This window comes from Pungitius pungitius, chromosome 19, assembly GCF_949316345.1.
Source record: "Pungitius pungitius chromosome 19, fPunPun2.1, whole genome shotgun sequence".
NCBI classification, from domain to species: domain Eukaryota; kingdom Metazoa; phylum Chordata; class Actinopteri; order Perciformes; family Gasterosteidae; genus Pungitius; species Pungitius pungitius.
In genome coordinates this window covers 16,615,450-16,673,976 of record NC_084918.1, presented here as the reverse complement: position 1 = coordinate 16,673,976, position 58,527 = coordinate 16,615,450, and the positions used below count along the sequence as shown (strand labels likewise).

At 41.9% G+C, this 58,527-nt stretch overlaps 1 protein-coding gene across 3 annotated transcripts; it reads left to right on the top strand.

Moving 5' to 3' along the window:
• Positions 1-14,627: 14,627 nt before the first annotated feature.
• Positions 14,628-54,190, top strand: arhgef4 (Rho guanine nucleotide exchange factor (GEF) 4). Of its 3 annotated transcripts, none has more exons than XM_037455758.2 (11): positions 14,628-15,112; positions 34,223-34,374; positions 40,833-41,012; positions 41,290-41,490; positions 43,766-43,945; positions 44,610-44,842; positions 45,798-45,927; positions 46,039-46,170; positions 47,065-47,308; positions 48,348-48,425; positions 51,357-54,190. In XM_037455758.2, exons 1-11 carry the CDS (start codon positions 14,869-14,871, stop codon positions 51,512-51,514), a joined length of 1,932 nt encoding a protein of 643 aa, XP_037311655.2. In that variant the 5' UTR covers positions 14,628-14,868; the 3' UTR covers positions 51,515-54,190. The 3 variants fall into 3 exon arrangements, with proteins under 3 accessions (XP_037311655.2, XP_037311656.2, XP_037311657.1); XM_037455759.2 differs by having other exon boundaries at positions 14,630-15,112; positions 51,360-54,190; XM_037455760.2 differs by lacking the exons at positions 14,628-15,112; positions 34,223-34,374 and adding an exon at positions 35,357-36,509.
• The last annotated feature ends 4,337 nt before the right edge of the window (positions 54,191-58,527 follow it).

Sequence of the window (58,527 nt, the reverse complement as noted above, 5' to 3'; positions counted from 1 at the left end):
CTCCACACACACCAATATTCCCCAAATGTTCCACTCTTGTTTCATCGCTCCACAGAACAGAATTCCTAAACTTTGGTGGCTTATTTATTTGGTTTTCAGCGTAGTGGAGGCAACTCTTCCTATGGTTTGGGGTTTGTAGTGTTGTGCGTCCTAGTGCCGGCTGTCACCAAGTCCTGCTGCAGGTGTTTTCAGTCACTCGAGGGTTTTTGACCACTCGCCTCCTTAGCAGCTGATAGCGTCCTCTTTCTGCCACGTCCCCCTAGTGTAGCCACTGCTCCTTCAACTTCTTTTGACATATTTCTAACATACAATTAAACTCACTCTCAACAAACCCCTGCCAAGGTATTTATGTTCCATCTCAAACACACCTGAACTACACAAGGTGTACTTAAGACAGGGGGAGGAATCATTTCAAAGGGTGCTCTGAAAGTGCCTGTTTTATTGTTCTGATCATTTAAAATAAAAGCGTGCAATACACTAGTTACACTAGTATGTATTATTTAATTACGCAATTAATTCCTGTTAATTAATCTGGTTTAATTTTTTCATTTTTAGCCCAGCACTTCATATATATATTTATATATATATCACATATTATAATTTTTACCACTAGACATGCTTTTAATACTGCAATTCCTACAATGCCATTTTTTATCAGGGTGTGTCATTCAAAAAGCAAACTTCAAGGACTGCCTATTTTCCCCTATTGAGTTTTTACTAATTATATTTAATATGAACTATTACTCCATTAGTCCACAATCACATGTTTCCTCTCTCACACTCCACTTTGGGAATCCCTGCCCTAAATAATATATATAGTAATATATCAGAAATCTGGAACTGCAGCCACGTACTAACAAAAAGAAAAGACACACTGGGTTTCTTCTTTTAATATCGGACTTGGGAACAAGTCTGGACTGTACTTTTTTAGGATCGAGAAACCTTTCCTGTTTTTGTTCGAATTTTGACTTTTACCTTTATACCTTTAAACTGCTATACAACTTTGATTTGAAGTAAATAAAACCTAGTTCTCTTTGAGCCTTTGAAGATTTAAAAAACGTTTCTTCATACAGACCCTAAACAGTTCGGAGAGGGGGACGAGCGGCGGATCCAGGAGCCCAGGGGCTCACCGGAGGACACTTGCACCCACTCACTCAATACATTACATGTCATTTAGCTGACGCTTTTATCCAAACCGTCTTACAATAGGTGCATTTCAACCATAAGGATACAAACCCAGAAGAGCAAGAAACAACAAAGTAATATTTCATCTCAGGATCAGGAATCAGGAAATGCTTATTGCCATAATATGTTAGACATACATGGAGTTTGACTTGGCGGTTGGTGCATGACGGAAGACAGTACAATAATGACAACATAGTGCAGCAAAAAGATAAAAATAAAATAAAAGTATAATAAAATATATGCTATGGGTTAGTACGCTAACCCATAGCATATATTGGCATATATACCATGTACATCTCCACACCTCATAGCACACTGGGAGGAAGAGGAACGTCTTCAGGACTTCAGAAAATGTTGAAACCCCCCTCCTAATTAGCACTTGTCCCTCTCGACATATTTCCAAAGCGTCACCAAGCGTTTTTTTTTTTCCACATTAACCATTGACCAGTCCTCGCTGGTCACGACCGTTCAGTCCACCAGCGGACGGAGAGCTACCCCCCCCCTCCCCCCGCAGGTCGAACCGCAACAACTCCTACCCCCCTATCGGCTGGTTATACCCTCAAGACCGGTCCACGAAAGACTGTCTAACATGAGAGTGGTCAGTGAGGCAGCCTTGCACTAGAACACACTACGAGAAATTAAGGGGAAAATAAGGAATAATAATAACGGCTAGCATGTGATTATAAACTATAGACTAAGATACATTACATTCAAACATGATTACTTTCAAAGAGGCACAGTGAACACGGTAACATTTGAAATATGTCAATAACATTAACAGTCTATTTTAAGGAGGGAGAAAGGAACATTTACAATCACAACAAGGGTTAAAGATTATCATGACATACAGCATGGAAACGCAACCTTAGTAGTACACCAAGTTACAACCTTTGTAAATACTTGATAGTCAAAAAACACATGTTGCTGATTCATTTGTTGAGATGAGATTGAGCACAGCTAATGTAAGTTTAAGAAGGCTCACTTAGCTGCTAACTATTCAATTTATTTAGCTAACGGCACATTAGTGAGATTAATACACAGAGCTTTGTCATTCAGATTTCATGTACATTCACATCCACTTCATTCTTTCTCTCAGTGGAAGTGTGTTGCCAAGGGGTTAGCTGTGAAGGTGGTACACTATTGTTATTGCTTTATAAAGAATAAACGTGTTAAAGTTATTGGGTTTCCGTAAGCTAACGTCACTTCATCAAGAGCTAAACACAAATAGACTGTATATTAGGTCGCAAGTCTTTAGTCCCAAAATTCACTAACCTGCTATCTTATTTATATGTGAATATATACAACAGAAAGAAAAAAAAATTGCTGAGACAGAAAGCTCTGGAGCCCATTCTCCCCCCTTGATAAAAACGTTCACAGTAATTCATGTCAGTCACTTACAATTGCACAATGCATTTTATCAAACTTAAAGCAAGTTTGGATTCAGTTTTTCAGATACCTGTTACCAGATTCACATACAATTCTACATATACTACACATACATTCTGGTAGTGTTGTATAGCTACACAACCTGTAGACAGAGAAAGCGCAAGAAACAACTTTTTAAGGGTAAAATCAAGTGTTCTTTTCTGTTTGGTTCAAGCTACTTTTCTTTTGCCTTTATCTATGTACATTACCTAAACACTTAAATAGCATTCAACCAAAGTCTTACTGAATTCTTCGAATTACTATATCCGTAGAATATTAAATGGAAACTTCATTCAAGTGAATATCTTTTGCATAGTAGGTAACATTATAGAAAATATATATAGTCTATCTGAGCACGCTTACCAAGCACACTGAAAAAAAACTTGTATTTGTTGGGCTAAAACAGTAATTTATGTTGGTAAAACTTGAAAATATAAATTAAATAAACCTCGTTTACAGATGTATTAGATTTATAGCTGTGTGGCCCTGTTCAAAGGGATTTGATGCTACAGTGTAAATAAAACAAAAGTTTTGAATGTATAGCTTGCATCTGTAATTATTTGTTTGATTAGAAGTTCCTATTTCTAATTTATAAAGTTGAGTTACATCATAATCAAATGTGCAATTTTGCTATACTAAACCACATTAAAGTGGATTCTGTGTAAGAATTCAGGGTAATTACAATGTAAAATTATAAATTAGTACAAATTACAGGACAGTTAGCAGAAATGAGGATTAAAAGTTACTATAATGTAAAATAAGAGTTAGTAGAACTTAGTGTTGAGTTGAAAAAAAGTTGAGCAAACTCAAAAGCAAAACTTAAAATATTTAGTTAAATTTCCCAACTTAAAAAGTTTGTTGCCTTGAAATTTTGAGTTCACCCAACCCCCTTTTTTTTTACAGTGCAGGTATGTTATTCGCACAGTGCATCTGGTTGGGTGGTGCTTGAATGTGGACCCCCCCCCCTTCCCCCCACCAATCATAACGCTGGGAGACTTGGACTGAGTTATTTGTTAATGACCTGTTGTGTAGAGTATTCCTTTCAGAACGTTATTCCTTCTGCGCTCGCTCACACAGCAAAGGTAAGACATTATTTATGGTTATGGCTCTATGAACGTTTTCTTCTTCAGCTGCCGTTTGCTCACTTTTAATCATGATGTATCACTTGTGCAGATAGATCAGGGGTGTCAAACTAATTTCCGGTTCGGGCCAGATTCTGCCCAGCTACTGGGAGGGATTGCGCGCGCTGACGGTCCTACGGGGCGCGCTGACGGCGCAGCGGGGGGCTGGATTTGGCCACATATGTGAAATAAGCACTCGCTTATTGGTGGGGTTGTGAGATGAATATGTTGCAATATGTTGATAAGGAATTAGGAGTCGTTTATTGCCATAATATGTCAGACATACATGGAATTTGACTTGGCGTTTGGTGCATGACAGTGAAATATAGTGCAATATATGCTATGGGTTTGTATGTTAAAGCTTTGGGGTTAGTTAAGTTAAGAAGTAAAGATAAAAATTATAAATAAAAATCAAGATAAAGTGCACCAGCCAACAGAAAGTGACAAGTGAATATACATGGGAGTGAGAGTCAGTCAGGGGGGCCCGGCTCTGTTGATGGAGAAACTGTTCATGTGGCGGGGGGTCTTAGTCCTGATGGACCTCAGCCTCCTGCCGGATGGAAGGGGCACAAACAGTTCATGTCCAGGGTGAGAGGGGTCAGCTACAATCTTACTAGCTCACTTAAACATGTAACGTAACTGTGAGGCAACAGGTCGAAAAATTAGAATATCGTGCAAAAGTTCATTTATTTCAGTAATTCAACTTAACCGTCTACCAGGACATTTTAGAGCACTTCATGCTTCCTTCAGCAGACAAGATTTATGGAGATGCTGACTTCATTTTCCAGCCGGACTTGGCACCTGCCCAGACTGCCATAAAACTTTGAGATTTTCAATTTGGGGTTTTCATAAGCTGTATGCCATAATCATCAAAATTATATCAAATCAAGGCTTGAAATAGCTTACTTTGCTTGTAATGAGTCTATATAAAAAAATCAATGTTTACAATGACGATGGACTCTCATGGCTGTATCACAGCACAGCTAATTCACTGGTGTTAGGGTGCTCTTACAGACTCTGGGTAAGGAACATTTTAACTTTCATAATTAAAACAGCATTTGGCTAACGCTTACATAACCACCATTTAATCACCTGGACATTACTGACAATTATTATCAATAGTTTTACCAGATAGTAAAGACCGGCTGGGTCAGGAAACCGTTACGTTACTTATCCAGTGTTTGCTGTGATGTGCTGTGCTCAGTGCAAAGCTGTTTTTAAACTTACCCCAAATACAGTTAGTCAAGATAAAAAAGATTACATGAACATGTTATTATTATCCATTAACTACATATTTCTACAACATAGCAACATATTAAAGTTGCTGCTAGGGCTGTGCGATATAGCCAAAAATTCCTATCACGGTATTTATAAAGATTCTCACGGTATCCCGGTAAATGACAGTATTTTTTTTCAAATAAATACCCAGAAAAGGGCCGGCGGCCACCAGAACAGCTTATCACCGGCCAACTCGCTCACAAGTGGCCAGCGGGTTAGCCTGTTAGCGCGTTAGCATGTTAGCTGTTGATAAGCAATACCAGCGGCTCGACAGACTTAACAATAAATCGTTTCCTGATCTAGCGTGACTTACGGGCAGATTTTTCAAAACTAAAAACCCTCCAAAAGCCGGTCGCTCTTTTCCGTGTTTCCACGTAGCAACAGAGTTTCTTCTTGTTGTGAGCTGTACCCAGCATGCAGTTTGATGGGGTCATTTTATAACTGTACAATTATTAGTGTTACAAATTGTTTATGTGTCACAAGTGTTTGTTGTGGTCATATAATTATAATAATCAATCTCAACACACGTAAAACGAGCAGCATCCGTGCGTCGCGATGAGGTGTAAAAATAAATTCTGCCGCCCGCCAAAGAGCAACGGCATTTGTTACTGTTGTGTTGTGGGGTGAATAAATAAACCTCGTTGCTGCTTCAGTTGTCCAAGTGGTTATTTCAGTTTTTTAATTAAATAAACATTCTATTATTATATCAAATGTTAATAAGTATTATATTATATGGCCAAAGTGCACACATTGTTACTCGAGTGGATACATTTACCATTAACACAGTTTGAACAGGCCCATGAATGTAGCAGATTTTCTCATTTCTCCCGTCTTGAAGTGTTCGATATCAACGGTGCTGGTCTGTACTGTCTTTAAGATTTTATAGTTGATTTATTGAAAGAAAGAAAGAAAATCATTGATTATCCTTTTCCAATAAATGTTTTGAAAGCCACTATGGACAGTGTGGAAAGTCTCACTGACAGAAAACCTCAAACATGACCTCTGCTCATATTGTAGCGGCCCAAGTGCATTAACAAAGGGATAACTAAATTTTAAATGACATAATTGAGTATTTTATTACAATAAGTTAAAATGTTACACCTGGTCAATAGGACCCTAGTCCTGGCCTTTAAAATAAGATATCGCGCTTAAAAGCTCCTTCTAAGCATAGCTTGTCGTCTGAGTGTTCATCAAAGTCACTTGCGTCTGTGCATTGACTTTGCATGGAATCTACTCGCGCAAATAATTCGCTTCACTTTTGGCGTGAACGCAGCGTAAGACAAAACCATCACGGTAGGTCAGTATTGTTTACAAAGAAAGCCATAGGAAGACAACACTACATCGAGCATGTCCACATATGTAGAGCAGCCCCGTCCTGGTCTATCAGTGACGGGACACAGGAGGCAGGGAACTACAAAATAAAAGAGGAAACAAACCCATGAAAAAAAGAGTAGAGTTGGCCGACTTGACACATAAATAACTTTAAATGATGTTGTTTTGGTTGACAGGACTGGTCATGGATGTGTATGCTAATCTCTGCTGTTCATTTGGGTAAGCTACCGGCCTCCTGCAACTTTTTCTGAACTTCAGCCAATAAAACCTTTCGCAACTTTGCTGTTTTGAAATCAAAATAGGTTGTCGACGTGAATTGTGTAGACCAGAAGAGTTTTTATTTTTTGCGGGGGGGTCAACTGGCTGGGGAGTCTGCAGGTATGATGATGTAATGGTTGATTTAGTAAACACAGGTTGAGCATTAAGGTGAAGCTAAAAACACTGAACTCAGAAGTGTTTCACAGCTGATGACTTTGTTACCAACTACGCGCTCTCTTTTGAAGACAAATAGTTATGTGCCTTAATCATGTGTTCAAAAGACCTAAAATAATGTAAATTGAGTGTTCAAACTATGAGATGTATGTGTAGGGCAAATCTATGATCTGTTTTTAAGTTTAATCAAATATTAGATTCAAATTTGAATGGTTTGAGGGGGGGTGTAACAACTCCAAAAAATATAACAAACACAAGCACAACTTGTGAATCAATCACAGGGTTTCCTCTAGAAGTTAGGAGATGGGACATTCTTTAAGATCGCAGTGCTGACATCAATTCATGGGCCAGTGAATTGAGAAGAGGAAACATGCAGGCAGAAAATCAAGAAAATAAGAAAAGCCTACAAATTAAGTTATTGGGTTATCCTGCCAGCTGCACTTTCCCATCAACACATCAGTTTTAATTCAATTCAATTCATTTTATTTTGTATAGCCCAAAATCGCAAATTACAAATTAGCCTCAGAGGGCTTTACAGTCTGTACACATGCAACATCCTCTGTCCCCAAACCCTCACATCGGCACAGGAAAAACTCCCCAAAATATGAAAAAACCCTTCAATGGGGAAAAAAGGGAAGAAACCTTAGTGAGAACGTTAGAGGAGGATCCCTCTCCCGGGATGGACAGACTGCAATGGATGTCATGTGTACAGAATAAACAATGTAAAAGATGTACAATACATTCAACTCCTCTAACAGAGATGATACAAGTAATTGCAAGTAGCAGAACAAGTGTACGGCAGGACCACTGCAAGGACAACCACCCTCAGATCGAACCACCATCCACAGAGGCTTCTGAAAATGAAATGTTTGTAATGAAATTACGATCAGCAGGCATTTTGTGTCATGTCTCTCATGTTTATACAGCTTCCTGCTAACATAGGTGAAAATTGAGGTGCAACATCAGCCCACACCTAAATCTGATATTTTGTTACCTCAAATCCTCACCCAGAAAGAGATCAGATATAATTGTTTAATGCAGAGATACATGCAGAATATTTGAGCCCATACTGGGTTATTTAATTCAATTAATTTGATTCTGTATTGCTCAAAATCCCCAATTAGCCTTAGGGGGATGGTCACGCATGGAGTAGAGAGGGTTTGCTGGGAATCGCACGGTCAGTGGCTCAAATCCTGGTTGCCCCATGTGCCATGTTGAAGTGTCCCTGAGCAAGATACCTGACTCCTAATTGCGCCCTGGGTAAAATGTAAAAACCATGGGTTCAAAATGCAATGTAAGTTGCTTTTGGGGATAAAAGCTAAATGACATGTAATGTAGCCTCCGAGGGCTTTACCGTTCCCCCCCCCCCCCCCCCCCCAAGACCCCCACAAAAGAGTCCCTTGTCTGCTAGAGTCGGATGATCTTAACTTATACTAACACACGGAAGTGCCAGCCATTCACTGATAAGTGACGAGATGTGGCATCATCAAGCGCTCAGAAAAGTACCATCTATATACTCATCAAATTTCTAAATCCTTACCTCCTTTCCTCAGACTTCCTGTTTGGATAGCTTCCTTGCTTCACGCTGCCAAACACCTGAAGAGTAGCCGCGCCCGTCGCAAGAAGGTCTACAGGCTCCTGCAAAGGAAAATGGTCAGTGCCCATGTGATAAAATGCAAATGTCTTCCAGCCTATTTCATATGTGTTTACCATAGTTTTGCACAGTGATTAACAAAATCATGTAAATTGAAAATGACTTAATTTTGTTATTATTCATTTAACAGTAGTGAGGACCATTTGATATTTTGTGGTCGCTGTTCTTTCTAAAATGAAAATCCTGCTTGATTTGAAAATCTGTGTGTTGCAATGAGTGACTTGCTCCTGGAAAGGATACCCATTGGGGTCTGTGTTTCCAGAACCACCTCCAGCTATCTGTTCATCCCTCACAGTCCACCATTGTGATTTTATGCGATGTTGGCTGCAAGACGTAACATAAATCAGAGAATGTGAAAACCCAGTGGATTGCATTTATTCTAAACCAAAATGTCCCCAAAAGATCTGAAAAATTACTTGTTATTACAACAACTGGTACATAGCAGGATTCAATGCAAAACTGATGCTAAGATTTGATTAATGCCAACTTTTTGTGAGCCATCTTCAACCATTGAAGCTGTCAATATTACTTTTATTTTGCTGTTTGAATGTTTTACTGGTTTGCCTTTTTTTAGCTTCATGTCCAGCTGCCAAATTTGGCTTGTATGCTTCTTCATGCATACGCTGAGATTTCAAAAAATTTGGTCATGGAAATTCATCATGGGTCATGGGTATCCATTGGTCTGGTGTATAGGTTTACTAGCTACTTGCACCCACATGGTGTTGTCACAGGAGTGTGGAATTGGTGGGATAGGTAAGAGAGGAGAGGTTACAACACCAAATCTAGCCCGAGGGCTGTAGTATCTGCGGGAAGAGATTTGAACAGGCATAATTACAGGGAGCAATCACATTATTCATAATTAGCAGTCAAAGGCGCCACACTCCGCCCCCCCCCAAGACCCCCACGAAAGAGTCCCTTGTTTGCTAGAGCCGGCTCTCTCCTCCGTCCTCATCCTTCTAGACTTTTCTGCTGCATCTGACACAGTAAACCACCAGATCCTTATTTCCTCCCTTCAGGAACTTGGTGTTTGAGGCTCTGCTCTCTCTCTCTTCTCTCGTCCTGCCTTGACGGTCGCACCTATCGGGTAACCTGGAGAGGATCTGTGTCAGAACCATGTTCTCCTACTACTGGAGTTCCTCAGAGCTCCGTCCTGGATCCCCTCCTCTTCTCTCTCTACACCAACTCTCTTGGCCTTTTGCGTGGCTTCTCCTACCACAGCTATGCCAATGACACCCAACTAATTTTCTCAGGTGGAGGCACGGATCTCTGCCTGTCTGACTGACATCTCTCAGTGGATGTCCACTCACCAGCTTAAAATCAACCCAGAGAAGACTGAACTACTTCTCTTTTCCCAGGACCTGTTTTTGCAACTTCATGTTAACGCCCACTTTGACTGCCAGGAACCTCGGCGTGACGCTTGACAGCCAACTCTCCCTGACTCCCAACATTACAGCGACAACACAATCATGTAGATACATCTATACATCATCAGGAAAATACGAATCTTTCTCACTCAGAAGGTGGCGCAGGTACTGATTCAGGCTCTTGTCATCTCCTTGACAATTGTAACTCTCTCCTGGCAGGTCTCCCTGCTCCATTCCACCTCTGCAGCTCATCCAGAATGCCGCAGCTCGACTGGTCCTTAACCTTCCTAAATTCCCCCACACCACACCACTTTTCCGTTCTCTTCACTGGTTACCAGTGGCTGCCTCATCCAGTTCAAAGCACCGGTGCTCACATATAGGGCTGCAACAACGAATCGATGAAATCGATTATTAAAAGCGTTGGCAACGAATTTCATTATCGATTCGTTGTGTCGCGCGACTATTATCTTTGAGTTTTAAAAGAAAGTTGCGCGCGCCGCGCAGAGCTGAGAAAAAAAAAGTTGAGCGCTCGCGCAGCAGAACATCGGAGAGACCCGTACTACTGTTCTGAAACATGCGGAGGAAGAGAAGCCAATGCGATCTAAATATTTCACACTGAAATGGGGGGTGCGGGTCCTAGCGGGCAACGGGGGGGGGGGTGCTGCGGTTTTCTTTGCAGCGCCAGTAGTTTTACGTTCTAATCGCCGCGCTCGACTTCAAGGTGTAACCCTTATTATTGTTCGGTCTGAAACAGCGCGCCCAGTGACGGGTGGTGCAGCAATATTGATGTCCGGGTGGAAATCAGGAGAAAGGTCGGTCCGGGATATTTTCGGGAGGGGCTTTGAAATTCGGGAGGGTTGACATGTCTGATTGTAAGATATGCAAAAGCGACATGGCCTGGCACGGGAGCACCACGGCAATGATTCATGATTTTGTGCCTAATATATTTAATTTGGCGGCTGTGAAGTATACATCATGCGATGTGTGTATGTTTTTTGTGTTAGTCCATTTTATTTGCTTACTTAGGGATGTTCAAGGAGCAATCTGTTAGTGCAAAAGATATTTAGAAAGTGCACAGTCAGTTCTATTTTTCAATAAAGGGTTGGAAATTAATGTCTTTACATTTTTTATTTTTTTATCCGATTCATCGATTAATCGAACAAATAATCGACAGATGAATCGATTATTAAAATAATCGTTAGTTGCAGCTCTACTCACATAGCATGCTGTGAATGGATGGGGTCCAGTCTCCATCCAGGACATGGTAAAACCCTCCATCCCAACATCAAGCTGCTTGTTCCTCCCTCACTGAGAGCAAAACACTCAACTAGATCACGACTCTTTGCTGTCCTGCTCCTAAAAGGTGGAAGGAGCTCTCTGATGACATCAGGACCACAGAGAGCCTTCACATCTTCACATCACAGACTAAATCACAGACTAAAGACACACCTCTTCAGACTAAACCTCCACTAAAACACTAACACACTGTAGACCTCAAACTGGACTTATAATGGCTCTTATCTATAACAAGTTGTAAATTGACTTATTTGAAAATGCACTTTCTTCGTCTGAGTTTGTTTCCTTATGGTTGAAATGCACTTATTGAAAGTCGCTTTGGATAAAAGCATCAGCTAAATGACATGTAATGTAAAAGTCTGCTTTGCTTCAGAAGAGAAAGCAAAACAGAGATAGATAATGTCTAACCTGGCAAGAGATAGGAGGGCACGATAGTAGTCAATTTAATCTAATATAGCAGAATCTACAGCGAGAACTGGTAGTTTTTGCAGACTAGCTTGGTTTAAAGAAAAGATATTAAGTCTGGTTTCCCGTGTCCCGTGGGCCAAATCCAGTGACAGGCGTGCCCTCAGCGCTCCTCCCCATCAGCGCGCAGCGAGTGAGTTTGACACCCCTGGTTTAGACGGTTGAGCAACAAATCAAGTGTTCTGGTAAGGGCACAACCCAAAACCCCTGGACGGATTATATATCCCACTTATTGGACGTCCCATTGGATAAAAGCGTCAGCTAAATGACATGTAATGTAATGTTATTTAAATGTCTGGGAAAGTCTGGACAAACTCTTCACATTGACCTGGATAAGAGAAAAGAAAAAGTTCCTGGTGAAACCATTTTTTTAGCATTGACTAGTAGATATGAAATAGTATTTTCAGGTTCATATTTCTTTTCTTTATTCTCGTCTCACTTTTATTCCAGATGTATCACAGTGTCGGTGTTAAGGAGGGGGATCAGTTTACCCCCACATATGTTTACCCTGAGGAGGTGAAACAGTTGATACGTTCTGTGTTCTCACAGGACATCTGTGACTACCCCGACCCCTGCCATGACCAGGTGAGCATGACCACTTGTAGTCTCTTGAAAATGAGCTCTGCAAAAAACGGTGACATTCAGCCTGCGAACCAAGTGCTTATCGTGTCCATGTTTCAGGTGGTGTATCTCACTCTGGAGGATTTGCACAAAGTTGACATCAACTGAAGTGTATGTCCAGTCCAGTCCAGTCATGAAAACGCAACAGTTTTGTAATGTGGGAAGATGATTCTTGACTGTGTTGTTTTGATTGAAAGCTTATTTCAAGATGTTTTACTGAGTGGTTGCAGTGTCCCGCAAAATAAATATTAAGGTTTATATAGATCGTTTATTCATATTGAGTCATTCTAACTGGACCTCCACCCTTGAAGAATTAGTTAAGTAGAATTCACAATTCTTTGATAACGATCCATTCATTGTAATAAAGGGACATTTTTTCCGTACTCAGTAATATGAACAATAAAACAGTGTTCTGACTCACAAAAAGAAAAATTTATTGATAATTTTTTCACTAAAAGAATGTTCTACGTGGTCTCTGTTCCTCCACTACCAATAGGGTCGTAATTAATTAACATCTATATGTCGAGAAGAAAACAACCGCTAAAAGAAACCTTAAGGCAGTGGAGTCTGAGCTTTTTTCAGAAGGGCCAGATTTGATAATGTAAAGCTGCGTGGGGGCAAATAGTCCCCATTTTTTAACCATAAAAGTTACATGCAAATGATTAAAGTTCTTTATTATCACAATTACCTTGGTTTTTCCAATGGCAATGTAGCCAGGATATAATCCACTCAGGCAGGTGTGAACAACTCTAAAAACACAGTTTTACTTAATTATATAAATAAAACCATCTCAGCCTCAGATAGATATGAGTCAGCCTCTAAAGTGTGAAAGTGAGGTCATTGAAGTGACTTTTCACCAATAACTTTGGGCGGATGCAGGCAGACAAGCTAACAGCTGCTCCTTGTGTATTTGTTATAAATGTGGGTACATTGATGTTTATATGAACAGTACGTGTACTCCGTTGAGAGCCTTGGTCAGGGGTTGTATGGTGGAGGGCGGGGGAAACAGGACGAAATTAAGATTATCACTAAGAGCAGTTTATTCAAGCATGTTCATGTTTATTTAAAAGCACAACATTGATTACCAGCGTCACGTAACTTAAGCGATTTCATAAACTAAGATGTGATGTTATGTGATGCTCCTGGGGGGCTGCGTCCCTCGAAGAGACGACGAAATGAGACAGGCAAGTCGCAGCGAAAGTGACGTATGCGGTCAACAAATGCGTCCATAAGGATGCAGCCTAGCGTCCTTATAAATAGCGTCCTTATCGAACATTATATCTGATGTCTTTATAGATGTCACAGTGGACCTGATGATTGGCCAGGCGCGCTCAGCCTTCCGACACTCTTTTCTCTGTTCTGGCCAGCGGGGCATTTCCCCAAGGAGATCTCTGCCTACCTGAGACAACTTTTACTTTAGTGGGTGAAATCAGTAATATTCTACTATAGAATTGAAGATGTGTACAAGCTCATTGACAGAAATGCAGGAGAGAGCTGGTGTGGAGGAAAACCTCTGTACGACTATTTCACTGGTGCTTTCAGTGATGTAACCCTTTTTCACAACCTTGGTCTGAACATTAGCGTGTAAGGAGATTTCGCTCTTAAAGAAAACAACCGTTTGTGACTAGACCTCGATGAGGTCAAAAGTACCACCTGCTATGGGTAGATCCTGTCACATGCTGTCAGGTTATACACAACAGTTCACTAAACTCGTCATAGAAGGTTGCACAGTATTTTGGTGGTCTGTAAATGTTCAGTTTGTGTGGATGTGAGAGCCACATATTCAAATGAAGTGAAATGACCAAAGGCCCTCTGCTTGCATTTGGGAGAATAATTTCAATCAAATTGTTAGTCACAGCTCCAGCCTTTCCACAATCTATGATTCTGACCCCTCTTCAATTAAGTAACTTGTAACTTGACCTGTCTTTCAGTGCATGATGAAATCTCTCTTCCCTGTGGTCAGAAGTGCAACAATCACTCAACCATAGAGGGCAGTAAACGGCCTACTAACATCTCAACCAGTTCCACTAGTATCATCCCCCCTCCACTATGTCAATAGAAGCGTTCTTTTATGTTCGGTCTGGTAATAGACAAATTTGGATTGTATTCCCCTGGCTTTGTTGGTTACAAATCTCTGATTATGTGAATAAAAACATTGATTATTCTCAGGTATCTGTTTAACCAAATATAGCTGTCAATGATGCATTACATTATCAACACAGCCTATATTGCAGAAAATTCGGAAGCCCAATCTATACATATCTCTGTATATCTATATTTGCTCTGTAACATGCTGTGGATTTGACAACCAAAGTGTGTGTGTCTTGTGTTTGGGAGATGAAGGCATTTTTCATCTCCTCTGGATAGATAAGCTACTGCACCGTTAGTGAGCCGTCCATGCTGCAGAACCCCCCTGCAGGACCCCCACTGATGTCAGCGAGGAGAGAGAGAGGGAGAGGCTGAGAGAGGAGGAGGAGGAGAGGAGTGCTGCTGCTGCTCTACTCTTAATGTAAGAAGAAAGCAGCAAGTTGAGCGCTGGAGCCAACCTCTGCGAATAGAGCCGCAGATAGAACCGAGGAGGCTTCCTCCTCCTCCTCCTCGTCTGCTACCTGCTCCGCTGTCTCGCCCCTTACTACCTCGTACTTCCTTGCTCCCTGTATCCTTTACCCCCTTGTTGTGGTGCATCCATATTGGGATGCGGACTCAGCAGGGCTCAGAGGGGGGCGTGCCCCTGCCTGGGGGAAGCTGTGGCAGCAGCGGCAGCTCGGGGCTGTCGCCTGGCTCCGACTTGGACCGAGGGAGCCCAACAGGCGTCATTGTGGACAGCATGGTGGACAGATGTCTCGGTATGGCTGGAGGAGGCGGAGGTAGCTTGGGTGGAACGCTGAGGGGGGTCCTTTCTCGCTATTGGAGCTTAGAGAGTCTGCATTCAACCACAGGTAAGTTCCTTCCACACACAATGCACTTCTGAGCAGATCCCCGATTGCTGAGGCCTATGTTATTATAAGTCTCCTTTTCATACACATGCTGAGCTGTCTCTGATACACGTTACCACATGTGCAAGGACCGACACATTAGAGTGTGTTTGTGCGTTGTACACAATGGGATTGTATGTACTGTGTGTGTCAATGGGCTGACAGGATCTGCACTGTGTTGATGCTTGGGGGAGAAACACAGAAAGGGACAACAGCGTTGCCTTTTACAGCCCATCTTTTACATGCTACATACATGCTCACATATGTGCTCGCTGTGTTTGTTGCATGACAAATCAGAAGTCAGGACTTGGGTATCATTTTAAGTTTTTCAAAGTCATTACTAACATAAAATGCATATGATTTTAGTCCGGTCATAGGAGATTGACAGGAACCAGGAGCTTGTGTTCACCAGTCCACCATGTCAAAGGCTACTTTGCTCATTATGGTATTCTAACTAAAAGATTGTTTAAGCAAATTATTACATCACTACATAACATTTAGCAGACACTAAAAAAGTGCATTCGATCAAGAATTACAGACCAAGAATAACAACTCACTTTCTGTTAGGTGGTGCACTTTATATTTATTTTTAGTTTTTATTTAATCTTTATGTCTAAACTTACTAACCCATAGCTTTAGCTTTAGCGTACTAACCCATAGCATGCATTTTATTATATCGTTATCTTATTCCTGCACTACGTTGTCTGTTGTCATTGTCGTACTGTCGTCAAGCACCAACCTGCCAAGTCAAATGCAATAAACAGTTCCTGATTCCTGAAAAAAGTACTGTTTCTTCAAGTTTACCAAACTACAAAGTGCTTGAAGGAAGTGCTACCCAGTCCAGGAACAGTCGGTAGAGGTGTGTTTGGACTTGTTTCAGCCTTTTGCTGTCATGATGTCATTGGTGAGCGAGTACCATTCAAGGGCCGAGGCCATGTTTAAAAAATATCCCTGGTCACCATGAAGCTCCGTCTAAAACGTTTTGTTGTGGGGGTTTTTAAACTAGAAACATGACAAAATGACAATGACAATATATAATATAAATGTTCAAATCTAAAATTGTTTTATCTAGATGAACTCTGACCATCAAGTCAAAGTTCAATCCTTCAAACCTGACAACATGGCAGGGAAGCGAAAGAAAACCTACTAGTTCCACAGTGATTGGGATTTTACTACAGTTAGAGATAAATGTGCATCTCATTTGAAGGAGCAACTGTTACGACGGCAAAGCGGCACAATGTGGAAATGAGCTTCAGCTTTTTCTGACGGTCTTAAAAGAAGCAATGATGCTTGACCTTGAGATGCAAGTCAAAGGTAAATCTGTTGCATGAAGTGCTGTCAGTGCATTTACAGCTAAGATTCTCTGTGCATTTACAGAGAAAAAAGTGGAGCACTCAGTGTTGAATGACTACGCTCCTGCATCTGGGGCTTTTGACAAAGCTGTAGAAAAGTTCTCTCAAGCCATAAAGCGACTAAGGCAGGAGTTTGAGGACAGCAAAGTTGCTACAGATTTGATTATTAGTAATTATGTATGTATAAAAGAGATGTGATACCTCTGACTTTCAAATGTTGAAATAGATTAAGAGAAATAAATGTTTAAAAGAGAAGGACAGAGTCAGAGAGCCAAAGAAGAAAGGAAGAGCAGCTGGTCTGCAGATTCTGTCTGGATGTTAAAGTCACCCAGAAGGAGAATCACAGGGACATTTTCCTTTGTTTGATATATTCTTTTGCATTCATTTTTTGCACTGAGTAATTCCAAAATACAAGAAATGTATCCACACCATCCACTGATCCAGATACAATAGTAATGCTAATCTACTCGGTCCTCTCTATTTGGCCACAGGTTCTCATCCACATCACCTCTTATGTCATCTAGGTCAGGGGTTCTAAACCTTTTTCACCTCGGGCCCAACGTTTTAAGTACAAAATGGCCTGGGGCTCGTTCATATATTAAAACTGTCTTGGATTAATTAATCAATCTAGGTTGAATTTGTATTCAATGACTAAATAAAATAATAAAATAAAAGTTTTAACAAGCAAAAACCTGATACAGTGATCATGACAAGGACATTTATTTATTATCTGTATGTAAACCTGCACAAACAATCCTCCCTAACATTTCATGGAACAGATAAAGTTAATATAATAATTTGTAAAGGCCTGCGCCAGGCATAACACAAAGATATCTATTATTTTACTACAAAATAGAAATGTATTTAATTAATAATATAGAATTGAAAGTGTTTTGCAGCCCCCTAGGTGGCGCTCGCGGCCATATGGTTAAGAATCACTGATCTAGGCCAATACACCTAGGAAAGAACCTTCTGCCCTGCCTGATCGATCCCTGGCCATCTTCGGCTGTTGTGTCCAGGCATCGAGCATTCATTGCGTCCAGGAGGGACATTTGATCATGTGGATGGTGGTCATGAACCTTCCACCTCCATGAGGAAAAGAATTCCTCTATGGGGTTGAGGAATGGCGAGTAAAGTGGGAGGAAAAGTGACACCATTCTGGGATGGACTGCAGACCACTTGGTGGTAAAACGCCACATTGTCTCATACAGTGATAAATGTTGGCTGATTTATTCTCTCTGCATCCCTTTCCTCACCCAGAACAAGCCTTCCATAGAGATCATGCAGGAATGCAAGGAGACGTTCAGTGTTGTATGGCCCAATTAGTGGTTTGTGTGAAAGCAGTCCATCAGTGGCTGTTGTGATGTTGGCACCCCTCTGGCCCGGGACATCCTCTGTGGCTCTCTTCCCAATCACATTCCTTCCTCGTCACCGTGTTTTGGCCAAGTTGAAACCGGCCTCATCCACAAAGATTAAAATGTCGGGTGATTGCCTGCCTTCAATCTCCATGACTCTCTAAAATAAATCCACAAGGCAACATACGCTGTTACAGTAGTAAACCTGACCTAAAAAGTTGTCTTTTTGTGCGTGGTTCTGTATTCTATTGTGATCTTACCTGGACATATTGGCTCCTGAGTTGCTTGACATGTTCAGAGTTCCTCTCAAAAGGCACAGTGTACAACTGTTTCATCCTTTTCCATCCTCTATAAATAGTTGTTATGTTTACACGTTGTCTGCCATGACTTGAATCTCAGTTTTATGCCATTGTTTCTGATAACCATATGAACGATGGCAGTTCCCTGCACATCAGTGAACATCCTACCTCTCCCACCTGTGTGAGGTAACGTTGAGTCCTAAGCACAAATGCAGAAGCAATTAGAAAACTCTAACAATAGATGCCAATATATGATAGATGACCAGTCCGTCTCATTGAGAGACCATGATTTACTACATGATCAATTACACTAGCTCTTGATCTTCCTCTTATTCTTCTTCCACCACACGCGTAATCTTCACCCCCCCAGCCACTCTTCTTCCTCTTTCAGCCAGGGTTTTGTATTGCGATGTAAACATGGACCCATCCACTATCTCTGGCTGGGTCCATGTTTACATCACAATACAAAACTATTCAGCAGTTGTCTCTTTTGTAATGAAATTGAATGAGTCACACCTGTGTAGATGTTCATCTACAATGAGAATCAGCTGTGGTTGGTCCAATTGTCCAATTGTTTTTATCGCATTTCATTTCAAGATTTAAAATATATTTCATTAAATATTACTGTACAATTGTAGCAAATTGCTGTCTTATTCAGTGTTGTATTGTGTTATTGTTTTGAACATAGGTGTAACAGTTTTGAAAACACTATCTAAGCATGTGTAAGTTGGCCTGAAGGTACACAGAGATTTGTCCGTTGTGTCTGAGTGAGAAAAGAAAGGATGTAATTTGAAAGATATAGTCATGGAATGCATTTTGTGCCAAATGAATGAGAATTGATCCTCAGATCAGCCCACATATACTTCTGTTGTGCTCACTGTGTGAAGAGGTTTGAAAAAGTGATTCAAGTATTGAGAAATGTGTCCTAATGACTGTAAAAAACTGTAAATCTTGCCTCTGGTATGGCCTGTAAATCAAAGCATGGCCAACTGGCCACTTTGCCTTTAACACACAAAAACTGCCAAATATCCTCTTCTCTGAAGCAAGAAAGAGTGGGGGAGGAGGGTGGATGTCTGAAAGCATCCATCACAAAAATAGGAGGCACAGGGCTCTCTGGGAAATAGGTCGCTGTGTAACAGCCATTCAGCCCGAGGCATGCCTGTGTTCTACCTCTGCTTAGTTAGAGATGGGGGCAGGGTGAAATGAGAACAGTACAACTGCAATGACTTCTGTCATTGTGAACTACTTGTCATCTAGTACAGTGGTTCTCAAACTTCTTTCAGTGCTCCCTTTCAGGATATAGGCACATTGTAAGATCGCCCAACCTTCCCCAAACCACCCCTGAACCAAAAAAATAGGGTCAATATGAAAATAGAAGCTAGGAACAGTGTAAAAACATATATATATATATATATATATATTTTTTTTTTGCTGTCTTTCTACCTTTCTATCTACATCTCTCACTGCCTTTACGCTACGAGGGGCGTGGTTTGAACACGATGCATGGCAAGTCTTCATTATAATTGTAATGATGGCCAATGGCTGCACAGCCCTTTCACTATCTCATGTGATTTACTCCCAAATAATAACTAAATAATACCAAAGAGCCCATCAAAGATTTAATTTACATATTCAACATTTATTCTATTTGGATTCAGTACATTTTTCCGAACCTTAACCAAATCATATTTTCAGGGATATATAGCTTGTGCTCACAATGAACAATTAATTTTACAGAAGGCTGACAAGATTTTTATGATCATATCATAAATATCTTCAGTTTATCGCCCCCACCAAAAATGTATCACTCATATAGGCTATTTTCACAGACTGAACAATGTAAAAGATATATACTACTTTAATAGTCAATGTCATTGTCATGCATATGACCGAAATGGTTGAAATAGTGTGAGTGGTAAGCCATGCCTCAGGTAGGACAACTGCAGGAGCAACCATCATCAGATATAACCACGATGCACAGAAATCTGTGTCCTAGGAAGTCCCCTGGAGTCTAGACATGTAGCAGCTTATCAAAGGGCTGGTCCAGGCTAACCTGAGCCAGCCCTAACTATAAGAGATATCAAAGAGGATAGTCTTAAGCCTGGTCTAAAATGAGGTGACTCGGTCTGCCGAAGCTGGTTCAGCATGATAATTGGAGATTCTGGCTCTCATCCTACTAATCAAGCTCAGAAGTAACCAACACATTTTTCTGCATCACTTTGAGAAAGAAAGCACCTGATTTACGTAGGTAAAAAATGTAGTTTATTTAATCTGACACTGCACATTCTGGTTAAAGATGACTCCCAAGATCTTTTACGGTGCTGCTGGTTACCAGAGTAATGCCATCCAAAGAAACTACATCACTAGATTACTGTCTTTAAAGGCGCTCTGGGCCTATTCAGATAACCTCTGTTTTGTCTGAGTTCAACATCAGGAAGTTGCAGGTCCTCTGGGTTTTTGATGTCCTGTGCTTCCTATCCTGTTTTTGGACCTTTGCCCTGACAATGACATACCCATGATAAAAAATGACTTTTTCTATCTGGACAGTTCTTTCTGTCAGGATAAAGGGGAACCCTGTGATTGGTCTGATGTCTAAAAATCAGTTTATATGTTATTGGTGAAGAAATAAAACAATATAACACACAAAAAAACCCTTTGAATTGTCAGAAAAAACAGCCCTAAAAAACATGGAGATACCAGACTGAACCTATCTACTTGATGGTGGATTTTGGTTCTTGCTCAGTTCCCGGTGCATAGGTGTCGTTCGGAAGCAACACGTTTTAAGACCTTTTTGAAGTCTAACAAGTTGGCTGGCGTGATCGATGGAATCAACTTGAGCATCGTCTGCACAATGAATGAAAGTGTCTTTGTTTTATGCAGAATGTAGCTTATGATGATGAAAATAACTATTTTGCTATTTCTTTCATTCTTCATTCTTTCAGTCTTTTTAATGACTGTTGATAAATGTTGTGGGGAAGTAACTCAAATCTTTTCATATCAATTCATCATTGAACATTTTTGTAATGTAGAAATTAATTCATGATTTCCCAATATCCTTAATATGCTTTATTTCCATGTTTGTTTTGTAATGTGTTCAATCAATGCAGAGCAGTCAGAGAATAACAGCTGTAGTGTTCACTTAGAATCCTCTCTCTAAACCCTGACCATTTCAATAATAATGCTATGCATCGTAATAATGCAGGAAAAAGTGTGCAGCAGCAGGAGACGATGTACAGTCTGGCTTTCATAGCCTGTAGGCAGAGAGCTAGAGGAGTAAGGCTCAGCCTTATACTTCCTTGGATAACACTTTATAACCCCTCCTGTCCTCCCTCTTTCATTCCCACATCTTCTTTCACGGTCATTCCCCCCGCTTCACTTGTCCTCATCAGTTGTGAGTCCTCCCTCCTCTGTGTGTAGCACAGTGAGGAGGGGCTGTAAATTTGCTAGCGCTTTCTTTCTTGGGATGCGTACCTTCAAGAGAAGGTCATTTGTAGTCACATGTGTAAGAATCTGCAAATGTTTATTAGTTAGTATATAAAGAAATTAGGGTTAGTAGAATAAGGTAAGTGTGTACCTATGACCCAGTGTCTGTCTGTTTGGTATGCTGATGTGTATCAGGCTTCAGTGTTAGGAGATATTGTCATTGACTGTATTTATTTACACTAATTAAAATACTAGTTTTAATTCTAATGCATGGGGACAGTCTCAAACCGAGTTGAATGATTTGGGGTCCTCTAGGTAGGAGTCAGCCAAAGGGTCACCCTGAAGCTTCCGACCATTATTCTTCTGCACTACAACTTTCTCCCACTTTAACCATTTAAGTAGCAATACATAGCATGACTGGAAACAGCATACAACTGGTTGTGTTTGAATTGTGTATTTATAAGAATCAGACAAATAGATCTTTACCTTTCACCAGGGAAGGTTCAGAAGATGATAAGAACATTCAGAAGTATGTCATTCAGTTATCTTCATACAGGAAAGTGTGATTTCATACAGGCTGTTGATAGGTAGGGTTACTCCTTTGGCCTACCTGCGTGGCAAAATAATACTACCAGAGGATTATCGGACGTCCAGAGGGGTATTGCATGAAACCCGGATAAAGGATTATGGCACTTTTTTGCAAGCTTCATGTTTTTATACGCCGTGGGAGATGCCGAAACTGTAAATAAAGGCACTATTTGCCGTACCGTCCGAAGTGTGTGCTTGTCCCTGAAGTCCTTGGCACACATCTTCATTACCTTCCCTGGAAACAGAAGAATGTGTTACATCAAAGAGGATTTCCACAGTCCGTACACATGCAACATCCTCTGTTAAGGCACTTACCAGCCTGCAAAATGCTTTTATATTTTATCTTGACTTGTTGCCAGGATCTTTGCCGCGATTGTCTACTTTTTCTCTTTGTTTAGTTACAGCTGCCGTATTCCCTTTTTTGCGTATGATATGCTTCACTTCCTCATACATTTCATTATAAGTTGCTGCTCAGCGGGTGAGAAATATGCTGCGCGCGGCGTATTCTTAATTTCTGCATCAGCAAATCTGTGATCGATATCGTGGTCTACTTAAGAAAGCCGTGGACGTGCACTTATCCGAGTTATGTGCTCCTGGATCGACTTAGCGCCGACTCGGCAAACGTGCAAACTATTAAGCCGCGATGACCAAGTCACACTAAGTCAAGCGGAGCTTTATCACTAAGCCCGGATTTCTTATTCTACTTTTGTGCAATACCCCCCAGGCGTTTATCTCTTCAGCCAGGTAGAGAGCGAAAGGGGCGGAAACATTGCCCTTATATGGAAGTGGTGCTATCGATATCATGTGACTCCATGCCAGTTAATCTTGGAACACACCAAGCCGACGAACTAGTGGCGACGTGAGCAGACTGCAGAATCAGCTCACGTCGGAAGCGTCTGGGTCCAAAGTTGCCCGGTCACACCAAGCCGATTCTCAACACCCGACAGCCAAGAAGCACGTCCGTTCTGCGCCTGCGTAAGAGGAAATACCTCCGTTTTTTCTTCTCTTCTAGCGCCCTGGTTCGCTGGCTGAGCAGCCAATTAGAATGATCAGAAGTCCCGACTGACCAACCATCCCCGATTGAACATGTCGAATCGGCCGTTACAAAGCCGGCGAGGACCAAATTCGGCCGACGGTGCGGAACACACTGAGGGGATTTAGTCTGGGATTTAGTCGACCATCGGCTTGGTGTGTTCCAGGCTTTACAGTTACATGCATCCATACACTCTTAACACTCCCACTTATGAATGACATGTATACTGTGCAACACTTACATGACCAAATAAACGAAACAGAACAAAAACATGCCATAGTCAAATGTCAACATTTTACACACCAAACATGATTTCCCCAAATTTCCTTAACTTAAGTTTGGAGGCAAGCTTTGTCATAATGTCTGCGAGCGACCATGTCGTCTGTGGGACAGTAAACATATTGTCTTCCCTTATGGTAGACTTGATGTGATATTTTATGTCCACATGCTTAAACCGTTGTCTACACACAGGGTTCCTAACAAGCGCAATTGTCCCCTGGTTATCCTCGTAGATAACCGTTTTATCATACACATAGGAATCCATCCCTCCCAGTAGTTGCTCCAAATGAATACACTCCTATATTGTCAGAGCTAGAGCCATGTACTACTGTGGGTTGCTTCTTTACCTATCTTTAACTATCTTTACCCATACTCACACAATACCCGGTGGTACTGCGTCTGTCACTAACGTCCGCAGCCCAGTCTGCGTCGCTATATGCTCGTATGCCTAGGCTTTCTTGGTTTTTTGTGAGACAGAGTTGTTTGTCTGCAGTACCCCTGAGGTACCTCAAAACATGTTTCACCGTGACCCAATGTTCATCTGTAGGGTCAGCAAAATGTTGTGATAACTTGTTCACTACGAAACATATGTCTGGACATGTACAGGTTGTCAGGTAAATGAGGCTGCCGACAGCCTCCCTGTACTCAGAGATTTTGGGCGCATCTTCAGACTATTCTAACTTTATTTCACATGGGGTTTCTCTAACCCTACACTCCTGCATGTCGAAACGTTCCAGTATCATTTCAACAAACCTCCTTTGCGGCACTTTTACCCAGCCGTCAGACTGGCTGAGGTCCATGCCCAGAAAATACTACTTCAACCTACCAAGGTCCTTCATCTTAAATCTGGTAGAAAGCATTTTTCACCCTCTCCAAACTATGGGTGTTGCTGGCTGCAATGATCAGATCATCCACCCAGATAACCACTATTACCTTCCCTGTCTCTGTAGACTCATTTGTGTAAACACAGTGGTCTGTCCGGTTCTGAATAAAGTTGTCATCTACTACGCACGTGTGGAGCATCTCATTCCAATTTCGCCCCGACTGCTTCAGGCCGTAGATTGACTACTCTAGTTTACACACCAGCTCATCTCCCTCCTTTTCGTAACCTTCAGGTTGTTCCATGTAAAAGGCCCGATCAATGGGGGCGTGTAGGTAAGCTGTTTTCACATCCATTTGATGCAAAATCAAATCGTCTTGGGCTGCCTTCTGCATCACTACACGTATACTTGTCAGATTTGATGTTGGTAAGAACGTCTTGCCATAATCTATCCCTGCCCTCTGGCTGTATCCTTTTGCTATAAACCTAGCTTTGTACTGGTCGTTTCCGTCAATGTCTCCCTTGATCAAATATACCCATTTTCCTCCGACTGTCTTCCTGCCCTCTGGTAGCTTATTCAGGGTAAAGGTCTGGTTGTCCTCTTGGGACCTCATCTCCTCGTCCATTGCTTTCTTCCACTTCTGACTCAGTTGATGTCATGGCCTCTTTAAAGGTCAGAGGTACACCACAAACTGCTCGATAGCAATAATCTACACTAGTGAGTGTACTGTCGTCATCAGCACCTTCCAGCGAACAATCTCTTAGATACCCAGGGCTTTACGCTCTCTGGTAGGGTATCTCCCACTGTCATGTGGTGTCACCCTAGGGTGCTTCTCGCGGTCGTCCTCTGATGCGGATTGTGGACCGTCAGTCAATACATCGGTGTTTGGTACACTAGGCTGTGAAGTCTCTACTTCCTTATCCCGATCTCCTTTGGGATCCAGTCCTAGCTCCTGTGTCTGAGTCTGTTGTCTCATTTTCACAGGTTGTCTTGGTGAAAAACTTTACCAGCCTGTGCTTCTGCACTTTACCGGGGTAGTAAACTAGGTAGGCGGGACTGCCCTTGTCGTGCCCTACAAAGAATCCTCTCTCACACCTAGAATCTAGTTTGCCTCTGTCTTGCTGGTAGGCATAACACTCTGACCCGAATTTATGCATATTGGCTAAATTGCACTTTTACCTGTGAGTGCTGTGTATGGGGTAGTGGCTGTGTGCTTAAAACACCGGTTCCTGGTATAGGCTGCTTCCTGGATGGCATAGTGCCAAAAACTCTTAGGTAAGCCACTGTCAATGAGCTTACATCTGGCCATCTTGAAAAGGGTTCGTCCTTCCCATTCAGCTGTCCCGTTCTGGTGCGGGGAGTAAGGACAGGAAGTCTCGTGCCTGATTTTGTTCTTTCTCAGTAGTGACTAAAACTCTCGGTTAGTGAATTCGGTCCCGTTATCTGATCTAATTCACTTCACAGTACCGTAAGGCGCTACATCTGCCAGGTATTTCTCTGTAGCCTGAACTGCATCGCTTTTTTGCTTTCAGAAAGTAAAGAAGCACTGCCCCCGTACACACGTCTGTGAAAGACTGCATGTATTTAAAACCATCTATGGACTCATTGTTAATTGGGCCGGTTAGGTCTGTGTTCACCAGCTGAAGCTGTGTCTTTACTCTGTCAGTCGGATCTCCATTTGTCTTCTGCGTTAACCCTCTATGCATACTGCACATTCTTTATCAGGCCTGCGCTTTGGACCTTTAATGTGCATGCCATCTGTCATGTCCTGCAGTTTCAAGATATCGTCAAAATTACAATGACCCATTACCTCATGCCATGTCTGAATATCATAGCTGACATGACACACATCATCTAGATCACACTCTGTTTGCAGGTAGTACATTCTCTTACATACATCGATTTCAAACCTTGTGCCATCCGGTGACTCTATAACGTCTTTTCCTTCGTCGAAAAACACTTTGGCACCGTGAGCGGTAGCAGACTTCACTGAGAAGAGTTCTTGAGGGTACGAGGGAATGTAGAGAGCGTTCTTTAAAGTCACCGTACACCGGCATCCCTCACTGGTTATGAGACATACCCAGGGGTGAAAGTAGTTTTTATTTCTTGGTGGTACTATGATACAGGTTTAATGCGCGCGTGCGAAAATTTCACTTCCTAATTATTTATTATTTATTTGTTTGTTCATTTACTGTATTATAGTCTACTTATCAAGCATTCACTAGGACTTCTTATCACTGAAGTATCACTCTTTAACCGACCTGTATCTGTATAAAAAACAAATTAGTGGTAAGTGATAAATTATCACGTAATCTGCCACCCCACGGTCTCCCTGGTGGAGGTTCAGGAGCCCGCCGGCGGAATCTGGGCCCAGAGAGAAGAACAATCTGGCAATGACAGGCTGGGAGTGCAGTGCTTAAGTAGCGGGGCTGATTGTAAATGCGGAGCAGGTGTGGAAGGCGGGAGAGTGACAGATTGTAGATGCGGGGCAGGTGTGGAAGGAAGAGCTGGCAGGTGAGTGTGACATATGGAATACGTTATTGTAAGCCACAAGACCACAAGACTTTATATAAGGTAAGGTATAATCACTTGTCAGCCTTATCCTCCAGTAGTTTTAATGCAGGTATCAACCACAGCCGAGAGAGAGAGAGATGTATATCAACTAATAGTTTGTGGGTGTTTCCAAGGTTCAGACCAATAAACAGAAACATGTATTTTTATTGTTTTCAATTCCTCACTTCTCCACTGCTATTATTTCTCTCCTCTGCTTGAAGTTTTTTAACTTACGTTTTTTAAGTTCATCCACCTGATGGGGTAGAAAATACTAACACACATGCTTCTCCACTGCTTGAATTTGCCATTCTGTTTTTTATCGGCACAAAGTAGGCCACCCTGCTGTCTTCAGACCACCTTTTATTGTCAGCATTTTCATGGTGGGCCTGTGAATCCAGAGATTTCTATTGTCCTCAGTGTTACGTCACATGCCGTCTAGCTGACGTTTTATCCAAAGCGACTTACAATATGTGCATTTCAACCATAAGGAAACAAACTCAGTACAACTTTCATCAAATAAGCAGTTTCAAAACATGTTATAGATAGGAGTCGGTATGAGTACAGTTCAAGGTCTACAGTGTGTTAATGTTTTAGTGGAGGTTTAGTCTGAAGATGTAAAGGCTCTTTGTGGTCCTGATGTCAACAGTCAGATGTCAGATGTCAGATGTTTAGGAGCTGGAGAGCAAAGAGTCGTGATCTAGTCGAGTGTTTTGCTCTCAGTGAGGGAGGAACAAGCAGCTTGATGTTGGGATGGAGGGTTTGACCATGTCGTGGATGGAGACTGAACCCCTCCATTCACAGCATGCTACGTGAGAACCAATGTTTAGAGAATTTAGGAAGGTTGAAGACCAGTGGAGCTGCTGCATTCCGGATGAGCTGCAGAGGCCGAATGGAGCAGGGAGACCTGCCAGGAGAGAGTTACAAGAGTGAACGAGGGGGGTTGAGCAGAAGGGGTCGTATTCTCCTGATGTTGTGGAGCGTGTATCTACAGGATTGTGTTGTCGCTCTGATGTTGGGAGTCAGGGAAAGTTGGCTGTCAAGTGTCACACCGAGGTTCTTAGCAGTCAAAGTGGGCGTTAGATTGAGCAGCGGAATATAAAATGTCAAACAGAAAGGAATCAAAATGTTATGAGTAATAATAACTAATAAAACTGTTTTAAGGAGAGGTAACATTTTACGTTGACTTTTCAAACAGTTTTTTTCTATCAAGTATTTTGGGCACTTCATTGCATTTGAAATTCATAACTTCGTTTCCAGTAATCTGGGATCTACAATGCATTTTTCTACATTAACTGAAAACAGTTCTCCATGCTCCGATGCACAGGTCAGCTTTTACTGTTCTCCTTGTGGTATGAAGGGCTAAATGCTTGTGTTGGAAAGCCGCCTGCATCTGCCTTTCACAAGCTGGCAACATGTATTTAAGGCAGACAGTGACAGTCCCAGTGATGTCAGTACTGTGTGGACGTGACTCCATTACCAAAATTGATTATGTGGCAGATCAATGCAAACTGAGAAACTGCAGCGAGTCCTGGTCATCCGTATTGATCCCCCTCTCTCGGACTCAGGACTCAAACAATGTGACCAGTGACAACAGTTAACCTATTTACTGTAACTTTTGAATTAGCAAGCTCTCTTGAGACACCAGGCCTGAGTCATTCTGTTTTTCTGAAATCATCATTATGACCAAAAATGTCCCAGAGCAACAGATCCATGTTACTATGTTACATTGAGTAACTTTATGCCCACTTCTAATTGTCTAAGCGACGTACAATAAGTGCATTTCCACATAGAGATACAAACTCAGAAGAACAAGTAACAAGAAAGTACATTTTTCATCAAATAAGCAGTTTCAAAACATGTTATAGAAAAGTGCCATTATAAGTACAATTTAAGTGCTACCATTTGTTAGTGCTACGGGTTGTTAGTGTTTTAGTCAAGGTAGAGTCTAAAAAGGTGTGTCTTGAGTTTTCGACAGATGATGTAGAGCAGGGGTGCCCATTACGTCGATCGCGATCGACTGGTCGATCGCAAAGGCATTGTGGGTAGAATGCATGGCATTGAAAAAAAAGTTGACGCCAGCCTATCAGTCCTCACAATGACATCTGACCTGACCTTTCTCTGACACACGCGTCACTGCGCATGCGCATACAACTGCGCTAAGTGCTGCAAAACTCTAGCAAGCTAGCGAGTAAGAAAGGGGATAAAAATGAGAGGAAAAGCTGGACCAAGTAAAAATCCGAAGACCTACCACTACCATACGGAGTGGGAGGAGGACTTCTTTTTCACAATGTCATTTTCGAAGTGCGTTTGCCTCATCTGTCAGTCTACAATTGCTTTACCGAAGAAGGGAAATGTGGAGCGCCACTTTCGGACTGTTCATAAAAACTATGACACCGAGTTCCCTCCGAAAAGCGAGCTGAGAAGGAGAATCCCAGCTGTCCGGACAGCAGTCATTTTTCACACAGCTAACTTCAAAGGCAAGGGCGGCCACTGAAGCATCGTTCCGGGTGAGTCACTTCATCGTTAAAAACAAGAAATCCTTCCAGGATGGAGAGATGGTAAAAGAAGCATTTGTTGAAGCACCCGACTCGTTGTTCAGAGACTTTAAAAATAAACCAGAAATACTAGCTTCGATCAAAGCTCTCCAGCTATCAAGAAGTAAAGTAGCACGGCGCAGTGAAGCCATGGCTGAGGATTTGACCCAGCAACTTTGGAAGGACATCGCAGATTGATGAAAAAAATGTACAGAGTTGTATTGTGCAATATAGGTTGATGCAGTAATGCAAGGTACACCAGCATATACTATATAAAAATAATTCTCAATATATTTATATATAACCCTAATGTGTTTTGCATTTTTAGTGTGCGGTAGATCATTTTGACTCGGTCATGTCATAAGTAGCTCTCAGGTTGAAAAAGTGTGTGCACCCCTGATGTAGAGGCTCTCTGCAGTCCGGAATGTAATTCTTTGAATACAAGTTACACAATGTATGTCTTATGGGCTATCCATACAACCAGAATAAACACTTCAACGGCACTGACAAATGATTAGGGTCAAAGCAAAGATATCCATGCCAAGTAGAGATCTATTTTTAAAATAAAAAGCATTAGTGTTGACAATGAAACGGTCATTGTTTTGTAGCGTTGCATCGTCATCATTCCATTGTCGCACAACTCTCTGCTTTAGCAGCCCGACAAGGGGGGAAATCCTTAGTTGTCTATCCTATCTTAAAATGTATTTGTGGAGGACATTTATATATCTAAATAGTCCAGAATGGTATGTCAATAGTATGTCAACAAAAATATATGGTATTCTCAGGAAATACTGTATAGACTTTCAAGTTTGCAGACAATGATTCTCTCGGCCTTATAATCCTGTGCTTTTTTCTGTTGCAGCACCATAAAGGTGAACAACATTAACATTTATAACACAGGTTTAGAATACTTTTCACTATCTACCTGTTATTTGCCGGTCTATTCTCATGATTAACACCAATTTTATCTGAGATCCGAGTTCCAGCTCTGCATTTAAATGGAATGATTGGTAGAAGATTATAGTTTTTTTCTGACTAACGTTGAAAAAAGTACATTTTATCGAAGGGACTTGACAGCATGGCGACGGTGAATTATGCTAGTTAGCTTGATAGCCAAAAATCACAATCTTCCAATTGATAGATAAATATGCCCTATGTTTTTCTTGATGCCATACAGGAAGAAAGCAAATGCCTAATTGGATAGACCAATCGCCAACATATTTTTGACGATTCCAACCAACATCTTTGGATCAAGACAGCTACTATGAACCCGCGGTGAACATAGTGGTGGGAACATAGGGCCGTGCAGCTAACAATGCTAACAGAAACAAACAAACAATTTCTCCTATCATTTCCCTAAAGTAAAGATAGAAGCGGAGAGAGGAGCTCAGTATATAATAAAAAGTCCACCAACAGTCTTGGCCTATGGCAGCTTATTTAAGGGCTGGTCCAGGCTGACCCGAGCCACCACTAGTTATAAGGGATTTAATGGTGACAAGTTTTTGTCACGGGAGAACAAGGGTGAGGACTTAAATGCAACCACAGGAGCCAGTGTGAAATTACCCACCTGCCCTGTCTCGACGTTGGGGGCAGGCAGGCAGATCACGGCGTGAGTGCCGTGGTTGGCCCCGGGAGGCAAGTGGAGTACAGACAGACAGAGAGACAGAGAGAGAGAGAGAAGTTCAGTAATGCACAAGGTCAGGCAGAGGAACCCACAGACCGGCAGTGGTGACTATTGGAGAAGAAGACAAAACGTACTGACAACCCAAGGCTGCAGGACCAGGGATGAGATACAGCTGCTCGGGGGTGTGGCAATGGGTGGTGTCTGGAGGCATGGAAAAACAAACAGACACATGAGGGAAGGAGACTTTGGGGGGAAAACAGAGGCATAAGACAGGACGGGTCAGAGAAGGACCCTGACAGTTTTCAGCATAGTGGATACTAAGATACAACGGTGTTGACCAAAAGTGCAACCACAACCACAAGGGAGTCAGTGCAGCAAAGCTAATAAAGGAGTAGTATGATCTCTTTTAGTTAATATACGTGCCAAAGCATTCTGGATTAACTCCTGCGGTTTAAGTATTAGAGCAGACTGATAATAAGAAGTTGCAGAAACTTTTTTGCTTTGAATTGAGACAGAAAGTTTCTGATATTTTTATGTTAAAATGAATAAAGACAGTCTGTTGAAGTGTGCTTTTCTTGTGGGAGTTAAAGGACATAACCTGATCAAAAATAACTCATAGATTAAGTAATTTAGCTGCCTGGATAGCTTAATCTGGCTCGATAAATATAATTGAATGTCATCTGCATAACAATAAACGAGTATTTTATTATAAACTTCTTATTGAGGCATATATGTTAGGTAAATAGAGAACCTGGTGGGACAAACTGCAGTTTATCTGATTAATATAAATGAAACCCATTTAGTGCAGTTTATTTAATACCAATTCAATCTTCTAGTCCCTGCAACAGGATGCAATGATCAACGGTGTCAAACTCAGCACTAAAAGTCCAAGAAGACCGGAACAGAGACCAGCCATTTCTCTTGTAAGAAAATGATTATGTAAAAATGACTACAAATAATAAAACCTGTAGCTGATATAGTATATTATAGATGATAACAAAGGTAGTTATGTTGTCAGCAAACAACATACTGCATTTGCACTGATGGAGTTTCCGTAGGAGGTCTATGAGGAGGATGAGGAGTATGATGACACATTGTTGCATTTGTTTTTCCTGTACATCAATTTTGCACGTTCATGGTTATTATTATTGGCGGGTTTTATCAATAGTTATTAGGTATCTGAATGAAGTATGAGTTGGCGGACAGAGCAGCGCCTTGGTGCTAGAAGACAAACTTTCTGCACATAAATAAAGGCATGTCAATACCTGGAGCCCCTCCATATCTCTACAGCATCACACACAACGGGTCAGGGTGTCCTACACTGCCCCCATGAGGGCATAACCCAACACCTCAAAGGCCCTGATGAGGTCAATTATGATGATGTATCAGTATGACAAACTGCTGTAGGACGTCAATACCCTCAGTAAAAAAACCTGCTGCTCAACAGCATCATATTGTGTCCAAGCTAATGTTTTCTGCCATTCATCTCTCTGTCTCCACTGTAATTCGTCATTTCCTCTGTAGCAACATCTGTTGGTGAGGCAGCTGAAGGTGACGCTTATGATGTATTTGTAGTGTATTTTTAGCTCATCAGCCAGCTAGCCAAAAGCACTTGACAAAAACACACAGCCTCCTTTGTTTAAACCTCCCAGTATGGAATAATTCCTTCAGCTTAATGTCACATTAACACTAATTGTCTAACAAGTCGTCATTTAGATGAACATATGAAAGCTGAGAGCTTTGATGTTACTGTGGTTTCTAATCATTTGAATAGAAAAACACCTTCAGAATGTTTGTGAGGTATTCATTTTTTAATAAAAATTTGTGACCCAAGATGACCAATGACAAATTTGACAGGCTTTACAACCTTTTCACATGCGAGATTATGTGTCCTGAAATCTCTCTTGGGCCCTTTCTCAATATGCGTTCTTGTGTGGACTTTTGTTCTCGTGGACTCGTGAAACGTCGTCAGTCGCAGCCCGAGTACTGTTCCAATTCTAAAGTCCCCATCTCGCCAACAACGGTCATAATACCCGGTGACTCGCCCCGTCCATTTTACCGGGCATGCATCGGATGCATTTCACCTCAGCAATCAGCAACAATGGCAGAGAAAAATAACACAAGATATGACACTTGAGCCTAGTTATATTATAGTTATATCATTTAATCTGTTGCAGAGACTGACTTTTGTTCACCGGTAAGAGTTTAATTCATAATTTAATGTTTAAATTGAACTTTAACACTCACAGTGGGCAGGCTTTTAATGTGCATCAAAACAACCAATGTTTAAACTAAAGGACATAGGGGCCGTCATCTATAAGGTTAATCTCGAGTCTGGACTCCCGAGTCCATTCTCCCCAAAACGCAAGTCCGTTCTCGCTGTCTCAGCCATCGAGGAAGGGCTTTGGTTATCTGTTGTCAATCATGGCATCAGCCAACCTTACTCAGTCAGTCTACATCCGTGGTCCCCAACCACCAGTCCGTGCGCACTGACTGCTACCCCCCACCCTCTGTTGGCCAGTTATTTCATTGTATTTCATTCCGCCACACCTTAAAGACCGGTCCAGGAAGTATTGTCTAACATGAAACTGGTCCGTGAAGAAAAAAACTTTAGGGACCGCTGGTCTATATTATAACATTTTTTAGTCACTGTTTGGTTTCACAAATGGCCAAAAGCCATTCAAATCAAAGTCACTCTTGGCATTTTAATGGGGGAGGTTGCTGGTCCACTACAGCTATCAGCCATTTTAATAATGATATTTGTTATGTGTTAATACATTTTTTATTAATGATTGTAATTATTTTTAATTGTGGAAAAAATAAACACAAAAAGTCAAAGTGACTTTTCTAATTTGATCTCACTATCTTAAATTCACAGCGATTTAGGCCACATGGTAAACACAAACTCCACACTGATACAGATTGAGTATTGCAGACCCTGCAGTTATGAATACATAACTGCAGGGTCTGCAGTCTGCAATCTAGTTTTTCTGCCAAGAGAATCTTGTCCAACCAAAATGCTGTTTGTCGGTTACTCTCCCATCTTCCGAAGACACGCCATTTTTGTTTCTAACCATACCCTTAGTATTGAATTATTGTATTGTAAATATCAATAAATATTGGATGCATGTGTGTCTACAGCATTGATTCCCTACCTATCAGCTAACCACGCTGTTTGATGTTTTTGTCCTTGTTCTGTTCTCCCCGTCTCAGCATTGCTTGTACCTGACGGGGCATCAGAGAAGGCGGGGCTTTGGGAGGAGCTCGGCAGCGAAGATGATCTGCTGTATGAAGATGTCCGTAGTTGTGGACACCGTTTTGGTCAGCCAGGAGGAGGTGGAGGAGAGCAGCTGGCTATCAATGAGGTAGGCAGAATCAAGGTGTGGTCTCATTTCACCAGGGTGACGAGCCCAGAAGAAGTTGATTTTGAAACTCAACAGGCAATTCAGCTCCTGTCCCACTCTGCGTGCGTGTGTGCTTGGTCGCACTGATGTACAGGTTTGTTCAAATATTAGTCAAGGCAATTCTGTCCTAAAATATTGTTGGGCAGAACCATGTGCAAACTTAAGCCCTTGGTAGAACCCAACCTTCGGTTACCTTTCAGGAAAAAATATGGTCACTACTGTGGCCCTTGTTTGCAATTGTTAGACATAAAGTGATAGGGTCAAACTTTGATGAATTGATCTGTCGGGACAAAAGAGTCCAGTGTTTGGAATGTAGTTTCTCTCTCATTCGTGCATAGAATCATTTCTAACAGGTTGTAGCTGCAGAGGTGCCATTTTATTGCCATGTATTATTGACACATACAGGCATCTGACCCATCCCACACAGTGGGAGCAGTGTGCTGCCGTTAAGGCAGTTAGGGGTTGGGTGTCTTGATCAGGGACACAGCCAGGGTTCGAACCGCCAACCAACGGTGCACCTCCTGAGCACAGAACCATCAACTTCAGTGGGCAGGAACTTAGCTGCAGCACAATGATCGTATGCACTTTATTTCCATCCATCTGTGTACGGTGCAGTAAAGCCTTGTTTTTCTCTTATTTATACCTGTTGTAGTAATGAATATTCATATTTTAAATCGGTGGTACACAAAATGGTATATATGAATGCAGAAAATATCCCTGCATTTGATTGCATACAAACACACACATACAGAACCTATTTCCCTTGAGAACCATCCATTATTCTGCATGGCCTCCCCTCTTCTCCTCCATCTGTCCCTCGCATCCCAACACCGCACCCCCTCCCACGCGGGGGTTGCTAGGGCCCTGCCTCAACTATTCTGGTATCCAGGATACAATGACACACTCTGGGTCCTGATTGGCTACCAGCTATGCAAGGGTAGTCACACGGAAAAGGAAGGGAGGGGGGGAAAGAAAAGAGGGTGATCCTGGTCTTTAGATGGATGTCTGAGGCCGCACAGCTTCATACACAGCACCACGCTCCATTTTAGCAGGAAGCCTTAACGCAGAGGAAACGCGGCTGTGACTGAGTGGAGGAAGACGACAAAGGAAAGCAGAGGAAGGCCAGTTGGATTGAGAGGTAGACACATCCGAATAAATGTTGGCTGGAGACTGAGAAAAAACAGCCGGAAAAACCGAGGCAGAGGCGGATGAAAGGAAGAGGAAGGAAAAGACGCGGAGGCATGAGCACGAACCAGAGAGATGCAGCATCCTGTTCTCTGTCTTTTATCTTGACAGCCGACCGAGAGAGAGAGAAGAAGAACCAAGTAAAAGAGAACGGCAGGGGAGGTGCCTTTTCCTAAAAGAGGGGAGAGGGAGTGAAGGAGGACAGGCGTGTTGGGGGGGCGGGGGGGGGCTGGTGTGCTCAGCACGTAGGCTAACACACAAGCAGCTTCACTGCGCGCAGATCCACACACTCGCTGACACCGACCGTCACCCAGCCTCCACTGGCAGGCCGGGGCGACGCTGAGCATCGGCAAGGTGGCAGGAGAAGCAGAGGAGGCGACCGCCGGAGCCGAGCGGAGGAGGAGAGCGGCACCAGAGGACGGAGACGGAGACAGTCCAGGAGGAGGGCAAGGTGGCGCCGTGTGGTGTGGCGGCTCGGCGCTGAGGAAGAGAAGACGGGGGAGGGGCAGTGGTGCTGAGGAGGAGGAAGAGGAGGAAGCCCGGGGACTGATGGCTCGCGGCAGCGGCTCAGGAAGGTGGAGCAGGCAGAGGTTGGGATTCTTCAGCACGATGCTGCGCTGCAACCTCCCCCCTGAGACTCAGAAGGTGGTGGTTTTCCTTATCATGATGCTGCTCATCATCATCAACGTGGTGCTAATGTTTCTGCTGGCCTTCCAGTAGAACGTACTCACAGGCCAACACCCTCCCACACACACACACACACACACACACACACACACACACACACACATCCTTTCTGGATAAAAGACAAGACCGGGTCAATTGATAAAACAAAGGACCGAAGAGCAGAAGAGGACAAAGCAGGGCTGCTGAGATTGATGGGTTTCCAACATGGCACAACCAGAACACAGGTACAACCAGGAGGAGGGGGAAGATCACTTTGTTTGAGAATGGATGAATTTTGTTTGATCAAAAACATGTTAACGAGAGGGTTGGCTGTATATGACTGATGGACCATACAAGGCCAGTTCATTAGAATTCTAGTAAACTTCTCATAACTATAAATGCAGAGGACTTTTTTGGTCTCTATTTTCAGCAGCAGACTTACATCCACAGACGTTTAGTCAAATGTTGTTGCAGGTTCTGCCTGATTGCAATAGACCAACACAATACAGAATATTAAAACCTTACCGCACTGAACATACAAATCTGCGCTTTCAACAAAACAGAATAGAATTGATTGGTTTGCTCTGACCAGAAATTGAATACCACTTACAAACATAAGATTAATACAATATGATTCAAATACTAACCTTTTATGACTGCATTAGTATTTCAGCTACCACCCTTTCCCGAATGTTACATGATCAATTAGCATTTATTTCATAACCTCCTTGAGGTTTTACAGTATTATTGTACTACTTGTTTTACTTGCTACTTTACAATAGAAACAGAAACCTTGATTTATTCTCTGGTAGAATTGCCAAAAACTTCACCGCTGACACAGGTACTTGTTGCTGTCAATGATGAACAGGCAGGTAACACTTGGTGGATTTCTACAGCGTGACTCTTCTTTCCCTCTTTTCTTTTTCACACCTGTTGTAACGCTTCACATGTTCAGTTTACAGTATTAAAGCAGCTTTATGTCTGCAGGTGGAACAGGAAGCAGTCACATTAAAACAATATCAATCCTGCACCTGTTTGAAACCCTTCTTATTGGATGAGAAGCTGCTGCAAATGAAGAGGCTATTTGTGTGATTATTTCAGGAACGATATATTAATGTGATTTAAATTACAATCTTGTTGGGCGGCCTTTAGGCAAAGCTGGAGCCAGAACTGGCAGAGAAATGTAACAAGTAAATCTGTTCATGCTGCTAAGTGTCTCACAACTGTGTTTCTGTGTCTGTTTGGGACTCTGTCAGCCGGTAGAATTCACTTAGTGCATGTCGTCATGTTTTTACCGGGGAAACACCACTGTGCAATGCATTGTGTCGTCCTTCATCGCTAGCTGTCCACACATTACACATTTACAGCTTTTCTTGATTGCTTAAGCACCATTTTGATGCTTTTGTGTTGTTTTTCAAAACAGAAAACACAATTGGCTCAATTCCGAAAACACCTCAGATCATTTTCAAAATGAAACACTAAACACTAATTTATCAAAACTATTTATTTTTTACCATATGACTCTGTTTGTAGCAGTTACACACTGCAGTTGAAAACCTTAAACACTTTTATATATTCTACCTCTCAGTGATTAGAGAATTGTAAGTGAAGTACACACAGAAAGTGCAAAACATCGGCCACATTTGCACCACAATAAGCACAATGTCTGCTTAAACAATACACAGTGATTTATAAAACACTAAGACACTTGGAAACATTATAGACAAGACCAACGCTGCAGACTGATGAAAATATATATAGTTTATTCTTCTCCATGAACTCAAACTAGTCAACAAGTCAACATAAACAAGTTCCTGTTTATATGAATTAGACAAACACAACATTGTATCAAAAAAAATCCGGCACAGGGGTTTGGTAATTTGACAATCATTGCTTTGCAAATGCAAGGAAGTCACATCTCTATATACTTCTCTATGGGATGAACAGAGGTGTGTTTAGTGTTTTGCAAACAGTGTGCGGCTGACTTTGTGCTCATAGTGGTGCAAGTCTGGGCTCAGTTTTGCTCCTTGAGTGTACGGTTTGGATAATTGTGTTATACTTGATGATATACTTGATTTTAGGGTATTTTCAATCGTAAATAAATGTAATACTAGGTCAATGCTCCTTTAGTTCAAGCTATGGCATTGTATGCTCAAAACACCATCTTCCATCTTCATTGGAATTATTAAATTGTCTTTACGAGAGTGGGTGATGTTGTACTGAGTTTTGTCCAAATAAACTGAGGAATGAAAAAGACAAAGAGTAGACATGTCCATAGACTATAGGTGTAACCAGCCGAAAAGCATCCTCCACTATAACTCATATTCATGGACTAGAATGGCCTTCTCTGTATAATCCCTTGGCATGTGAAACATGTTTTTATCAGTGAAGTATTTGCTACCATCATGTGACTTTGTGTGCAATAGTTACAACTCAATTATTCATCAATGACTTGGCGACCCTAACCCTTGGCCCCTAATGAGCCCCTGAGCCAGATAATTCCCAGCCAACTCTGCTGACACGTTAGGATGAGGGGCACAGCCGGTAGTAGTGTGTGCCTAGATTAGCCATTGCTGTTCCCATAGTGACTCAATTAGCACTGTCATGATGCTTTACCTGTTAACAGCAAACTGTAGGCTGCCGTTTACTATCACATTTGATGAGAGACGATCTTTCAAAGAGGATCCTAGAGAGAAGGGCAGCACAAAGGCAAGATGATGCAAATGTGTTGCCTAGCAACAGCCATATCGCCTGTTTGGCTCGCCAGATGGAAAGTAAAATGTCTTTTTTTTTCGACAGTTGTGTAGAAAAAAAAAAAGAGGTTGTGTGAAAAGACGGATAGGAGGATGATTGGCTGATGTGGTCCAGCAGGGAATGAGGGGCTAAGCAGCATAATGGATGCTCTCGGCCATGTTGATATGTCCGAGGTGGTATGAAATATGACAACTGCATAGGATTGGACGGTGTACCGGTACTAGAAAGGTACCGCGGTACCCTTACGTTTAAAACGGTACGGTTCTGACTATTTTTAGTACCGGTACTTCATTAAAAAAGCGCACTCCGCTCCCTGTCCGGCTGCCTGCACGCATTGACTGGGTGGGCGGGGAAACCGTGAGAGATGGCAGCCTGTAGCTGTGTTTGTTGGTTTGACAACAACTTTCAGTCAAACATCAAGCAAGTGCAACACAAGACAAAGCAAGACAGCAAATAAGTTACTGAATAGTGCAGAAGAAATATATACATGCAAAATGACCTACAATTTCACTCATGTGGGTCTATGTGATCATGAGGTCAGAATGCACACAACATTGTACAAAATAATACACACTAGATGCAATTTTCATTGTCGTTTTTCAATAAAGGGGAGAAATTGGCCTTTAATTATGTCTCCATCTTTAATCTAAGTTTTAAGACAAAGAGGGATGTGTGTGTACGGGCCTAACCTTTACCTAGCTAGTCTGCTGACTGGGACTGTTGACTTTGAAAACCAGAGCATCCACGTAAACAGGTTCATCATCAGGTTCAAGCCAGGTCATTCTTTAGGTGCTGACTGATTCCATTCAAAAACTTTCCCTGCAATGCCTCTTCATTGCATCTGGAATGCGCTGCCAGTGTTGTAGATTCCACAAGCCTGTAGCCGTACAGTACCCACACATTCCGGGGGATCACTTTTCTTCCTGCACATAACGTCTTCAAAGGAAAGGGTAACAACTGGCAGATTAGAAGGAACGGCTTCCCCCCAAGCCAATACTCTTCCTCTCCACAGGCCCAAAATATTATGTACCTCAGAAACATTGGAGGGGAAGGTCAATGGCGTAAAGACCAGAGGACACAGGAGATGGAAACCTACCTGCACCTACCCACCTACCCAGGTCTCAGGGAACGGTTCACTAGATTGGGCACTACTGGGAGCGGCACTGTAGACGGCTGGGGGCGGGGCTGTGCAGAATCAGCTGATGGGGTCAATTGAGAAGTTCTGAGAGTGGTAAGTGTCAGTCACAAACAGGTAACTGCTGGGAATCAAAGTAGGCCGTAACAGTAGTTCCATGTATGTGAACTGACGATGTGGTGAGGAGGGAAGGGAGGAAGGGAAAACTGGAGTAGATAAACTGTGGGGCTTGTGGGGAAGGGAAAGCCACGCCCAGCAAGACACACACCATCAGGGACCATGGCAGCTGGATGATTTTTAACCGACAGTGCTAACCACTACACAAAGGCGCCACTCCCTGGAATGGTATTTGATTCAAAATTGAAGCTTGTCCAATTCTTTACTTAAAAAACATTTGCATCAGTCCCAGCTAGACGTCGTGTCAGTTATAATGAACAACTTGAGGCATCCAAGGACAGTAAAATTAGTTGGTAAACGTGACCAAATGTGACAATAGAGATTTGATGTCAGAACACCACATTTAACAATCCGTCTCCATTGCAGAGGAAAATAACATGCTCAATTTAGAAGATTTAAACGCGGGCTAAAATAATTTAATAATACTTTGTGGCTTGTTGTTGACCACTGATATTCATGGTTTGAATTAAAGTCCCACTGCCCTGTGGTGTGTCCTCTGCAGCTGATTAGTGATGGCAATGTGGTGTATGCTGAGGCCCTCTGGGACCATGTCACAATGGACGACCAGGAGCTGGGCTTCAAGGCCGGGGATGTCATCGAAGTAGTGGACGCCACTAACAAGGAGTGGTGGTGGGGTCGCATCATGGACAGCGAGGGCTGGTTCCCTGCCAGCTTTGTACGGGTGAGATAGACCGTCCATATTACTTTAACGTCTGATTAATGACTGCTGATAGCATTGTCCCTGGATTCTCAGCAGGACTTTGCACATGACAAGCATGTTATGGGTCTAAGTAAAAAAAAAACACATTAAATGTCTTGAGAGATTTTACTAAAAATTATAAAATTACTAGCACAACTGTAAACAAGAAACTTTCACAAATCAAAGAAATTATAAAATAATAAAATGAAATACTAAAATTCTTCCTTTGGGATTTTACACTTACTTGTGTCCTTCTCAGTTGCGTGTGAACCAAGATGAGCCCATGGACGATTATCTCACCCACCTGGAGGACGCACAGGCTGGAGAGGAGAACCGGGAAGGTCTGGGCGTGTTTCTGGGACCTGGTTTACCCTGCAAAGAACAGATGAGGACCAATGTCATCAATGAGATTATGAACACCGAGAGAGACTACATCAAGCACCTGAAGGACATCTGTGAGGTCAGGATTAGATCATGTCTAAAGCCCCAAATCTAAAATGACTAATTTACCTTAAATTCTATTCTTGGTTTAACAGGGTATCCAGTGCAGAGAATCTCTGTGACAGACTATGACAGTCATGGAGGTCCCACTACAAACACAAACTGGGATTGAACCAATAACTACAGTGCCTTGCATAAGTATTTACCCTCCTTGGACTTTACTACATTTTTTTTTGTTTCCAATTAACTCACTGGGATTTTATGTAATGGATCTACACAAAATTTAATCCATCATCTGGAAGTCAGGGGAAAGTTTACATTCATTTCAAAATTATTTACAAATAAATATCTGAAAAGTGTCGAGTGCATATGGAGACACAGTGAACATGTAATTGTTCTTAATGCAGAATGCTCCTTGAAGGAAACCCAACACTGCCTAACTCACTATAACTACTTTTTGTGGATATAATGCACCAAATTTAATTGGGATAAACTATTATTATTGTAGTTTTCAGAGATGCCACTGATGCCACTGATTCCATAATGACTTTTGCACTATGAATGTTGAGTTTGAACGTTTGAATCGATGACATGGGAAAAAGTCTATTTAAGTCATTTTGAATTCCAGTTTGTAAACTTACTAAATGGGAAAAAGTCCAAAGGAGGTGAATACTTATGCAAGGCGTTGTACGACGTAAATCAGCTGAGTGCAGTTTCTTTTATACCAATTAAATGTTCCGGTCTCTGCAGCATGATTCAATGATCAATGGTGTCAAATGCGGCACCAAGGCTCATTAGGACAAGAACAAAGACAGGTAATTTGTCTGATGCAAGTATAAGGTAATTCGTATTTTTACCCAGTGCTGTTTCTTTGCTCAGGATCAGGAATCAGTCAAGGGGGGCCCCGGGCTCTGTTGATGAGCCTGACTGCCGAAGGGAAGAAACTGTTCATGTGGCGGGAGGTCTTAGTCCTGATGGACCTGAGCCTCCTGCCAGATGGAAGGGGCACAAACAGTTCATGTCCAGGGTGAGAGGGGTCAGCTACAATCTTTCTGGCCCGCTTCAAAGTCCTGGAAGCGAACAAGTCCTCGAGAGACGGCAGATTGCAGCAAATCACCCTCTCTGCAGAGCGGATGACACGCTGCAGCCTGCCCTTGTCCTTGGCTGTGGCTGCAGCATACCACACGGTGATGGAGGAGCAGAAGATGGACTCCATGATGTAGGCGAACTGCAAGGGGTCCAGGAGGGGGTTCAGTCCTGTGATCCTGGGCTTCTTGGAAACAGGGATGATGGTGGAGGCCTTGAAGCAGGCTGGGACGTGGCATGTCACCAAGGAGGTGTTGAAGATGGCGGTGAACACAGGAGACAGCTGGTCAGCACGAGGGACGGCGTGATAAGCCCTGCTTGCTGTAGTGTAGCAATGATCCAGCGTGTTCTCCTCTGCTATGATGCACTCTAAATGATTACATAAAATCCTCAAACAAACCATTGTTATGTAGAGTCACACAACTTAGGAGAGAGGAAGAGAAGCTTAGAGATAGGTCTGTAGTTAGCCGACACTTCTGGAGCAAGAGTAGGTTTCTTAAGAAGATATACAGCTAGACGGAGGGACTGTGGTACATGTCCTGTCAACAAAGACCAGTTCATGATATTCAGTAAAGCAGTGTTAACTAGAGGTAAAACGTCTTTAAACAGCATAGTCGGAATCGGATCCAAGAGACAGGTAGAAGGTTTGGACTTGAAATTGTATTTAATTTTAGGTTAAAGACTAAAGGTTTTTTATTTTCATTTTTGTTATACAACGGAATACAAGCCCTGGTAGCTGTAAGTCAGCTAGTAGCCGCGAACCACATAAAAAATGTAAAAGATAACAATATCACGTCCAGATCCACACTGGCAATTTTCTCCCTCATTGTTAGAATATTATCAATGAGAAAGTTCATTAAGTCATTCCTACTGAGGTCTAAAGGAAAGTGACTCTCAGTCTGGCTACAGTGCTGAAGAGAAACCTGAGGTTGTAGTATTAAGCTACTCTTGCATTACAGAAGCCTTGCTTATATGATTTAGGATTGTCTCGCCAAACTAACCTAAATTCTTCTAAATTATAAATAACTGTTCAACTTCTCGTGCTGTTTGGGTCCAATAAACCTGACCAAAGAGAAATTCTCTTCTATGGCTGTCAGGTTGCAGATAATGGTATTAGCTTAATGTGTGTGCATTGTGTTTATTCATATGTTGTGTTTGGTGGTCCATGTCTGTGAAGCATGATTTGATCCTTTTTGTGTTTCTATCAGGGTTACGTCAAACAGTGCCGCAAGAGGACGGATATGTTCACTGAAGAGCAGCTTTGTACCATCTTTGGCAATATTGACGAGATCTACCGATTCCAGAAGAAGTTCCTGAAAGGCCTGGAGAAGAACTTCAACAAAGAGCAGCCGCACCTCAGTGAGATCGGTTGCTGCTTTCTTGAACACGTAAGTAGGAGCCAGACACAGGCAACTCTAGAGCCCCATCCATCTATAGGGCCGGCTGAAACAAGGTCAAGATTTTTACTAACTACCATTTTCTACTTCTATATTAATACTTCATATATTCTATCCACTTATTACAAAATAGCCAATATCATCATAACCACACAGGCAATAAAAAATCTGGAGACCCATGAAAGAAAAAGAAAGACAATAGGAGGAGGAAACAGGTGAAAAAGAGACTGTATCAATATATAGCAATTACCACTGAAGAACTATTCTACTAGCACACTTTTGGAGAACAAAATGAAGGCAAGTAGTTTGTGTCTGACTGCATGAACACTGATTGGTGGTGAAAGTTTCTGTAATGGAAGAGGCACCAGCTAAATTCCTGCCACGTAGTTTGTGTCTGACTGCATGAACACTGATTGGTGGTGAAAGTTTCTGTAATGGAAGAGGCACCAGCTAAATTCCTGCCACGAAGTTATTAACTGACAAGATTTTGTTTAAAGGTTACTGAGATATTACCCTTCACACCTTTACTTTATCACACCTCGATCTCCTTGTTTTCCAAAACAAACAAATATGTTTATATATTGTGAAGAATTTGTCTTGCTACTCTGTCTACTCCAAAAATAGAACCGCTTCTTTTGCTATTTTTTATGTGCAGCAAACAGATTTCCAGATCTACTCAGAGTATTGCAACAACCACCCCAATGCTTGCATCCAGCTCACTAAACTTGTGAAGGTCAACAAGTATGTATTCTTCTTCGAGGCCTGTCGACTCCTCCAGAAGATGATTGACATTTCCTTGGATGGCTTCCTGCTTACTCCAGTTCAGAAGATATGCAAGTATCCACTGCAGCTGGCAGAGCTTTTAAAATACACCAACCCACAGCACAGGTGAATGCAAACTCTCAATGTGTTACTACAGAGAAGGATTTCGAGAGATCCATTTGTGCACACTTGATTTACAGTTATTCTTTCCTCTATATGACCCAGCTCTCATTCATGCACATAGCTATACGCATATCGTGTGTTGTATATGACAACCGAATGCATACAATTTATTGATAACAACACAAAGCCGTGTGATTCCCCAAAATTCGACCACATATTGAAAAACTGATTTTATAATGTTGCACACAATGAGAAACATTAGAGCCTGGGGTACAATGCCAACTAAGCTGTTTGAACACGCTCCAAAACACTCCAACAACAATTACCAAAATATCATATCCAAATTACGCCAAAACTGAACGCACTCTGTGCATTTCATGACCTATCTATCGAAGCTAGATGCTAACAGAGAGCGGAAAGCAAGCTAATTACACACAGATTACATATCTCTCAGTAATTACTGCTAGGATCGGTTCATTCGGGACCCAGATGCAGACAACGAGACAGCAGGATAGGTGGGAAATAATATTTCTTATATTCTGGAAATGTATCCAGTCTAGTCTGCAGTGACGAGGCGCTGGTTGGGCGGAGATGTTGCCTTGAGATCCACTGGGTTGGAAGGAAATAAACCACACTGGTTAGGTTCAGCGTTAGACTGGATAAATAACCTACTGCAGTTAACAAGTAACTGATGGACGCTTTGTCTGACAGTCGCAGACGTTCTTGGCCGCGATTATTTCCGTCCAGCAAGTACAACCACATGCGCCAAGGTATATTGCTGCTTATAAACAAAGTTTATAAAGTTTACGTGGTACAGAGAAAAGAAGAGCTGTTGTACAATTTATTTTAGCAGGATACATTTGTGGATGGATTGGTCTTTTCATTGATTGTCGATGAGAAAATATTAAATGTCACTAGACCTTTACACACTGACTACATGTCACTCTCTGCACATTAGGGACTACACAGATGTGGAGGACGCCTTAAATGCCATGAAGAACGTGGCCAGGCTGATTAATGAGCGAAAGCGGCGTCTTGAGAACATTGACAAGATTGCCCAATGGCAAAGCTCCATCGAGGACTGGGAGGTGTGGCAAGAGAATTCTCTTGACCTTTTTCTCTTCTTTTATTCTGCTTGATAAACCAACAGGACAGGAAACAGGTAACAGCTATGTCTGTGTGTGTTCTTGCCCGTGCAGGGAGAAGACGTCCTTAGCAGAAGCTCTGATCTCATTTTTTCAGGAGAGTTGAGCAAGCTTTCCCACCCTCATGCCAAGAGTCAACAGAGAATGTTTTTCCTCTTTGATCATCAGATGGTCTACTGCAAAAAGGTGAAATAGCAATTTTTACTAAATTATGCTGATGGGGCATGAGCGCAGAATCCTGCCTGCAGGAAGGGGTGCGGGGGACTTGTAGTACCTGTGCCTGTGGATAGTAAGCTTACATTAACAACGCATTGACCTCCCAGGATCCTCAGCTTTTGGAACACTTAATATTGTCCGTCTGTTTGCCACCTTCCATTTCTTTTTACTTCCCATTTAAACAGCACAAAGGGAAGTCCTTGTATTTTCCTTTGTTGCAGATTTTAGATACAAGAGTTGACATAATACTAAATACCAAATACAAAAATCCATACTTTACTGCTTTAAGCAATGTGTTTGTATCTTAATCACGATGGCTCAGACATATCACATCCTGTGAAGAGCTACTGGCCTGGTTTAGCTGTGTGACGTAATACACTGTCCATTCTTAAAGATAATGGCGGCTCATGAAGCCCTAAGCATAAATGCTACATCTCTATAAGAACCGGTGAATATTTCTTAATCGAAAGAAGAGCAAAGAAACCCACTAAAGGCTGCATCCAGTCAGCTATACTTTTTAAATGCCTCCTCTTTGAAACAGTTACCAACGGCTTCTGAGTTGGTTTGGTGAAACAAACTTCTGGCCCCTAAGCACTTTTGTGTCAGAGGATAGCTAACCATAACTCTTAAAAGTGCATAACCCTAACCCTAACTCGTAACCCATTACTTCATCAAAATTATGTAGACCATTCTTCCTTTACCAAAGATGTGAGTCTACATTGACTTAACATCACCGTTCTCTCTGTGTACACCTTTGAGAATTAGAGACACAGTTAATCAGTGATGTCATCTCTTTTTGGTTGCATGGGTTACTTCTTCTCTTCAAAACGATTCTTTGCTAAAAGCACCATTTTTGTTTCGCAGGACCTCCTGCGGCGGGATATGCTGTACTACAAGGGTAGGATGGACATGGACAGCATGATTGTGATAGACGTGGAGGATGGCAAGGAGAAGGACTTCAACATCAGCGTGAAAAACGCCTTGAAGCTGCGGACACTGACTGGTGACGAAATCCACCTCCTGTGTTCAAAGAAGCCAGAGCAGAAACAGCGCTGGCTACGAGCCTTCGCCGATGAGAGGATTCAGGTCAAGCATGACTGCGAGACAGGTCAGATATACGCAATAAATAATGTTCCTTGTGTTGTGTAAAATAATCCCCAAATCTGTGCCCTTGGCCATGCTTCCTTTTCTGCCATAGACATGTTACATAAATGATTTACCTTGACCTCCTCACTTTTTAAAGTGATTACTCGTTCCTTAAGTAAGATTTAGTCTTTGGAAGAAAACATCCCAGAGATCCTGGCACCGATCCGACCCAAAGGGGTCATCAAACTGGCTATTGGTTAGCCCAAAGTAGCGCTGAAGCGGCAACCATCCAGACGCACTTCTTGGAGGAGTCTGTGTGCTGTAACGGATGACGCTATGAACCCAAACAAGAGGCTGTTTATGGTTCCGACATTTGTGGAATTTTCACAACACGTACGGAGCAGAAATAGTGGTTATTTCCAATGGTGGATAGCAGAAATTATAAATAATTTTACAGAGATAAGCCACGTACCCTTTCTGACGCGAATCAAGCTTATGCATAAATGCTACAAAATAGCCACAGATAGTTGTTTGAGTAAGTTTAGACATTTGGTCAGAACAATCCAAAGCGTAGCTAAAAGCTTGAGGGTTCACTGTTCACACACTTGCTCACAAACGGTCTCTCATACTGACTAACACACTGTCTCTAGTAGTGTCTCACACACTGTTTTTATCCAGCAAAATATGTTTGATGGATTATTCTACTTTGGCTCAATTTTTGGATTACATTTAACTCCGAAAAATCCCAGGTGGAATGTTGTGGCGCAACCCCGCCCGTTGTCCCCTTTTTGAAGGTATTTCAAATACACTGGGAAGGTGCAGGTGATTGGATACAGGAGGGAACAATTAAGGACAAGTAAGACATCACAAGGGAGGGAAAAACACTAGTACACTAGAAAGTGAAGTTGACCCAGGGACACAAGAGGCAGGAAAATACAAAATAAAAAGGGGAAATGAACCCACACTGTAACAAATGGTGCTGTATGCTCTAAAGATACTGATGATACTGGGCTAAAAAACTAAACCTGTCTTCATAGTGATACTTTCTTTTTCTCCTTCAGGATTTTCTCTTACAGAGGTCCAGAAGAAACAGGCTATGCTTAATGCCTGCAAAAGCCATCCAGCTGGAAAACCCAAAGGTATGCACCAAGCATTAAGGGAATATAAAACCCCTTAGGTACCTTAAGTGTCTGTTCAGTCGAAGGATGTTCTTTCTCCATCCCATGGCTTGGACATGGGTCACCTCCCCATGAATAATAGAAGCACTCATGAACACAAACAGCATGTACTCTTCAACCAGTTCTAAATCACTTTGATGAATCACAGGAGAGATTTGAGAAGGACTAATACTCTTCTTTTTACCGAACAGGACACAGAGTTGTTTACCACACTCTCTCAACAAAAAAACAAATGACAACAAATTTCAGTGCTCCATTTGCTTCTAATTCAACATTATCTTAACGGATATTTTCACATTAAAAGCACTCCAGTTGGTCAAAAAGGGTTAACACATCACCTTTATTTTATATACAACTGTTTAATTTTTGCGAACTAAAGACACACTGAAATCTAACTATGTGACAAGACACAGAAAGACACGTCAAGATGCGACAAAAAGGCGTCAATGACAACACAAGAAAATAAAAAAAGACTTAAGCAGGCTAGACGAACACAACAAGATAAAAAACAAGCTATGTCAATAAAGATAGAAGACAAGATGCAATACAATTTAATTAGATGCAACTAGACACAAAATGACACGACAAGTCAAAATGCAACAAAATTAGACACGTTAACGAAGATACAACAAGGTATAAAGACAGAATAAAATACGACAAGGCAAGTTACAAAATTTAACATATGCATTAGGGCCGGGACTTTAGCGCGTTAATTGCGATTAATTAATTACAATATGAATTAAGATTAATTAATTACACATAAAATAACGCATTAAACATTTTTTACGCATTTTTACACTTTTTTTTACACCGCGGAACGTTTCTCACTGGATGAGTTTCGGAGGACCGATTATACTGGAGCACCAAGTAGCGTTCATGACTTCAGAAAACAACAAACCACAGTGTTGGGGATTCGCCCCCGTGAGATGCTGTTTGTTGTAGGACATTGACCACTACAGGGTTCCGGTCAGAGAACACACGGACATCTGGTTGGTTTAAATCCTTCTGTATTTATCCGTTGCAGGTTTACAGATTAGTTGACAGAAGGAGTTGCATAGTGGACAGTAAGATGAACGTAAAGATGGAGTTTCTGAAATAAACACAGAAAACAATTACAAACTGAATAATGCAGGCTCGGTAGCCAGATTAGCCACTTAGCTCATCATTGAGCGATTATGGAACGACTACATTACAGAAGTAACACTGACAGTGAACACAGTAAACACACCTAAGCTAACAGGCTTAACAGTGTGCGCAGATGAGTACAAATTGAGGTAACATAACTTACATCATCAATGACTCAATCTAACGGATCTACTGTCCGCGTCGCGTAGCGTGTATTCGTGTAGCGTGTATGTAGCGGAAGCGGAAACAACATGCGCTGTCAAAAAAAAATTTCAAAATAAAAGCGTCAACATTCTCCCGTGAAGAATTCACAACACACAGTGAACATGAACGAAGAAGCTGACGAGACCGTGTCGGGTGGCCCCGTGAATGGGAAATCGTATTATAATAAACACACGGATGGAAGCGTCGATAAGAGCGTGGTTGTGTGCAAGCTGTGCAACAAGGAATTCACATCGAGCCTCAAGTATCACCTCAACGCAAAACAATTAGCAGCTAGCGTGGACGTTAGCCCGACTCCGGGTACAAGGACCCACACCCAACCCACACTGCACCGGATGACAGGACCATGGTAACTAAGACCACGTCAAAAAATAACCAATGTTCTGAATGTACTTGAAAGTATTGGTCTACTTAAAAAAACATTTTTTACACGTTTTCAGAAGGTCTACTTACCTATAGGCTACCTGAGTTTCTGAAAGTACTATATTTCTAAATATGCTATTGCTACACTGGAATAGGTTGAATAAAAATAAAAATCCATGTGAAAAAAATGACTTCTCACTGTTCTCAGGTCATATATTTGTATGTATAATATATGCGATTAATTTCAATTAATTAATTACAAAGCCTCTAATTAATTAGATTAATATTTTTAATCGAGTCCCGGCCCTAATATGCATACATACAACTTGGCATAGGTCAGAAGATCGGTAGTAGAATTACAATAAATAGAGCAGTTGAAAATACATAGAAATGTATAAAACAAGTAGCTATTATCTCTAGCTCCAAAAGTCTCTAAATCCAGCAAGAAAGTCTCCAACAGTTACCGCCGTCCCTTCAGGCCTCCCTCCAAAACCATAGAGGGCCATGGCCCCACCTTGAGCCACAAAAAGTCTCGAGAGGCGCCATTTTAACCACATTACATTATGTCGTCAACATAATGACGACCACGAGCAGCCGGGAGGTTTATCTAGCTAGCTAGCTACGTGCTAAAGCCGTGTTTAGCTTCCCATGCTCACTTTTTAAATTAACGGGGACAGAATCCAGCATGGACAAAAGAGTAAGGGACATGAAGCAGCAAAAAATAAAAAACTATACAGAACATCAGGATACACACGGATAACGCCACTACTGTAATCTCTAGCACTAATGTGCGGGCTTGACTGTTTTTTGGAAGTGGAGGCTGGCTGACCGCAGCAATAACTCTGTCACGTTGCCGCGTGAAAGTCAACATCGCTACCCAGCTGCGACGGACACAGGACTGTGGTGAGGACACAAAGAGGACGTGGTTGAAAAGAGGGACATTTTATCGAAAATAATTCATACCTTTTTTTTGCATTGCATCATACTGGGAAGAGCTTAGCTGGCCCTACCAAAAATATTCCACCAGCCACCACTGAACAGGACTATTGTCTATGTATGTAAACAGTCAAGAACATTAGAAAGCACTATATTGTTGTTAGGGCTGTGAAAATGTAACCGAATATAGAATCACTGTATGCTTCGGGATACCTTACTAAATAATGCTATTTATCTCCTCCTCAGCAGTGACCCGACCCTACTATGACTTCCTTATGCGACAGAAACACCCCTCTCTTCCAACTGCTTTGCCACAGCAGCAAGTCTTCATGCTGGCTGAACCCAAGCGCAAAACGTCCACTTTCTGGCACAACATTGGCAGATTGACACCATTCAAGAAGTAAACACACAAGAGGAGAAAGCTGTGGAGAGAAGGTCCAGAGGAAGCTTGTGCCTGATTAACCTTTTTATAATGATCCCTTTTCTTTCCTACTCGTAACCCTGCCATAATTGACATCTTAATATATTGCATAGTTGATGATGATTATAATGAGGAGAAGGTCCTTTTATGAAAGCACTTTATAGGTTGGTTAACAATCAGCCTTAAGAATGATTTTACTCTCGCTTAACATCCTACTACACCACCCTCAATTAAGCGCCGACTGGTATTTATAATACTACTGTACTGCTGTGAGTAAGCGTGGGACTCCTGATTGTGCTGCCTCTGTGAACATTGTTGAATTGTTTTATGATTTCACATATGTGATCACAGTAACAGACGATAGTGTTACATGTTTTTTGTCGCTGGAAAAAAAGGAGAAATTGAAGAGTAATTATTTTTAATGTGCAAATAATTATAATTAGGATGGTTTCTGCTCTGTTTGTGTTTTGTGAATCTATCCAAATATGTGAAAAATGTCGTCAAATGCAAGAAGAGAAGCTTCATTTTGTTACAGATTTCGAGTTTTTCATTTAAACAATGAACAGTAATCCATGAACTCATTCCTTGAGTCCACTTCAATGAAAGGGGAGGAACATTTTGTTTTCTTTTTTAAGTGCCATTGCAATGGATGACTTACAATGGCATGCATGGATGTGATGAAAAACTACTGTGAATAATCTATTTTTACCTCTGAAGAACCCTGCTATATTTAACCCGATTCAGGAAGCTGCTAGGCTGACAGCATCTACAATTGCTAGTGTTCCTGCTTTGTGTTCTTGGTCTTCACTAATTTCAGATCAGTGCAGCTCAGTGATTTGACTCTAAGTGCATTGAGTGAAATGTGCTCCTTTCATCGGTATCTTGTTTTAGTCTCTGACAATATGGAATATTAAACATTCCTGAGCTTATAAATGTGTGGTGATGAATATCTTATTTTGTGCTCATGTGTGGTCCTGCTCTCCCAATATTAAGTTACCGTTTGGGAACATTTTGATGAGGACCTGTCTTTAGCCTGGCTCAACCATTTTCTTATGATTGCCAAGTTAAGGCTTCAAAACTTGTGTTCTTAACATTTTCTCTCACTAAAGCAAGAAGAAGTTTCAATAGTCTTAGTATTTTTATTTTTTCTTTACCGCCTTACGCTCTATTATTTTATTTGAAAATAAAAAAAGCAGCAGGTCCGGACTCCACACCCTGAAGCATTGTCCTGACCAGCTGTCTCCTGTGTTCACCGCCATCTTCAACACTTCATTGGTGACATGCCATGTTCCTGCCTGCTTCAAAGCCTCCACCATCATCCCTGTTACTAAGAGGCCCGGGATCACAGGACTGAATGACTACAGGCCCGTCGCACTGACCTCTGTAGTCATGAAGTCCTTTAAAAGGCTAGTCCTGTCCCACCTGAAGACCCTCACCGACCCTCTCCTGGACCCCCTGCAGTTCTACAGAGCCAACAGGTCTGTAGGCCCCTCCACTTCGTCCTCCAGCATCTGGACTCCCAAGGAACCTACGCCAGGATCCTGTTTGTGGACTTCAGCTCTGCCTTCAACACCATCATCCCGTCTCTGCTGCAGGACAAACTCTCTCAGCTGCACGTGCCCGACTCCACCTGCAAGTGGATCACTGGCTTCCTGTCCGACAGGAAGCAGCATGTGAAGCTGGGGAAACATGTCTCAGCCTTTCGAACCATCAGCACCCCCCCCAAGGCTGCGTTCTTTCCCCTGGGCTCTTCTCCCTGTACACCAACAACTGCACCTCCAGTCACCAGTCCGTCAAGCTCCTGAAGTTTGCGGATGACACCATTCTCGTTGGACTGATCTCAGGTGTGGATGAGTCTGCATACAGGTGGGAGTCTGACCACCTGGTGATGTGGTGCAGCCAGAACAACCTGGAGCTCAACGCCCTGAAGACAGTGGAGATGGTCGTGGACTTCAGGACGACCGCAGCCCCACCTTCCCCCCTCACCCTGTGCGACTCCCCCGTCACCACTGCGGATTCCTTCCGTTTCCTGGGCTCCATCATCACCCAGGACCTCAAGTGGGCAGCTCCATCACCAAAAAGGCTCAGCAGAGGATGTCCCTCCTGAGGCCGTTGAATAAATTAAACCTGCTAAAGACGATGATGGTGCACTTCTACACGGCCGTCATCCTCTGCTCCTCCATCACAGTGTGGTACGCTGCAGCCACAGCCAAGGACAAGGGCAGGCTGCAGCGTGTCATCCGCCCTGCAGACAGGGTAATTGCCTGCAATCTTCCGTCTCTCCAGGACCTTGAAGCGGGCTAGAGAGATTGTAGCTGACCCCTCTCACGCCGGACATGAACTGTTTGTGCCCCTTCCATCTGGCAGGAGGCTGAGGTCCATCAGGACAAGGACCTCCCGCCACACTAACAGTTTCTTCCCTTCGGCAGTCGGGCTCATCAACAGAGCCCGGGTCCACCCCTGACTGACTCTCACTCCATGTATATTCACTTTGTCACTTTCACTTGTCACTTTCTTTTGGCTGGTGCACTTTATCTTTATTTTTAATGTCTGTCTGTTGTCCATTATTGTACTGTCTTCCTTCATGAACAACCGCCAAGTCAAATTCCATGTATGTCTGACATATGATGACAATAAATGTTTCCTGATTCCTGATGAACACCAAGTGTGCTTTGATTAACGGTGTAAATCATACAGACATTCTTCAACATCAACACCTCCTTTTTCAAAGGTAACTTCTTTCCACTTACAGATGGGGGAACATTGTAAACTAAAGTTTACACCATTAATGGTAGGGTCCCACAGAGTTACTTATCCAATGCATACATTTTATACATTAAAATGAAATCTCCATTCCTATAATAGGCTGCAATGTTCAGACTGAAATATTTTAAATGTACTAGTATTCAATGTCAACAACGTTTGAGGAGCTGAGGAAGAATCGGGTTTTTATGCTTTTCTGAATGGTGGTGTAACCCAGGTTGAAATATGGCAATATATTACATTGGTTTTGCCGTCCCCGGCCCTTTAAGATGCGATTGCACGCAACCCCAGTCACGTGACTGTGCTTGGCCAATCGCGCAATTGAGCACGAGTTTAAACTAGGCTGCAGTGTCTTCCTCATTCAGAGGTGTGGACAGGTTTGTGTTCAACAAACAATTCACTCTTGTGCTTGATTTATTCCTTGAGATTAAACATATTGTAACTTTTAGAATATCTTAGTGGCTGCAGGGAATCGTCACCATCATCAGGTTGCCATATGTTTACATGGAGGAACTGGTGAGTGCTCTGAAGGAATGAACTACATGCTGAAAGCATATTAATCAAATATTTACCAACTGGTTTAGATTCATTTTATGCGGTTGTGGTGTTTGCATTTGTGGATTACTAATATAATTGGTTCAGTGCGTTTTTATGTATTAAGGGAATTTGATTATAATACTTTTGAATTTATTTGAACTTTTTGCAGGCAATACAACTTTAACATTGTACCGTTGATTGAGTTGTCATGCACTTAATGATAATTATTTGTAGTTTGTACATTTAGTGATTTATTTTGTAATGATTTGAAATTGTGTGCACCTGGAAATGATATTTGAGTGTGGAATGACCTAATGTTAATGCTTAGTTCCAACTTAGCCCTGTTATTTACTGGTCCTGTTGTTGCACCACAGGCCAGGTTTTCCTCTCTGTCTGGGGACGAATGATGGCGAGCTGGATTACCATCGCTGGGAGCCTACCATCCGTGTAGCATCCACTGAATAGCCACCCTACTGGTCTGGTAGGAAGGTTGTCCACAGCCTGCCCCCCGCACACTCCTCCATTGACTAGTGCTTCAATCCCACATACACATCATTTCATTGATGAACAATGACCTCCGAACTATTCAATACAAACATTCCATTAAATCCTTGTGGGTTGTCGCGCTGGTCTTGTATACCATCCATTGCAGGGGTGGTTCTTTTTCTCGTTGGTTTTTGTGTGGTATTTGCTGTAATTTAAATTAGTATAGCCTATTTGAACAACTACAAAGTGCGCTTAAATATAACCGGTTCAACTGCAGTCTGTAAATATTTTGGGATCCTTTTCTTTTTTTCATTGTCTCTATTTGTAAATATTTTTTTTAAATTATTTTGCAATACATGGTACCTGCACCAAATTGACCATTGTCACTGACCACCAGCTCCTGTAGCCGAATTTGGACTTGTGAGATTTATACTAGCCTATACTGTTATTTCTATAGCCTTCTATTTAACTTATTATAGCTAATATTGAGGACATATTAATATCGGTTGACCATTTGAAAGACCCGTTACAGTGGCAAGATTAATATGACTTGATAGTAATTAAAATAATAAAATTCACCATTTATGAATGGGTATAGGGCAGCGGGGTCCATCAAAACCTCCCTGCATATGAAAACATGAAAAGAGTGATGTGAACAAATCTAAAACCTTAAAAATGTAATGTGAATGTACAAAAAGGTACTGAAATCCCTCTTATTTTGCGTTGCGAAGTTGTTAATGTTTGCATGCAAAGATACTACCTCTCACCAATGTCTAGTTCTACTCCACACCAAAACAATTGAAGCCGCTGTGTCTTTCTCAGTACATCAATCTGTAAGTGCTGAATGTCTCAATCTCCTGGGATTTATTATTTATATATTTTCTTCATTTTTATTTTTATGCACCCAAGGAAATGTTCAGAGGACAGTCTAAAAGGGGAATGGGCAATATTACAGCTTTGTTTCAAGAACTGTGAGACGTTCTGTCCATCTTTGACCACTAGATGGGGCTTCATTGGAATGTTCTGTGTTTTGCCAGATACATCCTGTTGGAGAGAAGATGTATATGTAGTTGTAAGTTCAGTGTGAATCAGTCTCAAATGTGTATTTAATTTCTTTAAGCAGCAGAACGAGTACAGTTTGAATTCACATGATTTCATGACTAGAGTAGAGCTTCCACAACGCATGTATAAGTGAGGAAGAAATACTGTTTTTAACTCACCAAAAGCTGCCAGTTTTCCCAGGTGCACACAGCACTGCTCAGGTGCTGGTATAGTAATCAGAGGCTCTGTCTCAGTATGCGTCCACGTGGACTCAGGAAGCGTCATGCGTCGCAGCCCGCGCACTCTTCCAATTCTAAAGCCTGCATCAAGTCTTCTCTGCAGCAGAGAACGGTCCTAATACCCCCAGGTGAATTGGCCTGCCCATTTTACATCTCAGCCTCATCTCAGCCTGTTCTCGGCTAGTCTTCTGTGAAATGACCCGCTGGTGTCCACGTCTTCGTATATATTTGTTGGAATGCATTGATGCTGTTGTTATTATTATTAAAACTGTTTAAATATTTAAATGTTCAGCTCCTTCAGGGGGCCTATGACTTTTCAGATTTTTAGCTATTATAATTAAAATCAACTTTTTTAACATGGTTTCCAGTGGAGTTAATTTTCAAATCCTCTCAAAACTTTTTCAACTATTCCAATCTTTCAGCTAGAGACACCATTTAAACTTTAAAATGTTGACACAAGTCTTAACTTCATTAAAAAAAACGGCTTGTTGATGTCTCCTACTTTTTTAAAATCACTAATTATGTTTCATACGTTTTTGGGTCCGTTTCTGAGTTTTACATTGATACCATTTATTGGTATTAATTCAAATAGCCTCACCTCTTTTTGTGCTTCCCCCTTCCCGTCTTCTCTGTAGAATCGGACTTGGTTGGTACATCTGTGTTCTGTTCATACTCGACTAGTTTTGTGCGGTCAATTTCATACGTTGCTTTGGGAAAGAGACAAATGAGTGGCAATTAGTTTCATTCAGAGTTAATTTAAACCGAATCAACAGTGAACTCATGTCAGATAATCTCATACAAATGGACACCTTACCGACTTTTGACAGTCAACTTGTATGTCGCCCAGTCAGTGTGAGGGTCCTGTTGCTCTATGGCCTTTGCCATGTTCATATAAAATAATAGAAAATAAAAAAAGCATTTTAGTTTTTAGCTATGATTACAGGGGATCGGGAATGACAAACTTCAGAGTGCAATTCATATAGTTTAATGAAGCTGGTATTAATGTGGCTGATTTTACCATTTGTTCTTCTAGTAGCCTTCAATTTGATCAGTACACTATTTTAAAGATAGCATTAATCTCTGTTAAGGCCTAACCTTTTACTATCGTGTGTCAATTGATTTTGATTAATATGCGTGAGGGAGAGAGCAAGACAGCGCTCTCTCTCTCTCTCACACTCTGCTTCGCCGAGCAGTCATTCACAGATCAAAATAAGGCTTTGGCGACCGCGAAAAAATGCAGGAAAACCCCTGGATCAGTCGACCTATGTAGCTGAGGTGCATATGGAAATTTGGAAAACACTCATCAATCCACAATATTAAACGACGCATTAAATATGTCTCCTTAAAGTACAAGACACATGAACATATTTATGTAGATGAGTCCCTTATTACTATGGAAAACCCTTCTACGGTGCTATTTGTTCCATTTAAGAGGTGAATTCGTAGTGCAGCAGTTAAACTCCGCTTCTCTGCGTGCTCCAGGGAATGCAAATCCTGTCGGGAATAAGTGCCTTGGCACGGCACCCTAGCTGATAAAACATTGCTGACATTCAAATGGACTTTCATCTGTGTTTTTGCTTTAACTGTAAATGCAACAAGTGCAAACATTAAAATTACGTTACATTCGCTAAAGCTAGTTCCTGGAATCTTAAATAAAAAAAGCTTTTTGTTAACATTCATCATACGGTAAAATCATCCCCTGTTTATTGCACATTGAGGCAGATTATCTCTTACCTGTCTTTTGTCCACACGACACCGTAATGGATCCTTAAAGGACAGCAGACTCAAAGGCGGCAAAGTTGTTGCTGGGCTAACTTCTTTCGCTCGGTGATGGGGTGCAGCTCGCACTGCTTTCTTTAGGGTTTGAACATTTTGTGGGGAAACCTGCTGTGGCAAACTTGTCTTTTAAGTCGTATAGTGCTTAAGACCA

Coding starts and splice junctions, on each gene's coding strand:
- arhgef4 (XM_037455758.2), top strand. CDS start 14,869: ATGCGGACTCAGCAGGGCTCAGAGGGGGGCGTGCCCCTGCCTGGGGGA. Junction 41,013..41,289: donor TCCCTGCCAGCTTTGTACGG/GTGAGATAGACC, acceptor TGTCCTTCTCAG/TTGCGTGTGAACCAAGATGA. Junction 44,843..45,797: donor TACACCAACCCACAGCACAG/GTGAATGCAAAC, acceptor TCTGCACATTAG/GGACTACACAGATGTGGAGG.